Source organism: Coptis chinensis, chromosome 7 (assembly GCF_015680905.1).
Source record: "Coptis chinensis isolate HL-2020 chromosome 7, ASM1568090v1, whole genome shotgun sequence".
Lineage (NCBI taxonomy): Eukaryota > Viridiplantae > Streptophyta > Magnoliopsida > Ranunculales > Ranunculaceae > Coptis > Coptis chinensis.
In genome coordinates, this window is record NC_141462.1 from 20,557,710 (window position 1) to 20,629,798 (window position 72,089).

At 36.3% G+C, this 72,089-nt stretch overlaps 2 protein-coding genes and 1 pseudogene across 2 annotated transcripts; 1 reads left to right on the plus strand and 2 right to left on the minus strand.

The window, feature by feature from the left end:
• The first annotated feature begins 23,211 nt into the window (after positions 1–23,211).
• Positions 23,212–24,222, plus strand: LOC147486540 (cyclin-dependent kinase F-4 pseudogene; annotated as a pseudogene).
• A 2,242-nt stretch (positions 24,223–26,464) lies between these two features.
• Positions 26,465–31,545, minus strand: LOC147486541 (subtilisin-like protease SBT4.3). Its single transcript, XM_086571260.1, has 10 exons — positions 31,376–31,545; positions 31,135–31,226; positions 30,908–30,999; positions 30,537–30,783; positions 28,662–29,166; positions 28,302–28,396; positions 27,991–28,206; positions 27,671–27,782; positions 27,369–27,582; positions 26,465–27,141 (listed from the first exon to the last, which is right to left on the minus strand). Exons 1-10 carry the CDS (start codon positions 31,463–31,465, stop codon positions 26,606–26,608), a joined length of 2,199 nt encoding a protein of 732 aa, XP_086427386.1. The 5' UTR covers positions 31,466–31,545; the 3' UTR covers positions 26,465–26,605.
• Positions 31,546–36,140: 4,595 nt separating this feature from the next.
• On the minus strand, positions 36,141–37,264 carry LOC147486542 (uncharacterized). The gene is made up of 4 exons (XM_086573259.1): positions 37,061–37,264; positions 36,881–36,973; positions 36,679–36,783; positions 36,141–36,598 (listed from the first exon to the last, which is right to left on the minus strand). The coding sequence occupies exons 1-4, from the start codon at positions 37,256–37,258 to the stop codon at positions 36,251–36,253; spliced, it is 744 nt and encodes a 247-aa protein (XP_086429385.1). The 5' UTR covers positions 37,259–37,264; the 3' UTR covers positions 36,141–36,250.
• Positions 37,265–72,089: the final 34,825 nt, after the last annotated feature.

A 72,089-nucleotide genomic window follows, 5' to 3' on the forward strand; every position in this document is an offset into this window, starting at 1 on the left:
TCCAATATATATATTAAAAGATACAACTGTTTTAGCACAGCTATGTTAACTAGGATTTTCCAGCTCATGTTCTATGTTTAGTCAGCTTCCTTAAAATATTTATGTGGAATTTGCTTGATTGGTCTGAACAGAATCTGTAGACTTTCGAGTGCAGTTTTATATCCATTTTGGTTTGTTCCATTCTAAGTTATATAGTGATAGTTATGACTGTTTTACTTCAGAGTGATGAATTAGTTCTTGTGCTGCTGACAGTTCAGCAAGTTCTGTCAACGTCTGTGATTTTCTGAATAAAATTTAGCTTTCAAGGTCTGAAGGTAAGTTGTAGTTCTGTGAGTCTAGTTTCAAACCCAATTGGATTTGTCTCTTTCCAAGCTATATTGAGAAATATACGTCTGTTTTCGTTCAGGGTGGTTGATGAGAAATTTTCTGATTATGTAGCATGTTTAATTGTGTTGTGGATTTTTAGGTATTAGTTTGTAAAGTTATTATTTATGTGAACATATTTATTAGTTTCTTATGTGTCGAAACTAATTGGCCTCTTTGACGAGGGAACTATAAGATGGTTGAGTTTGAGTTTTCATTACTATTGGGCGGGGGATCATCTCACGAGTCATGTCTTTGTTGGTTGTGCTTTAAAGCATGCAACATCAAATTAAATTGACCTGATTTTGACCAAAACAACCGACAAAGACTATGTAGAATTATAGAACAAAAAGCAAAGAAGAAACCACCTTGAAAATTCAGATCCTCCAGTTACCACCACAACAATTCACGCTTCAAAAATTCTCGATGGCTTTTGAAGAGCATCTTTGTTGGTTTTGTCAAGGTGGCTTTCTATTGTTTTAGAATTTTTTTGAATCTTTTTTGGTGTTTGATGTTAAAATTGTAACTCTACTTGTGATTTTATAGATGGACCGGGATGGTATATTTTTAATATCGAGCTTTGGAAGGATTGGGTGGTGGATTTTTTTGTTTGGTGTTAGGAACTCGTGTTGTTGTGTGCAAAAGAATGAACATGTATTGCAGTTTGACGATTTCTTTGTAATTGCTTATAAAATCTGTTCTTTTGTGTATTCTATATTATGCAATGGGTGGTGTTTGTTTATTTTCGGGTTATGGGTGGATTTGGTTGTAGAATTTCCGATTCCTTTTATTTTCAGCTAGGTAAGCGGGAGATTTGTATTAAAAATAAATGAAGGTAGAGTTTACATAGTTTGTTACCAAAAGGTAGGATAGTGTATCCTCCTCATGGCTTTTGCCAAACCTAAGTACTATAGGGGCCTCCCATTTATTTATCCATGGGTATGGCCCGCTGCCGTAACCTCCGCCTTGACCTCCACGATTTGGGTTGTACCCTCCACCAGGATTCCCCCCCTGTGGGTATCTACTTGGCCTCCGGATGGTCGAGGCTTTCCGTAGTGGTGGCTAGGTCCCGCAACCACCGGAGGCTGTGAGTGCATTGGCTGGTTAGGTCCAGGTCGGAGCTATCGTCGCTTTGTCCAAACCTGTTGAATGGGAGGCCACGATGTTGCTTGTGGATGCCGTAGCTTCAATAAACTTTGCAGCTTCTTCATGTTGACTGCTGTTGGCTTCTTCTTTGTCCGGAACTTCGTGGAGACGATTCATACTTTGGTAAACTCTTAGGGTCGCAAAGGCAAAAGGTCATCCGAAATACTCGCGTGAAGTGCATCCTTAGCGTGATATCCTCCGCGATGGATCAAGAGTCAACATTCTCTCCAAGAACTCCAAGGCATGGCGGTCAAAATGTTTGTAGGTTTCACGACACGCCTCTTCATTGGTCTCGATGGCTTGAAATTGTTGTACCAAGGAATCTTTGAAACCCCCGTTTAACCTCATCCGGGCGCCACAAACTCAAAAATCTTGTTTAATTGCTCGCTCATTTTTCCCGAGGCGGGATTGGCTTTCCATGAAGAAGCTCCGCGAAATATACAACCGATGACCACATGTCAACTTTCTTGGGACCATACTTTGTGGTTCCCAAAGAACAGCTCGGAGGCCTCGTACCCACGGGGTAATAACACGATTTGTTAGATTGCCATTGTGATCGTTGGAGAATGACCTAGCAAGGCCAAAATCAGCAAGTTTCAGGTTGCCCTCGTGTGTCTTTGGTAACACTACTTCTTTCTTCGCCTGCCGGTGTCTTTCTTTGCCATGGACTTCTCTCACTCATGGTGCCTTTAAAACTGATGGCGTGTCGCTTTGCCATGGACTGGCGGGTGCTTTCGCCAAGCACGGTGGTAGTGTATTTCGGTTGGTGATTCACCACGAAAGAACAAAAAAATGTGCAAAGGTGATGAAGATAGGAATTTCAAATTGTTTTTTCATTATGTTTTTATTCTTCTTTGTATACTTTGAAAGCCTAGTTGTTGGCAATCATAAGCTTGAAGATATTGTAAATTGGAAATTATCAATGTATATATCAATTTTTGAAATGTGTTGTTTTAATATGTTGTTTTACTAATTGATTTTATCATCTGAGAAACCTTAAATCAGGGGGGGGAAAAATAGATTCTACAAAAAAATATATATATATTAAAAAAATTACCTTAAACTTGTACGACGGAAATGCATGTCCTAAACTAAGGACCCAAATTTACGACGGTTAGTAGAGTTCCAGTTTTGAAAACATGTAGTTGCATTGGAAAACAAATATACGACGGTTTTGAGAGTCCTATATTTAACGACGGCATAAACTGTCTCAAGTCCGTCGCAGTTCTAATTCAACTTACTACACTCATTTCCGTCGTTAATATTAACGATAGGGCTATTCGCGACGGAGTCTGGGACACTATTTTCCGTCGTAAATCTCGATTTAGGACGGATTTAACCGTCGTTTTTGGCCATTTCTGGTGTAGTGATAAGATTAACATCCCAAAGATCATCAGGTTCAGGAGGTTGTTGACTCACATTAAACACATTAAGTTCTGTAGTCATATTACCAAAAGAAAGCTTCAACACTCCATTACGACAGTTAATGATAACATTGGATGTGGCCAAAATGGACGACCTAAGATGATAATATGGTGTTTAAGATCTTGAACAGGTTGTATTTCTAGAACAATAAAATCAACTGGGAAATAAAATTTATCAACTTGAATCAAAACATCTTCAACAATACCACGTGGAACCCTGACAGACCTATTCGCCAGTTGAAGTGTAATCAGCAGAGGTTTCAATTTACCAAGACCAAGTAAAATAAACTGAATAAGGTAACAAATTAACACTAGCCCCCAAATCAAGTAATGCCTTCTCAATCATATGATCACCTATAACACAGGATATAGTAGGGCATCCTGGATCTCTAAACTTAGGTGGAGTGCGGTTTTGAATAATCGAACTCACTTGCTCAGTAAGGAAAGCTTTCTTATGCACGTTTAACTTACGTTTTTGCTTACACATATCCTTAAGAAACTTGGCATAAGAAGGAACTTGTTTTATAACATCAAGTAACGAAATATTAATATGAACTTGCTTAAACATCTCCATTATCTCATTAAAAGTATTTCCTTTCTTAGCTTGAACTAACCTCTCAGGAAAAGGGGCTTTTGGTATATAAGATGGTACATGACTAGACTCCAAAGACGTAGGGGGCTCTAAGCACTTCTTAGAAGCATCACGACTATTCGAACCACTTACATCACTCTTCTCGCCCTCACACTCTATAGGATCAGATCTGACCTCAACATCCCTAGGCATCTCAACCCTATTATCAATATGTTTACCAATTCTAAGAATGGTAATAGACTTAGCTTGCTCCTGGTGGTGCTCTTGGCTCAAGTTAGAGCCTATTTTGTACTGTCCCTTTGGATTAGCACTGGTTGACTAGGAAACCTACCCTTGTCCCTTTCATTCAAAGTATTAGCAATTTGACCTATGGTGACTTCAATCTTCCTAATGGCTTGAGCATTATCTTGAGTAGCGGTTTGAACCGCATAAACCTGTTGGGTTGTTTCCTGGAATTTCACGGTGTTTTGTGATAATTGAGCAATGGCTTCTTCTATAGGTGAAAGTTTAGGTGGTTGAGGTGCATACTATAGTATTGGGTTTGAGTTACCCACGGGGCTTCCCTGATGTATACCCTTAGACCAAGACAAATTGGGGTGGTTACGCCACCCTGGATTATACGTGTTAGAAAAAGGATTATTGCCTGGTTTTTGGTATGAATTAAAAGCATTGACTTGTACAGTAATGCCAGGGCAATTATCTATAACGTGATCAAGACTATCACACAAAACACAACCAGGGGCCTCGATATTGTTAACCGAAGCTGGAGACTTTGTCTCTTTTTCTAGCTCGAGGACTTCAACTCTTCTAATTAAAGCGGCCATCCTAGCGTTCGTGTCAAATTCCTTGTCAATGTGGAACAAACCATTCTGTGTAGTGTTACTAGCCACCTTCTTAGGCTCACGGCTAGTTTCCCATTGCTGAACCTTTTCAGAGACTTCTTCTAAAAAGGTCCATGCTTCATCTACAGTCTTATCACAGAAATCTTCAGTACTCATGGTCTCAATCATAGCCTTAGAATTAAAATCAAGACTCTCATAGAGAATCTGGACTATCCTACCTTTCTCTAGGCCATGGTTAGGACACTGCAAGAGCATGTCCTTAAATCTCTCCATACACTTCCATAATGACTCTCCATCATTTTGGCAAAACGATGATAGACTTTTTCTAAAAGCAGTCGCCTTATGATTAGGGAAAAAGTTTTTTTAAAAACACAATGCACAATTTTTCCCAACCCGTTATGGAATTCGATGGAAGAGTGTGAAACCAACTCTTCGCTTTCTCCTTAAGAGAAAATGGGAATAGTTTCAACTTTATAGCCTCATCGCTAAACTGTTGAAGTTTAACAGTCTCACAAATATCTTCAAATTCCCTTACATGAAGATATGGATCTTCCTCATCAGTCCCCCTAAACTTAGGAAGTAGCCCAAGTAGATTGGGTTTTAACTTAAAGTGATTAGCATTGGTCGGCGGGGGAACGATGCAAGATGGTCGAGTAATCCTAGTAGGATATATGAATTCCTTAATGGACCTAGGTACTTGGGCAACAACGTCATTATTATTGTCAGCCATGTCAGCAAAAATTGGTGTATTGCCGACAAAGGTTATGGGTATCTCTAACTCGGCGAGATTTCTAATCTTCCTATAGAGTGTCTGTTCAATTTCTGAATCAAATGGTGCTAACTCTAGATTATCGGATCGAGTCTCAATCATAAACCACTTCTAAAACCTAAGACTCTAATAAATGATGCAAACGATGCTCACACAAACAATACCAAACAAATATTTCAACCCAGATTGAATTTTAAATATTGTTTAATATATTTGCTCCTAAACCCAAATAACACGATTCCCAGTTCTTGTGCAAAAGCACCGTCACTCGATCCAAGTGTAAAAAGGGCTTTCCAAGTAAGCGGGCTAAAACCTGTCCTAATGCAAGATGTCTAAGGCTGGTCAATGTGATTTAACCTTCCTAAATGCAAGAAACAATAAAACAAACAAAACACACGAAACAAACAAAATTCAACCCCACAAAGGAAAGAGACGTACTTCCGGCGTGAGCCTTCGAGGGCTACTTGCGACGCCGAGTCACGACAAGCAAGCAACTTCACGAAGTTCACAACAAAATCACGACTATCAACCTTGTAAGAAGAAATCTTTGCTTACTGCCTGCGAAAATCAAAATTAGACACAAAAACTAAGAAATAATAAAACTACGACTAAATTTAAACTACGAATCACAATAAATAAAACTTTAAAACTCAATTGTACCACTGCAATCCCCGGCAGCGGCGCCAAAAACTTGATAGGAATTTAACCGGCCTTAATAAATAGACTAATAAAACCCTACTTTAATCATAATAAAACTCGCAAGCGTACAAGGTCTATTGTAATAAGGGCGTAAGAACAAGGTCTATCCCACAGGGATTGCTGTTTAGGGACAATTGAATACTAAAATATTACCTAACCTAATTCGAACAATATTTGTTGATTTGAATTGATTACTACTAAAACTATTTTACTTAACTACGGTCTAAAACGGAGATATACTAAATAATTGGGTTTCTGTTACGTGGTGAGAATACTAGGACTATGACTCCATCTTAAACCATTGTTTGTATTTGTATGATTGGATTCTCTATTTCAGTTTTTATCACGGCGGCATTGGCAATGAGTATTGATTTGCCGTCTCGATGATATGAACGTGGTAACTCTTAATCGATAAGTGTCTCCTAACAGTTCAACACTAAGGTCAAGGTCACATAAATATTCGCCTTCTTACAAAGGCCGCGAATAGTACACAATCTGGACTTAAACAAGTAAAACGTGTTTAACTAATAACAAAAAAGTGACCAAACAATATCGCATGCATCACATACCATATGAAAGACTAAACCTTTTGCTAATTAATCATGAACAGTGAAGAGTTTATATAAAAATGAAGTATACTGAAAATCAGAGAACCAATAATCCCAAACACAAACAACCAGTTCCAGACTTCGTCTGTCCTAGTCTAGAGTTAGCTACGCATGGTATTTCGAACAACCAGAATAGAAGAAAATAAAGTCATCAGTAAAACCGATATCTTGATGTGTTCGTCTGGTTTCGTCCTCGTCTGTTCTCGATCTCGATCTTAGAAGCGACTCGATTTTCGGTGTTCTTCTTCTCGAGCTCCCACTCCCTTTTCCTCGGTATTTATCCCTTTTGCAATCATTAGAATAGAATTAGGAGTTTCCCTTTCGGTCTCGAGATTTTCGGGATTCACCAAATTGGAAAGAGACGTGCTGGGGGTTTGTTTTGGTTTTGATTTATTAACGGAAATACTGGAATTGGAAATGCTTATATGATCTGGTGGTTTAGTCTGTATGGAAGGAATGATTGATGGGTTATGATGGTGTGGGGTTTGATTGGTTTGGTTGATTGGTTCGATTTGGTCGCGGGAATATGAGAGAAACTTTGCTCCTATTCATGAGAAAGAAAGGGTGGATACTAATAAGGTGCTTTAAGATGGACGGTGAATGGTATGGCCATTAGTTAGTTGTGTGGGCTTTGCTATTAGTTGGGCTTTGGTGTTTGGCCTTTGGTCACTTGGGTGCACTAAGCTCATGGGTCATTTACCTTTTATTCCTTTGTTGCTTAGTTGGGCCCAAGATAACAAGGTTCAAACCAATAACCCAAACCATAGCCGATCCATATCAAACAAAGACAATGTATTCGCCAATACTTGCACCTGTTGAACTGAAGAATCTAAGGCAACCAAATCCTGAACTCCCGTACTGACCATTCCGATTCCTGCCAATATCGACACTATTAATCAAGTCCGCTTCAATTCCTACAAAATCACCGAAAACACACTAATTAAGTCAACGAATAAATTAAACAGACTAACTGATATAAAATTGGGTGTAAATAATGTAACATTTACGTGCTTATCATTTAAGAAGGAAGGAAATAGATATTCAAAAAGAACAAGTCTGAGATAATAGGGTCTTCATATTACGTAACTAGAGAAACCCTTGTTCTTTTGCTTCTACACTTTGTTTTCATCCTTAGCCTTTTTATTTTGGTTTTTTGACTCCTTTTATTCTATATTTGGAGTTTTTATTTTGTTTTTATTTTTAATTTTCTTTTCTTTTCTTTGGATGGAAACTTATTTTCTTTTTCTTTTCTGAAGCAACTAACTAATTTTTGTTTACACATGTTTTCCCTTTCTCTTTTCTTCACTCATCCTATTCTCAAACTTATTCTATAATGGGTAGGTTGATTTTTTATTTTGTTTTGTTTTGTAACAGGGTAAAAAATTTGCGGTTTATGAAAGGCTAAAGAAAGGCTCAAAGAGGCGACTAGCGGAAAATAATTCATAGGTTTGAATTTCTGGCTATATCGATCCAAAGAGGGCCTAAATTCTCGCTTAGGATATAGTATAGTGATCAAGTAAGTGGACGTGTGATTTCTCTATTTGGATTTTACTTCTCCCTTGTGTCATTCTCAAATGTTTCACTCATAGAAGACTTTAAGCTATATTTTCACAGGATTTGTAGAATAAGTACTCTAGCCTAGATTTCAGAAACTTACTGCTAAACAATCATAGATACTCATGTAATATAGTTATAGATAGATGCAGAGATTATTACCTACATATTAACCTAAGTTTCTAAAAAGTATTCTCATGTAAAAGCTACGTGAGACTTCTAGATTATTGAGAGCATAGAGAAAGAAAACAATACAAATATTCCTAGGTGTATAACATAAACTTTTTATTTATATTTTTTTAAATTTTTTGAATTTTTTATTAGAAAATAAATGCATATTGTACATATCTATATCCTAACAGATGCCTTAATTACACGTGTTTCTATTGCCCCCCCCAAACAAGAAACATGCTTTGTCCTCAAAGTATTGAAATAAAAAAGGTAGAAAAATATCATGGAAACGCGTGAAATTTTGGAACATCTGTAAAACAAGATTAAAACATACTAATATAGAAAAAAAGAAAAACAGACGCAACTCTATAGGAGTTCCACCCGTTATGGGGTTAACAAGATTAAACTTGCTTGGGACATAAGCAGACACTAATTGAAACTAAAAACTTACCTTATCTCCCGCGTTTAAGTGTCATCCTCATCATCTTCTATAAAGAAATGAGGTTCCTTCGCATCCTGCCACGCCATGGTAACTTGTCAAGCTTCACGCCATTTATCATCTACAATCGCTAACCTGTTTAGTGCCACTTGGTCGGATGGGGTGTATGGGGCAACCCAATGAGGTTGCACCTGCCATCCCGGCCAAGTCATAGCACGGAAAGATCGAATAATACAATTGGTGGGTCTCACAATGTCGACCCCAACCCAATCCGTGAAACGGGCACAAAAAACAGAGAAGAAACATAGCATAATATGGCAAACTAAAACAGGCATAATATGGTACTTATGCCTCATACTCTGGGCTCGTGCTAAACTGGACATTAATGTCTTGGGAAGGTCATATAGCAGGCATCCCTCAGCTAGAGCAAGGAAAACGTCGCAAGTGGCGTCATTCGCAGAAGAAAAACCTCACTCCCCTAATATGTTTAGCATGATAAAAAACATGACTGTACCCACGTTAAGGGACAAGCTACCAAGGGCTACGTTATATGTCCCTTGGTCCTCTATACGAAAAATGTCGGCCCTATAATTCTCATGCAAAAGTGCATAGTTGTAGGCAGAGAAATTATCAACTATGTAGCCCCATGGGTCTTGAATCTCAGCAGGCATAGGAAGCTCAACAACAAAAGCCAACAAGAACTTGGTTATTTCCATTGTTTCGTCATCAATGTTGATGGAGAACACGTGTTCTCCATCCATCCAATAAAAAAATTTACAATGGTCATAAAAATATGAGGTAAGTGCAGGAGAGTAAAGTTCATCAAAACTTACCATTAAAAATTGTCATCCTGCTTGTATGATTACTTTGCGAAACCACGCACCATAGGTGTCACTTTGGAACAAGTCTTCAAAAGATTGTTCCGGTATGATACGAGGGGATGTCATCACCAGACTACTCTCTAGAACAGCTGCAACCGATCTTGGAACAATCCACAAAAATCAGAATTTTTTTTCGTGCCTACGGATGTCAGAGCGTGGGTGGCACTCCAATTTAGCCTGAGTAGGGCGCAGGTGCGCTTCGGTTATGTTCGAGTTCCAGGCACTTAGGCGCAGGGCGCGCTTACTTTTTGCCTAGGATAGGCGCAGGGTGCGCTCTGGTTATGTTTGAGTTCCAGGCACTTAAGAGCGGGTCGCGCTCAAATTTGGTCTTGTGAGGGAGCGGGGTGCGCTCAGGTCTAAATTGAGGAATAGGCGGTTCAAGCACAGGGTGCGCTCACTAAGGCGCAGGGCGTGCTCCGTATAGTTGTAGTGCTGAAGTGAAGAATAAAAGAGGAAAAATTGGGAGTGAAAGGTGAGAGATAAAAGTGAGATGTAGTGTGGGTTGTGAGTGTAGAATGAAAGAAGTTTATATAGGGTTTTAGTTTCTAAAACAAATCGACAAGTTGCCAAAAAGGTTTAAGGCAGTTGCCGGAAACAAAATATTTCCAAAACTTAAAACGGAAACAACCCATATTCATTATTCTAAAACAACCTTAATATCTTTAAGATTGACTTTAGAATAGTAACTTCCTAACTCTTTGAAATTTCATCCTATCACAAAATCTAATCATAGGCATGCCAATATCGGTAGCATTCTCAACAATCATCGTAAAACTACTTCTAAAAATTTGTGGATCATATAAAAATCATGCTAGAAGAAATAATACCACCCCCAAACAATTCGGGAAGGTGGGATTAACACAAAAATCAATCCATTATTTGAAAAGAACCACATTAAATTCAAATTCAAATTCAAATTAAGATTAGCTACCAAATTCAAATTTAGCTACTGAATTCAACCACTTAACATCCCAACTAATAAAAACAATAAAACAACTAAATAACATTGAAACAACAAATTTTTCTAAACAACTAGCCACGTGATGAAGATGGACCCTGAGATGGAGATTGGGCCTGGGATGAAGATGGGGCCTGAGATGAAGAAGGGCCCGAGCCATCCGTTCTTTTGCGATGATGCTCATGCCTCTCAAACTTATCTGAAACAGAACCACCCAGGGGTGGCATGCGTCGTAGAGTCTCTACTCGGAACAGGCGTTATGCATCTATTTCTGCCTTCATCTCTGTATGATGCACATTTTGACGCTGAACGAGAGTCTCCATGTTACACAAGAGATCCTCCTGACCCCTGTCGAGCATTTCAAAACTCGTCTGAAGGTTCTTTTGTTTATTTCGAATTATAATCTGCCTATCCCGTACATCTTCACAAATACCATAAAACCTAACGCAAGCCAAGATTATCTTGACGACATGCGTTAGAAATCAGAAGTACACCTCTCCAAGGAATTTTCATCCAAACATGTCATATCCTCCATTTTCTCATCCGAATCAACCACCCTATCCTCCGGCAACTTCCAAGTCTTTTGGATACACTCCGTATAAATAATTGTATTTGAATGCAATTTTAGCATAATACGAACAAATTTTGTATTAGTTCTAAAAGACAGCATGATCTTAGTGATCAATACCGGAAAGGGCACGACACTCTTTCCAACGCCTCTAATCATAGTTAAAATAAACTCGAGGATGCAGAAATTATACCTCTTCTCCTGCAATATCCAAAGAATGTGAAGACAGTTCAGACGGATGTCACTGACCTTCTCTTTTCCCATGACATTCCTACCAATCCACTGAGCTACAACCAGTTGGTTGGTTCGCAGAGATGACTGTCGAACATAATGAGAATTCGAATTATACTGACCCTCCATGATAGTGTCTTTCATCAATGCAGGAACTCCCATATACTGGGATACCTGCAACGTGGCATTCAGGCGTAATACCTAAAATCTCAGCCAACAACTCTCTCGATACTTCTCTCCTCGTCACAGCCACCTTTACAAAAATTCTCTGACCATTCAACTCTCTTTTCTTATAGAATTGTTCGACCAAATCGGCGTGGTAGAAATCATCTGTCAAATACCACAACCTATTACAATCCCTCCTAATAATCTCGTCACGAAAAAATGGCGTAAAGCGGGCGGCAGTAAAAGCTTGTTCCGCCCATTGAAGTTTTGAAACGATTTGTGGGTTTGAATAAGGTGGAGGAGATGAGTTTGAGCAAACTCACTAAATATATGGGAGGAGGCGCGGTGGTGGTTCCATTATTTTTATAGTTTGGTGATTTTTTGTTTATTTTCGGTGGTTCAAAAGGTTGGGAATGGTGGTGGAGATATTTTGGAGAAATTTTTGTAGTGGGTGAAACTAGTTTGACGTGGTGTTGTTTAGGTTTTCTATTTTTTTTTTATTCTATTTAGTGTTTAAAATTTGGTAATGGCGGAATTGGAAAGATGAAGAAGAAGAACGCGATGCGGTCTTGGGTTGTACTGTTGACTTGGGCCCAAGCCCAATTCGAATTCAAAAAATTTCGGTTTTTTTCGCTCAACTTCAAACTAAAATTGCCGATTCATTATCGGTCCGATTTTTACGAATGAGATATGAAAATGATCAGGAGAGAATTTCCAATCCAATGATCCATAAAACACTCTAGTCTAACCGTGGGTGACATATAAGAAGATGGAAAATGCCTCAAAGTGCGTGCGTGACGTAAGTTATGCAAACAAATAAAATCTAAATTCATAGATAATGTCAACCAGAATCAAAATACGATTAAACGGCCTAAGTAACAAAAATGGAAAGTTTAGCAAACAAGGACGGAAAACCAACACCCCACCCACCCCCAAACAAATTTTTGGCAACAAAGATTAGGAAATTTGTTTTAAACGTGGGTCTTTTAAAGTCAGATTCCCGAGACTTCCTAGATTACTATTTTTATGGATTTGATATTTTTACTTTTTATGAATAAGATTTAATATAAGAAAAACAATAAAGCAATAAATGCATAATTCACACCATAGAAAAACATGACTCAAAAATCAAGAAAACATGCAAGAGTGGAAAACGTGAATTATGTTAACCGTAGACTTAGGATCCGGTACTTACAGCTACACACTCCATACAAAGGGCCCGGTTACCTGAATGGTGCACTTTTCAATATATGGAAGTAAAAGGAAGTACACCAAACACAAAATGAGTCTTTTATAGTCAGATACTCAAGACTTTAACAAATAACTGGATATATATAATACCCTATAGTTTGCCATATATCAACAACCTAAAGAGTTGTGGGTCTTTCCATAAATAAATAACATGGAATACACCTCCAAAAAGAATCAAGCACCAAGATTTTCTACGACGTAGTTTAGTGAAATGAAAGCGAAGTTTGATAGATCTAGAACGTAACCGAGCATCCACCTTCTTCTTCATCTTTGAACGAGAGGGTGTCCAAATGAATGATCGTGAGAAAATGGATGTTTGTGGAAGATATGTTGGGTATGGATAAGTTTTAGAAGTAAGGAATGGAAGAAATGAGATTATGGGTTTATCACAAAACTCATTCATGGTGTAGGTAGGAACTGTCTCAATTCTGAAAATGAAGGTGTCAAGTACTTTTCACTTGGGAGTTATTTCCGTATTAGGAGGATTTAGAAAATCATTAAACACAGAAGAAACACGAGGGTCAAGCGCAAACTCAAGGTTCCTTTGAAAAGGTAGAGGGCGGAGAACATTGATGGAAGGTGAATGAGTGACTGGATGATATGAAGTAGGTAAATGGCGCTCACCTAATGCTCTCAGTTCTAGATCATCAGAATCTTTAAGATATGCAAGACATTCCTCAATAGGTAGGCTAGAAGAATCACTGGGATAGAGGGTGAAAAATTCTTCTTCTGTCATGGCGTCGAGGGGTGAATGGATATTGATAAGTGGCGACTCGTGAGGTGGCACAGAAGAGTTGCAAAAGAGTTGAAGGAAATCTTCCTCAATTTCATCTACGTCCAGGGAGTCCTTGTCGAAATTAGAACTTCCGAAGGAAATGAATTGGTGTATATGATTATGAGGAAACGTGTTGTTAAAATACTCTTGAGCTAAGCTCTCTATCATGCTAACTTCTCCATCGATATTCGTATCAGAAAACTATTTCATCGTTTTAAAAACATTGACCTCAACAGAAAGATGGCCAAAGGACAAGGACATCGAATAAGCGCGTTGGCAGTTACCAAGAAAGGGCGCCCTAAAATAATCAAAACATAGTCATTAGCGACTTCTGTATCGAGGATAACAAAATCCACAGGATAGTAGAAATCCTAAACCTTAACAAGCATGTTTTCCACTACACCCTTAGGATACTTGATAGACCTATCAGCTAATTGTAACGTCATTTTTGTAGGTTGCATCTCCTGTAGACCTATTTGTTTATATACATAATAAGGGAGTAAGTTAACACTCGCCTCCATGTCTAATAAAAGCGTTGTTCGTCCCCAAAGTATCTCCTAAAGTGCATTGTGCACATGGGGCGACTACTAGGGTCCTTGTACTTAACGATTCCATTGTGTTCGGTTAAAGTTGAAAACTGTTCAGTTAAAAAGGCGTCTTTAGGAATATTTGTCTTACGCCTAGTAGTGTACAACTCTTTGAGAAACTTAGCATGGTGAGGTAACTTTTTAAGTGCTTCAAGAAAAGGTAAGTTCATCGTTAGATTTTTAAAAACTTCCCTAATCTCGTCAAAATTTGTATCCTTGTTTAACATAGCTAATCTATGAGGAAACGGTGGTTTCTCTATATTTAGCATATGGATCAACATGATGTTTAACCTTGGCTTTCTGTTTCTTAGGATGTGGTTTAACTGGTACCTCTACATGGGTTGGATCTTCAGTTTCTATGTCGGTATCTAGTACAATATCTGGTGTAGGGACCACTCTACCAGAACGGAGAGTGGTGATGGAATTTAGCTCACCTACGTTTGCATTTTCTGTACTAGTATTGCCATTTACTTCAAAGGCTGTGTTTGTTATTTTAGGGTTATGTATCGCTTGACCTGAAAATACACCTTTGGGTTGTACTTTCTCTTGGGCTAACTGCTGTAAGGAAAGTTGAATAGCTTGTAAAATCTGTTGTTGAGTTTGCATAAAAGCATCGAAACGATCTGGTTGTGGACGAGTGTTAGCTATAGGTTGTGTGACAGGAACTATGCCACGTTGATTATTCATGGGTGGATTTTGATAGTTATTATTTACCGGAACGATACCTCTATTAGCATTATAATTATTATTGTTATAATTATTATAATTCCTTTGGCCTTGTCCTTGCCTAGGTGGAGCTTGGCTGTAATTGTTTGTTGGCCTAATATTTTGGTTATTAAACCTTGGAAGTTGTTGATTATTTCGCCAACCGAAGTTGGGGTTTTGTTGCCAAGGTGCGTTAGGTTCGTTATTAATAGAACAAACATTATCTTGTTGTGATTGTTGTTGTTCATAGGCGAGAGGACAATAGGAGTCGGGATGCTCTGGACTCAAACATAAATTACATGGATTGGAGTTGACATTCATGACGGGGATAGGCTTTTGTTGAACAGAAATAGCATCTACCTTTTTAGTGAGAGATTCAATTAAATTTTTAAGCTCAGGATCGAGTTTCATCTCAAACATACCGGTGGCCTTAACTGTTGTAGAAGAACTAGCGGAGCGGGAGATATCGTCACTACCCCCCCAGTTATTATTACGCTTTGTTTGATCTTCTAAAAATTTATAAGCCTCTGAGGCTCCTTTACTGAGGAAACTACCCTCATTCATTATGTCAAGGACTTCTTTATGGTGGTGTAACAGTCCCTTGAAAAAGGCATGAACTAACGTGTCTTTCGTGAGGTTATGGTGTGGACACTCTATAAGAAGATCGATGAAACGATTCCAAGCCTCTGAAAATGATTCATGAGGATTCTGTCGAAAGAAATGAATCTTGGAAAACATTTCATCTGTCTTCAGTGGTGGGTAAAAATATTCCATAAATAGTTGAACAAGTTTGGCCTATGAGTCTACAGAATTAGACGCTTGGGCAGTCAACCAAGATGCCGCCTTATCGGCTAAGGTGAAAGGAAACACTCTAAGTTTAATTTGTTCGGCACCAACCGTAGGATGGTGGAATGTAGTAAGGACTTGGTCAATCCAATGCATGTGCTGATAAGGTTTTTCATGGTCTAACCCATGAAAAACGGGTAACAAATTAAATATATTTGGGGGGATTCGGAAATCCCCCATTGGGTCTGATAGAACGATGCAAGATTTTGGGCTATCGTTCAAGGCTTTGTAAAAGTCAGAGAGAGGAGTCTCTCTTTCTTCAGCCATTATTTTAGGTGTGGTGTGTGGTATACTAGATAGGTGTGTGTGTTGACGTTCACGATAGATTACGTTAGTCATTTTTTCTCTACCTGACCTTAATCTCATCCAAGGCTAAGTCCAATATTGAAGAAACACGACAACAATCAAAATAACCCTGATATGCTAGTATAAGAACTCCTCTGACAGAAGATTCGAGGAGTGGAAGAAAGAAGTACATGAATGCCTCCTTGCTTCGCGTATGAATATCGTCTTGTTTACGCTAGCTCAGTGTATTTACAAGTTAGAAACACTGAATAACTTGAAGAAATGGTAGTTTGAAACTAACCTGTGGTAATCGGGCGGTTCATAATAGGGCGCGGGGTACGCTCTGTTTAAACCTTGGGAAGGCGCGGGTCGCACTCAGGTGAAACTCAAGTTCCAGGCGCTTCAGCGTGGGGGGCGCTCGAACTTTACCTTGGTAGGGTGCAGGTCGCGCTCAGGTAAAACTCAAGTTCCAGTCGCTTCAGTGCGGGGAGTAAGGGTGGAATTTGAGCCTAGTGGTCGGAGCTCGGCTTGGGCTTGGCTCGTTTAAGCTCGTCTCGAGCTCAAATAAAAGCTCGTATAACAAATGAGCTTGATGAAGCTCGGCTCGTTTAGTTCAAATAGCATATTTATAGTGTAAAATAACCGAGGGCTCGGAGCTCGGCTTGGGCTTGGCTCGTTTAAGCTCGGCTCAAGCTCGCTCGTTTACTATATGAGCTGAGCTCGAGCTCAATTTAAAGCTCGTGTAATTAGTGAGCCGAGCTTGAGCATGGTAAGGCTCAGCTTGTTTAGCTCGAATTCCACCCTTAGCGGGGAGCACTCCAAATTTGCCTACCAAGGGCACAGGTCGCGCTTCGTGTATTCCTGCGAGGAAAATTCAGTTCTGAAACAAACAACCACAGTTAGAATCAAACAAGGGTGGGTGAGTTTAATAGGACTTTGAAAATACTAACAATACTAACAAAAACAATACTAAAGGGAACTAAGATGGCAGCGACGCCATTTGATAAATGTAAAATGATAGTTTTACCTACGAATAAGTAACGAGACTCAACCGCAAGTAAAACTAAAACTATTTACGATGCTAATTATCAAAGTTTTCTACTCCCTTATCAATGCAATACGTTTAGAGTAGAAAGTTCGTTCCATTCTTAGTTCTTTAGTATTCAATGTTTTCTAAGGTTATCAGTCTATCCAAAGTCAATGAGAGTATGATGGAATTTATACTACGATGCAAATTATGCTAACAAGATACGATAATTCAACTATGAAATGCTAAATTGACACTATGATAAGAAATTAGGGGGGATTGATTCCACCTTAACTCGACTTAATTAACTAGCGAAGATTCGTCGTAATCCGAATTGCAATGCTTTCGCATATCAATTGGGTGTTCCTAATCCCTAATTGTTCATGGTAAGCTCTATCAACTAACAACTAGCATGTGAAGCAATCAAACCCATTCTCATGGTGAACTAATTACTTTCTAGATTGGAATGGAAAATTACGACTATTCTACGCTAACAACAATCAAGCTTTCATCAAGGCTTCCTCAAACTCCTCTAATGGAGGTTTAGCCTAGAGTCATTAAACTATCATTTCCAATTGAATTTAAACAAGACATGATATAAATATTCTAAATTTGCTTATTTGAATTCAAATGGAAATCTAATCATGCAAGAATTAATTGAAACTAGTAATGACAAATAACTAAATTTGTGAATTGAAACTAAATAATTAATGGAAAATGAAACTAGATTATGAAGAACTAACTAACTTTATTGATCTAATGAAGAAATAACAATTGATTCAATAACTAAATTAAAACAAGATAGTAAAAACTAATTAATTAATGAAGTTTAAATCTAGATCTAAAACTATATGCTAATGGCTACCTACAAACTAGAATGCTTAAGAGTTAAGTCTTGTGTGTTGAAATGGAGGAGACCAAATCCACATTTTTGTGCATGGGCTGAGGAGCCATGATTTGGGCTGGACAATCGAGCCTAAAATCCAATTTCTTCAGTCCACAAAAGCCTTTTCAGCTAGATTTGACTTCAACAGACATTTCGTCCACTTTTGCTCCTCTGATTGGGTCAAGGTTTGGACCATTGGATAGCTCTTTCCGAACCGGTCGTTTTGACATAAGGTAGGCCCAATTATGAGGTCTGAGTCCAAAGATACGGTCTTCGAAAGTTCTGCTGACTTTTATGAGCTGTTTCTGCCCACGTTGACTTTGACTTTTCAACTTTGACCGGGGTTTTTAAATGCTTTTTCTACTTGAATCTTGGCCTTTAATCATAGAACTCCTTAGCAACCAACCCTTGCTCTTTTATCTCGCAAAAGTGACACATTTCTGCACATAATCGACTCCAATGCTTGAAATACATAAAAACATGTAATCAGCATTAACTCTTATTTATTACTCACATAATTGGTCTTAAAGTATTATTGTTAAGGGGTGAAAACTACAGTTTTGGGCTCTTATCAGTCTACTAGCAATGGTGGATACTGGTTCAACTCGTACATTAATCTCTGAGTATATATCCGAGGTTATTGGATTGAAACTCACAGAATGTAAAGGCTCTATGAGAGGCTTGAACCAAGAAGCCGAACCGGTGAAAGGACTCACTTTGGAAGTTGACATTAAGATGAACAACTGGCGAGAAAAGGTGGACCTAATAATAGCTCACTTAGACTATTTTCAAGTCATTCTTGGAATGGACTACTTGAAAGCAAACAAGGTGGTGGTAATGCCACACTTGTGGGGGGATTATGATTCAAGATTCCAAGAATCCTTGTTTCATTCCAGATGTTAGGAATGGCGGGTGTTAAAAGGGTTCTAAAATTATTTTATCATTTGTAAGATGTATGTGTTTTACTATTGCGCCAAATAGTGCCAATAAAGAAGATTGCTTAAGATATTGTTTTGTAAGCATACTTCTAATCAAAATTGAGGTCTTAGAAGTGTTTTCGACACTATATGAATGATATGTGACATTTTTTAACAAGACGCCTCACTTGAAAAACATATATCTAAATGGTTTTCCAATTTATTGACTTTGTCATGAGAAATTGGGAAATGTGGGGGATTATGTATTGAATTAATCAATTCAAAATTAGAAATTTGTTGAAGCATTACTCAAAAGACATCAAATGCGGTGTTTTGCTTTAGGAGAGATGCATAAATAATTTCAAGGAAATCCTCATAGCAAACGTGCATAGCAAGGTTCACTATGGAATTATAATTCATATAGCGTTGGACAAGGCTGGAGAAGAAGCATATTGGCTTCGAAATTTCTTAGAGGATATTCCAAACTGGGCTAAACCTATGCCGCCAAGTGTATACACTTGTGTGCGTAATCTGTCTGCTATTGGTAGAGCCGCAGTAGCATGTATAACGAGAAGTCTCGACACATATGTTGTAGACATAACACCGTTAGACAGTTGCTCTCAAATGGAGTTATCTCAATCGACTATGTAAGGTCAAAAGATAACATTGTGGATTCGCTTACAAAAGGTTTAACAAGAGAGCAAGTGGAAAGATTATCAAGGGGAATGGGCTTAAAGCCTTTGAGATAATCAACCAAGAGTCCTCATAATAGAAAAACTAACCTAGTTGACTGGAGATCCCAAGATCTAGGTTCAATGGGCCAACTAAATTACGTTTGTGACTCAGTTAGCACTGAAGAGTAATAATATACTCTAACTCATTCCTATATAAGACAGTGCATATTTGCTGCGAAAACCAGGATAAGTCAAGCTTTTAATAATTTACTATATCTTGAAAAGTTATGTTATCCAAGTGGAGTATTGCAAGATACTCTTTATAGAAATCACCTATGTTAGTGCGAAGTGGGGCCGCTTCTATGAGAATTTTAAAGGCAAATGTCTTAAAAGCACTATCTAAAACCAAGAAGTGTTCAAGGCCAAAATGAACACAAACGTGAGAACCAACCGTATTCGAGAAGGTACTGTGTGAAGATGATTGTCTAGGTTTATATAAACGGCTGACAGTTCAAGGACATTAATTGAAGTCTACTAATCATCCAATTAAATCTGATCGTCTTTCACTAAGGTAAGTTCAAGGCCTCACATGCTACTTGACCTGATGCGGTATCTTTTCATTTGTAAAAGAACAGAAATCTGATGTTTATGATAGAAGAAGCCAAATTTTCATTCATATGGGGGATTGTTAGAAAAATGGATTTGCACAAATCCATTGAGATATGAATGAGTAATTTGTCTCCCAAGTTATCCCACATTGAGATGAAATGGGTTTCTCTTGAAACAGTACGTAAAGTGAGAAAAACTTTTTCGAAAGGGTGCACTGGTTCGAAACAGTGCATTATGCCGAAAAGGTGCGACCTTTCGAAATGTGCACTGGTTCGAAACAGTGCATCATGTCGAAAAGGTGTGACCTTTTGAAATAGGCACTGGTTCGAAATAGTGCTTTATGTCAAAATAGTGTGTCCTTTCAAAATATGTGACTTTTCTAAGAGTTACTTACTTTTTTCCAAGAGTCACTGTGTTGTTTCGAAGAGGCACCACTCACCTATAAATAGTGGATGAATTTGGAGAGAAACACACCAGATTACACAGAGTTCTGATCTTTCTCTTCTTCCTCTATTATTAGTCAAATACTATGTTGTGTTCGCTGATTCTATAGAATTGAAGTGCTAGCTTTCTATAGAAGGAAATCCGTTCTATATTGAGAGACAATTTTCCATCAACCTTCAAGCACCCGTGAGGGGGAAAAATATGTCTTAAGGACATAGTGAATCTTCACTAGGCTCGGGTTTAATCATTGGTAAATTAAGTTCATTTGTTGAACTAAAATGTTTGTTTGTTTGTTGAAATTAAAGGTTTGTTCATGATATATTTGTTATATGAATTTGATTTCTTGTTTACTTAACAATAAATATATTTTTGGAATAAGTTTCCTACAGTGTGTTCTTGCAGGTAGCTACAATGGTGTTCTACTAGCATACACACATGACATTTAGTTTCCTGTGTCTAAACTAGTGGTGTTAATGGTCTGGTTTTGGTCCAGTTTTTAGTGTTGTAAGAACAAATAACCATTTAATTTTGCAGTTCCAGTTCTTCGCGGTTCTTAAAATTGTAGAACATTACCCATAACCACAGTTCAGTTCTACAATTAGAACATTACGGTTCCAGTTTTTAATGTTTTTTTAAGAACATTAGTGAATTTTTTTGGTTCTGGCTCTTCATTTCAGTTCTTAAAAAATTCACTATTTACACACATTTTTTATTGGTCTTATTAAAAAATGTGTACCAAAAACGCAAAAATACCGCACGAACGAGTCGGTTTTTAAATATTGATGTAAGTAATTATATAATTCAATAATAAAGTCAAGTAAAACCATATATTTAAGGCTGTAAACTATATTCTTATATTATTTATAACATTAAATACCATTAAAACTACATATCACACTAATAAATATAATTTAGTAATATATAAATGAACGTTTTGAGTTTTTATATATTTTATTTAGATATTTTTTATGTTAAAAGTACGATAACATTCAGTTTTGGTTATGGTATGATTATTTTGTTTAAAAAACCATTATAGTCCGGTTCTATATGGTCTAGTTTTTTTAGTACCCATTTTTAAACGATTCTTAACATTAGGAACCGTAACCATGATTTTTTCTCCGGTTTCGGTGATACCCATTGACACCCTTAGTCTAAAGCTAATGCTGCTTGACGAGTTAATGCCATCACCGAGTCACAATGCAATTGAACTAATGAAATCAGCTTGCAGACTGGTTCCATATTTTAGCTTCAGGATCACTTGTTGGTAGTCTTTGTATATCATGGCAGTTATATCGTGCAGTGTAAGAACTAGCTATCCACATATCGTGCAGTTACCGAACTATCCACATATCTAGTCAAATCCAAAAATGAAAATAATCCTCAATAATGAGTGTTAACAATAGGTAAAAGCAATAACTATCTTTATCAAAAAAAAAAAAAAAAAAAAAAAATAGGTAAACGCATCGAATGCATGCATTGGATGCTCCCATGTAATCAAATGCAGGGTAGTACAGACCATAGTACAAAATATCCCGATATATCGCGATATTTGGGGATATCTATCCATATTTTAGAAAAAGATATTTAAATATCACGATATGTTTAGAGATATATACGACTGCAAATATCAGTTATATTTCAATAATATTTGCGATATTTATGATATTTAGGGATATTTTGTGATATTTTGCGATATTTTGTATATATAACAATTTTATTTAATATTTACCATTATATTTCAAATAAATATAAATAATGTATCATGATATATCAAGAAATATCCACAATATCTACGATATTTGTTGATATTTTGGATATATCATCGATATTTGCATGTGGAACAATGTCAAATATCCCCAAAGAAGGGGATATATCCACGATACATATCCAGAAATTGAATATCGATAAATACCCATATCCTGATATTTTGTACTATGGTACAGACATTAGACGACATAATTTCCCCAGAGGGCAGAATTAGTGTGCGGAAGTCTTGAATTACAAAAGCTTTAAAACATTTTGTGCCGAATAGGCTTTAAAAGTTTCTGTGGCCCAATTGGTTTGGAACTTTTGTTGGCCCAATAGGCTTAAGAGCATTTGCAATGCAGGTGATAGAGGGGGGGAAGTGATAACTATCACCTATTTCCCTAAAAGTCTTTGTGCAATCTTTGGGTGATAAACTTAGTGATAGTTTTCCGGAAGTCCTTCCAATCGAATTTATCAAAAAAAACTTTGGACGGGATGTTGGATTCGTCTCGTGGTTTTTTAAAAAATGGGTTTTTTCGTGGGATGTTAGATTCCGAATGATTTTTCGGTTTTTTTTTTTTTTAAATTTCAGGCGGGATGTTTTTCATTCCGTCCGAGTGTTTTTTCAATTTTTTATGTCCGTGGCGGAATCCAACATCCCGGTATTTTTTATCACCTTTGCATTGCAACTTTTGTTTATCACCGGTTGGTGATAGAGGGGGTGAAAAGTGAGGAGGTGGCGGTGATAGAGGGGGTGAAAACTATCACCTGCATTGCAAATGCTCTAACAAGTTTTTTGGGGCTGAAAGTCTTGAAAATTGTTGTTGCGGAATACCGGAATACCATACGCTTAGAATTGACACCCAAGTCATAACAAATTCGAGACCAAGCAGGACTAGAACTGAGTACGTCTCTAGTTCCGAATCATATAGGATTTCAAACTCTCAAGCAAACTTACCGCCAAGAAACTTACATATATAAAAAATTTGTTCTTCATCCTCTCTTTGTTTATCATCCTTTGAGTTAGGTACAGGAGATTATCAAGCAAGATGAGTGGTTACAATGAAGGTCTGTCCAAGTACACAATCATCAGAAAAATTGGGGAAGGGAACTTTGGGATTGTTGCTCAAGCTAACGATAAGCATAACGGCGAAACTGTTGCAATCAAGTTCTTGAAGGATCGTTGTCGTTTGTCGGAAGATTGTATAGAGATGAGGGAACTGAAGGCACTCGTTGCATTGGATCATCCGAACATCATCAAACTCAAAGAAATTATCCAAGAAGGTGAGTTCTTGCGCTTGGTATTTGAATACATGGATATGAGTCTGTGCCAACGTATTAGGGAGAGAACAAGGTTTTTCTCTGAAGAAAAAATTAGAGGTTACTGCTTCCAGATACTTAATGGAGTCGACTACATGCATAGCCGTGGGTACTTCCACCGCGATCTTAAGCCAGCTAATATACTAGTTTCTGGAAAATTAGTCAAGATTGCGGATTTGGGTTCGTCCAGAGTGTGCTTGGAGGTGGAAGACGATTTGGATTGCACGCGAGAGTGCTTGTCTGATCAACCATCATACACGAGTAATATTACAACCCTCTGGTATCGAGCACCCGAGGTTCTAGTCAAGTCTTCGAAGTACGGTTCTGCTATTGATATGTGGGCAATGGGAGCTATCATGGCTGAATTCTTTCTTCTGGAGCCTCTGTTTTGTGGTACGGATGATGTCAACCAACTTCACAAGATATGCAGCATAATAGGTAGTCCGTTTTCCTGGTATAAGGGTCTTCAAGAAGCAGAAGCACACAACATCCAGCTTCCTGTGTGTTTAAGAACGCCCCTTCAGGTGTTAATACCATCAGCAAGTCGCGATGCAATTGAGCTAATGGAGTCACTCCTTTCCTGGGATCCCAACGACAGGCCTACTGCTGCAGAGGCTCTACGACATCCTTTCTTCAAACCATGCTTTGAAGCTCAACATCCGCTTGATTTGGAACTCAGGCTCACTACTGCAATGACGTTTCCGTCTACGAATGGTGAAGTAAATAGGGTTCTGATCTAGGGTTCTGCAGAAAGGATGAATCGATTAACTTGAGTTGTATATATTAACTATATGTCTTCTACCTACATATGTATCAAGAACTACGTTTATGCTTGATCTGTAAGTGGGGTAAGGCTTTCTATATATGTCCCCTCCATGTACGTAGGCAGCCCAGAAATGACTTGGGTGCAGCACCCTAAAAAAAGAAAAAAAGAACTGAAATCTTTGTTTGTAAGAATCTATATCGGACGCCAATTTTAATAGTTCCGATCCCAAATCATTGAATCCTTTTGTCTTTAAACAAACAATGAATCTATTTGTTTTATTTTTATTTTTAATGGGTCTTGAAATATCTGCAATTTGCAACTGAACTCAATATCTTGGATCAGGATGAATGAAAATTACTCGATCTCATTGAATATATATCTGTCATGCTTATGTCGGCCGATAGCAAACAATTACTACTCTAGCATATGGAATTGAAAATACGGTAAACAGCTGAATATATAACGGGCAGGCTACGTCGACATATAGAATTGACATATGTATTTTAAAAGCGGACTTGCATATTGAACTAAGGGCTGATTTTTGGTAGAAATGACTTAACTACCATGGATAGTATCTCCACAAAAAATCAGTTCAATTGGATGTCTCTAGTATTGTCAAAAAGGTGTTTAAATTCTAGATCGTAAAACAAATTTCTAACTTGAACTCAACTCTTGGTAGGGTTAGATATGTTCAAAGGAGTTGATTTTTTTGTGGAGATGATCTCTATTGGAGATCTCATCTCCAGAAAAATCAGCTTTTAGTTCATTGTGTAGATAGGTAAAATTAGTGCTGTTAATGGATCGGTTTGGATTGGGTTTTGGAAAATCTGAATCCGAACTGATAAGAAAATTGGAAACCCAAAACCGAACCGAACCGATAATATTACGTTTAATCCAAAACCGAACCGAACCGATAAGATATATTGCAAATCAAACCCGAACCGATTCGAACCGAAAACAATAAAATCAATTAAATTTTAAATTAAATTAATTAATTTTAACCACACAATTGATAAACCTATACAAAATTAATTATAAATATTACTAAAATGCTATCTTATCGGTTTGGGTTCATATCGGTTCGGAGGAGGGCAAACCCAAAACCAAACCAATATCTTAACAGTTTGGTTCGATTTCGGATCGGTAGAGGGCAAACTAAATTATCAAAACCCAAACCGTTTTTTATCGGTTTGGTTCAGATCAATTATCGGGTTATCGAAACCCATTGACAGCCCTAAGTAGAATTGTGTATGTCATTTCTGTGTGTATATATATGTTGACGTAGCCAGCAGATTTTCTATTTATATGTGGTGTTGTATCTATTTTCTTTCTAATCAAGGTTTGTATGCCCTTACTTCGTTTGAAAACTATGGGTAAAAGTACAACTTTGCAGGCATAATTAAATATAGCAACACTTTGGTGCATTTTGACTATACAGTAATAAGCAAGAATTGATAGAGACCATATATCACAGTAATGCAGGTCATATCTAGATAGACTTCTCTGTCAATGACACTTCCTCAATGGTCTCAGAAACGTTCTTAGAACTGGGCACAACAGCAGCTGGAACGACTTTGTATTGAAATATAATTTCTGCAACAAGAACAAACATTGAATATAAGAAGGCTGAAGCACCTTTTTAAGGTTGTTTCACGTTTGTTCTTCTCTATGCAGACAAACCACGTCAACCTCCAGGATACAACAACAAGTTATTACTCTTCTCTGTTTACTGCACACAAACCAAAGAAGAAAAGGACGAACAACGAGACTGATTGACTACCCAAAAACGTAGTTTAGAATATAAAATAAATTTTTTCCAGATACTATAGGCTGCTGGAAGAAGTGTTTATATAGAGACAAGAAACATGGAGAACTAGTCGATCTGCTTTTGTAGAGAACTGCTTCAGTTTCCCGATGGAGTCCACTAATCCACAACTTTTCTTTTCCCAATCCATATCCAATTATGTTTCCAAACCTATTAGGAAATAGTTAAGGAAAAATGTTTACCAAAAAGAAGCTAAGGGATCAAAGAGCCCAAGCCTCAAGCCAGGATCCACTTGTTTTATTCAAAATAACACAACACTGGTGTTGTTAGTACAAGAGGATCTTCCTGAAGGAATAGTTCTAAAGCTCTCTATTCCTAGTCAATTAAACTCATTTTACGAGTCAACATACCGGCCAGCAGCTCTCTTGGATGATTCATGATTCTACAAAAAGGCCAAGAAAGCAGTTATGTGTATATGGTCGTACATCACTAAGCCCGTAAGTTATACTTCATAAATCAGCAGAAAATGAGAATAGTACATTCATACAATTCGAACTTCTCAATGCAGTCAAGCAAGAGATGACCTAAGATATCACTGTTGTGACACTGTTGCATTGCTTTCTAGGTAAAGAACTATTGGACTGTGTACAGTGTGAACACCATCAGACCATACCACTGATGCAGAGACTATAGAGTTTTCTTTGGGAGCCGTTGTTGACACCATTACAAGGAAAGACTGCTTCTCGTTTAAGGATTTGAAGGAGAGAACTTTTGGTTCAACACTTATTTTCAAGTTTGAAGGAGATTTGATGGTTGCTCTGTAAGTAGAGTTTGCCACACCAACATTGGTAACTTTCCTGGTAAAATTAGCTTTTGGGACATCAGATAACATGGTAGGGTAGTTGAGATCCCTCGGAGATCCTCTGGAATGCTTCGAACAACTGCTGTTACGACCTGATAGGAGTTTAATTTGGTCTTTGGTATATCCTATGTTGCATAACAGTTCTATGTAATCTTCTTCAAGAGCATCATACACTAAGCCAGGATTTACTGCCTTCACAGGATCAATGTGGCCAGCACCATATGCAAACTCAGCATCCGGGTTGGTTGTAGAATTCATGGGAAAAGCTATGAACAGAAGGAAAAGTATTTAGATACTTCAAATATTAGACTCAATAATAAATCAGGGAATATAGCGGAAATGCGTAGAGGAGATGTGACGTGAATGCGACTAGGTCTACTCATTCATTCATCCACAATTATTCGTTAATTACCTTGTTCCAATTTAACTTTAATTCACGAGTGCACTGGCTAAAAGCACATAATTAATCAAGACACATTGTGAATCAGTTTACCTGTAGTCATAAGAGCAGACTTGATTGCAGAAGGTGACCAATCAGGGTGAAATGACTTTACATAAGCAGCTGCACCAGTTGCATGGGGACATGCCATAGATGTCCCAGAGAGAAAATTATATTTCAGAAACCTCTTATCTCCAAAGATGCCTGTAGCTGAAAGTGCTTGTGGCCATGCTGCTAGGATTTCTACTCCAGGGGCACTTATGTCAGGCTGCAACACATAATTTCGAAACACAAATATAATAAACGGAGAGAAGATATTATAAGTTAAGGATTTGAGATCAAAAGTAACAACTTGCCTTGAGAATTGCTCTTGTAATGGGATTAGGTCCACGGGAGGAAAATGAAACAACCACAGGAGCATTTGCATTTTTCAGTTCCTCCGCCTTTAAAATGGTTGCTACAGGGTTTCTGTTTATGAAACCAACTTGAAGCTTAATGATTTTTTCAGAGCACAAATGTTAAGATTGAATGATGTGTTTCATGCGCTAACAAATCAATCATCTAGTGGAATTGTTTCTACATTTAACCTGAAACTGTTAAGTAGATATATATAACACGGAGTGAGCACGCTTCAGGAGTTGTGCAGCATAAAAGATTGGGCTTGTAGAATACTTACTTTGTATTGTGTATGTAGGATCTAATTCTTTGCCCATCTTTAATATTCAGAAGAGAAGCAGGCAATGGGTATAACTGGGAGAAGTCATTTAACTGCTCAGATTCCACAATCATGCCAGCAGCTTTGTTCTGCAAGTCTTGTCCACCCTGGGTGTAATAGTCGTAGAATACAATTTTTCCTATTGGACTATTATCCGAAAGATGTTCAGCACACAACCTATCAGCATTTTCAAGAATATTGGCGAATTAATAACCTGTTCCTAACAGTCAGTTCAAGGCAAATTAGAAAACTGTCAGAAGAAGAGCCAATACCTGGCAGTGCGGTTATCACATGAACTAAGAGGATAAACTGGCTTTGTCAGAGGATGCTTCTTCCCCTTCATATCAAAGGAATTTATAGCTCTACCCTGAAAACCGATAGCTCACTTATATGTTTTGGCATGACATAGGGGTTTGAAAGATTAAAAAAAAAAACAAAAGGGTTAACACATGAATATATTAAGATATGCGGACATGTAGCTACTACATTTCCTGACGAAAGGATCCGAGGATAGCTTATATTCAGAGTTCAGAGACAGTACGGAAGTTAATAATTAATAGAGAGCTAAAGAGAGATACATTGCTTAAGAAGCAGTTAAAAAATAATAACAAATTTGTTAGGCTCATGCTCACCACAAGTGTTGTGCCATCCCCTAAGATAACCTTGTCTATGATTTGCCTATCAGTGCTGCTAGCTGCGACAGATAGCTTCCATGGAGCAACACTTGTGACTGTTGATCTACCAGGGCCGTTATTTCCACCAGATTGAGAGGTGAGGATACCTTTCTGCATAGCATGGAAGGCACCAATGGCAATGGAATCAAAATGATACTGAACAGCATCATCATTACCTAAAGAAACAGATAAGATGTCGACACCATCACTAATGGCATCATCGAAAGCAGCCAATATATCAGAATCTCCACATTGGTCATTCCAACAAACTTTATACACAGCAATCCTTGCCGAGGGAACTGCTCCTCTTGCATTGCCTTGTGCCAAACTCTCAAAGCTCACACTGTTGACCTGGTTACCAGCTGCTGTTGATGCAGTATGTGTGCCATGTCCATTTGTGTCTCTCGCAGAATTGTGGGCTTTGAGTTTGTAGGAATCATAGAATCGAGCACCAATGAGCTTGCTGTAAAAGTTTAACTTACATGAAAACTGTACCAAGGAAGAAAACATAAATCGATTTTGGATGGAAAGACTGGTATATACTAGGCCGCTGAAGGCATCGAGCTAGCCCTATTGGCCAGATACAGAGAGCAAACATATGACTAGGTGCAATTTCTTGATCGAATTAGGACTAGTTCTTTCTAAATTTCTATTGTGTCCACCTACTTTTGGATGTGAGATTTTCCAATCTTTGACATGTTGGCTACACAATGAGCTCATGTACAAAGAAACTTGTATATGATTGTTTATTTTCGCGTAAAACGTATTCCACAATCCCAATATCAGGGGACGAGTCAAAACAATTTGAAAAAGCTAATGGTTTGGACTTTGGAAGTGCAGCCAACATATAACTACATGAAATAAGACCGACATATTGAAAATTTGTATGCTCATTGCCTCATTCACAGATGAGGAGGAAACATACCGTTGGGTTATAATACATCTAAATTTTGGCTGAGATGCCAAAGAAAAGTCTGAATATGATTTTGTTTATAATCCAATGGATATCATTGCTGAATGCTGAACCATATGTGGTCTTTTTCAAGTGGACTTTAACACTTTCTTTAGATAAACCACACCAAGATCACTAGTATTTTTAGAGAAGCCAACTATACAGCAGATGTCTGTAGATCGATCTTGTATGTTTGTAGATCTTAGAGAAGCCAACACTTTCTCATGTATGTCAGGCTTGATGTCTGTAGATCGATCTTGTAAGTCTTTGTGTACCTCCTTTTAATGATCTAACTCTTAGGGAGGCTTGTAAGGTTCAACTATTAATAAAACAGGTTGTGCCTTAACCCCATAACCATTTCAAAAAACAAAAAAACTATACAGCAGATAGGTTGGCCAAGACTGGCGCATCACTTGCTGTCAATGAACGAATAGTTCGGGAAGGAAAACCTGATTGGCTTCATAAATGGGAAGGTCCATTCCAGACTTTCTACAGATTTCAATGTATGTAAGCTATTACCATTCTTATAAATGGAAATAGTAGTCTGCAGTTTGCTTGAATTGGCATGAACTTAGAGAATGCAGCATGTTGCATCATCTCTACACACCTTTTGTATATTTTTTTTCTTTTTCATTTAATACAATTAATCTTGCCCAACGAAAAAAAAAAACAAAAAACAATGAGGATAAAATCACTAAGCAAGTTGAATAGTTTTTGTATGTTCAGTTAGCTAACTCAATAAATAAATTATGTTCTTAGCATAACAGCGAAATAAGCCAAAGTTTGTTGGGAAACTTCTGACTATAGGTATTAGCATAGCAGAAAACATAAAATACTGGTGCAATTAACCAAAAATGACATAATTCAGGGATAAGAGTTACTTGTTGCATTTAAAATTGTTTCCTCCATTGCAAGTGCCTTTCCATTTCTTAGGGGAAGGACCGAAGCCTTCATCGCTGAAGCTCTCTGCTTCTGGACAAATCCCAGTGTCTAGCATGCCCACTATGACATCGCTCTCGACCATAGGAACTCTCTTCACATTCTCCTTGAATCCAATGAAATCCCAAGATCTTGTTGTCTGAAGTTTAATTGTTCTACTTGGAAATACTGATAATATGCCTTCCATGTCTGCATATAAGTAATTAATACAGATCACATATTATTGACATAGTAATATATATTAGGACTTCCAGATTTTCTGAGAAATATAATCTAAATCCATTAAAACCAAATATATAAATGTACTACGAACTGGAAATTTTTTGTCTCTCATTATCAGTAAGATTGGCTGCAAATCCATTAAAACTCCTTTTGTAGCTATGAATCAGGGCATCTGATGGAAGACTGAAACAAGGCAAGTTTGGAAAACAGTCAAGCAATATGATTTTCTAACAGTAACTAAAATATTTAATTTGAACGAAATACCAATCTCATAAACTTTATCTACTCGATCTGGAAGGCTAATGTAGTAGATACTACCTGTTTTCAAGGACTTCTTGTAGAATGCTCTCATGATGCACTAATGGCGAATAGTCACCACTAGGAAGTGCTCCCATGTAGACTATATAAACCTGTATAGTCATTATTAATGTCACACAAAAATGTTACATGTAACTACGATATAATGTCATGAGTATATGTACTGAATCTATATTTTTTGATTTAGCAAAAAAAAAAAAAAAAGTGGAGTTGCACATTAAAGAGGCTAGAAGTAACTCACTTTTTTATCATCCGCAAAAACACAAGAAAATATGATTCCTATGGTGTATATAACAACTGAAAAGACAATAAGACTGTTAAGTGTAGCCATTGTTTGATACTTAAAAATGTGAGAGTTGAAACCTCAATTTATAGCAAATACTAGGAACAGAAAGATTTTGAATATCTTCATCATGAAATTTCCATATATAGAGAACCATTTAGACATTTTTCTGGTAAGTGTGTTGTATATACAAAGAAACTAAGAAAGTAACAAGTTTACACATTAAATTTAAGATAATGTGCTGTTTATAAGCCTAAGAAAATATTTCATGTATCCTTTATTACCTGCTTAGTCGTTGTAATTTCCAATGTTTGCCACGTGTCTCAAACTATTCACACTGTGTATAAAATGTAAGTACCATAGACTATATCACTGTAAGTACAAATTTCAACTTTGAAATTTACTACAGAAATAAAATGTTTTGCGATTTTGTTAGAGACGATTTCATAACTTTCATTGTAATTAAAGTCACTTTTATATTCAAAACAAGTTCATTACTTTCTTAATAAATCATGAGCACTGCACAACATGCTGGAGATTACCATCTCAAACTTGGCAACTTGAATAGAGTCACTTGTGATGCCAAGCCTCATTGGACACTGGAGTCTTCTCTGCACGGCTGTAACTTGTACACTATAAACAGGGCGACTATATTTCCGATTTTTTCATCATGAAGCCAAAGAACAATATTATCAATTTATCAGCTTAGAACAGGATGAATTAATCTTCAACTCTCAGTGCATGAGATGATTGTTTGCAATTAAAAGACTGAAAAACCATAAAACAAAAATAATGGGGATTTTTATTCTTGACTAGTGGTTCTCCATTTTCGAGAATGCGTTTGCTCTGCTCGACAAGTAATATTTGGCTGTCAAGACATTCTGGGAGTGAAGCAAAACAGAGATAATGTCAATGCTCAGTTAATAAATTGTGACATACATGAAATTAATAGTTATTTAAACTATCAATATAGAAAATTATTTTAAACCAAAAGTAAAAAAAAAAAGTACTTGTTGGCAATTTATCAAAAACTTTACCTGTTTTATGTGATTGGATTGGATTCCTTAAGAGCAAGTCTAATGGGGAGCTGCTAAATAGAGCTGATAAAAGGTGTCACCTAAGTTTTTTTTGGCAGTTTTAGCCAGCCAAGTCAAATTTGTATGTGAAAACTAAAAACCATTCCAATTGAGGTTTTAAAGTTGAAGTGTCAAATTGATACCGAAAGCAGAAAGTGTGTCGTCCATCCAATATTTTATGAATTTAAGTTGAAAGTTAAAGCACAGACGGCAAAAAATGTATCGTTTGTCGAAATTTAACATAATTTAACATATAAACGGCAGAAATTCTGCCTTCCGTCTCCTATAACATAATTATGGCAACTGCTAGATAATGCTATAAATTTGACTAAATTTATCATACCAACCAAATTTAAAACTCTTCTAGCAGTTCTATTGGAGTGACATTTTGGTAGTTGGGGTGCTATATGGGGCTGTTAAAAGCTATATAACACCCCATTAGACTTGCTCTAAGAGTGAAAATGTGAATGCCTATAGTTTCCCAAATGCTTCCACCTATTTTCCTTGGATTTTTTTTTTTTTTACTTCTTTTTGATAATTTTTTTTTAATCAATTGAAAATTTTATTATTTTTTTTGATATTCAATGAAAATGGAGGCATCAGATTTTATCACTCTTTAGTCTTTCCCGCCTAAAACATTCCATTTCAAATAGGCCACGTGCCAAGTGCCAACAATGACAATACATACTGGGCTTTTTATAGGTTGCTGGATCCCAGGCCCTAACCCAAATTTTAACAGGCTGAATATGGGCTAAACGTTTGGGTCGGTCTTGGGTTATCCCGCCCAAGTTGCAGCCCTAAGTACAGAAAGTCTGGAAAAATGAGCTTGCTGAATTTAATCCACTTTACCGCGTCTTCTTAGTTGATGATTTGGTTCAGTTCATGACTCGATCATGAGTAGACGTGCAGAGAATTGCTTTATTGGCTTAGTTGCATGTTCAATTATACGCGCATTCAATCTAATATGTGTGGATGTATAACATTATGATTGAAGCAACAAAAAATGATTATTCCTAACAATTTGGTAAAACATTTTGGTTAGGAATACCACCTATTTTCAAGTTCGATGGAGAGGAGATGGTTACTGTGTAATTAGAATTGGAATTGCTATATATAGACCCCATATATCTCAAGGCAGACCCCATTTTAAAAAAAAAAATAATACTGGATATGTCCCCAAATAATCTCTTAGGGCATACTCCACTTAAAAAGTGAAAACACATAAATTTCAACTTTTGTCTTTTTACTCTCTTTTAAGAAACCTTCCTTAAACCCACACTTTTTTTTTCCACTCCTCTCATTTTCCAATTCAAATAAACTTAACTCACACATCTCTTCTTTCTCTACACATATTCATCTTCTTTTTCAAATTCTTTTATTCTATTTCTATTTACAACCCATCTTTTTATTTTTCATTTTTTTTTTGATGATATTGAGTGAAATGGAATGGGCATATGATGTTTTTAATGTGGAAAATGAACTATTTAATGAAGAGAAATTTCAATCAAATGACCAAGATGGCGACCAAGACGAGGTAACTCCATACACAACTATTGTTCATAATGATTCCAATATCAATTTATTATGAAATCATTATGACACTACAACAGATAAGATTTTTAGTGGCGAAAAAAACTGTTGCAAAAACATAATAAAACGTCGCTAATAGTCAGTTGCGACGATTTATTGACCGTCACGCAAACGTGGCAAATGATATAGTCGCAAATGATCTATACCGACGATATATATGATTGTGTCTCTACAGCCCACCTTTTTAGGCACGCGTTATAAAGTGTCGCTAGAACGAAACATATCGTCGCAAACACTAGTTCCCGTTTGCATTTAGAAACGTGGCAAAAAGTTATTCTGTGGTGACATTATGTGAAACGTTGCTTTACTTATAGCAATAGCGACGATTTTAATTGTCACATAAAGTCTTCAACTTCGTCTCTTGTTTGTTTTATGACATTTGTAATCGTCGCTGGTGGTTGACTTTAAGCCACGTTTTTGTGTATGTAGCCAAAGATGATATACCAACAACATTGGTAATCGTAGTAAATGGTATGATATTTTTAAATTAAATCTAGTTTTGGCTACGTTTTTTAACATCGCTATACGTTATTATTTCCTACGTTTTTTGTCGTCGATAAGAGCTGGTTTTCTGTGACAGTCTAGAATGCTGCCAAAAGTTTTTACAATTTTTATGGATCTTTCCGAATTTGATATTTTTTTTTCCTGCTTTTGCTCAATCATATAGGTTTCATGTACCTGCATTTTTACTACACTTTTAACCAAAAAGAAAAATACAAAGAAGCATAAACTTTAACCAACAATATCCAAATGTCATGTATTGAGATCATCTCTTCTACAAAACAAAATAAGAGTGATATAATCCATTCTTAAACCAATAAGCATGAAAAGGAAATATCCTACATCCTACATTTATGCTTCTACCCCAAAGTCGACAAAATCTATTTGTCCAATTCACCAACAAAAGAAAGACTAAGTTTCTACCACATATACAGACCCACCAATAGCTCTTTCCATTCCTAAACTCAGTCTTGAACCTGAAAAAAGAAAAAGAAATAGTACCCCATTAACAAGTTATTCGGACATATACCAACAAATATATGGCTACATTTACTTCACATGCAATGAAATGGTAACTCAAACTCAAAACTCCGTATAATAAATATCAATATTCAAGGCGACAAAATCCAATATAAATATTATGAAGAGTACACTATAATTGGTGTTCCAATCCTTTAAAGAAACTGGGTATGCATGATATTCTATAGTACTGTATTAACTCTCCGCACACCTCCAGTGCACTCAATCACCTTCCCCCTTGCTGAAACAGCACCTCCCCTTAGCTGCACCACACTCCCACACACATACCCATGGATTAAGAGCAAATAGTCACACACACACACACACACACACACACACACGCTGCGAGTGCTCACTCTTTATACGTAAATAAACCTCTTTCTCCTTTGCTTCCTAAAACACTGTAAATAAAGATGTTTCCAAACCAGCGTACCACCATACCCATATACTTGATGCAATGAATCAGTTCCATACTTGAAATAAGAACAGTTCCCAGAACACAGTATAATTACGACATATAAAACCCACAGCAGGTTAAGTAGCTCATGTCCCACTATCCATAACCCCACAATGCACATACAGAACACACACCCACCTACCCCCTACCACCCCCTACCATACAATTCAACTTGTTCCCACAACTCACAGTTATGGGCACAAGCAGACCCAAATAGAGCAATACTCCAATATACACTAAAAGTGAACTGCAGTCCACATATATACTACACAAAAGCTTGACTGCGATCATATAAACAGTAACCTCTTGAATTCTAACAGTTCTCACCACCTAGTTCATCTATAGAAAGTTAATGCCTGCTCCCAAATCCAACAACATAAACAGTAAGTAGATAGCTCTTAAAACCAAGTTTTTAGAGTCCCCCCCACCCGCCTCCTAGCCTCTGAAAAAGGCATGGTTCAATGAGTTCTTGTTGGACACCAGCAACGTTATATGGTTAGGTGCAACCAACTCTACAACCAATTGTCCAGCATAGACGACAACTTTAGTCGCTTCAACTCAATGATTTCAATACTAGCTACGCAAATGAGGTAGAAATGGATAGTATAAGAACTATTTCTACTAATGAATAATGCAAACATAACTAACCAAAAATTATAAAAAGAGCAAAGTTGGGAGTTCGTACCACAATCAAGGACCACCCTGGAACTTCGACATAAGAAAGTTTAATGCACATTGTTGCTCATCGATTCTAGCTTGTTGGGCGTTCATTGTCTGTTGTTGGGTATCCATTCTCTCTTGGGTCGCATTACGCAACTCCTCTAGCTGGTTCTCTGCATCTGCTGCCCTCCTCCTCAGCTGATCCACCTCTACATTCACGAATCCGCCTCCAACTCTACTTGATGTAACAGCTTGTCCATGACCAAGACCTCTATTATATCCACGTCTTACACCCAATACTTTGTCAAATATATCTTGATCTGTCAATGGATTGGAGCCTTCTTCAAGAGGCTGAGATCTGAGTTCACGCATTTTCTCCTGTAGAATTAGTTAGATCAGAAATTAATATTAAATAAATACCAAAACTTAACATACAAATAGATAAGACATTTAATTACATAGTTCTCTTCAGCTTGGCGAGAAATCCAGCCTTTCTTCTCACTATAATGGGTATTTTTGTACAATTCAATCTTACTAGGCTCTTGTTGGCTCTCGGGATCAGCCTGTACCATTTCCAAAGAGACATATTAGAATGATAGTACGGAAATAGCCACAGACAAAAAAGTGTCCATCATTTAAGTAATGAGCAGTTGGTTATACCATGTCAGCTAGTCTCCGCATAAAAGACTTTGAACCACCACGGTGGCCAGTTGTTAAACACGAGCGACTATACTTGTTTTTGGTACTAACATTCTGTATATAGACAAATACATTTTGTATTGATTATAACACATCAATTATCAAAACAAAACAACAATAGATGATTCAATTCTCAGTTACCATGAACTTTTCAGTCTCCCAAAAATCACACCAACTCTCCCAAGCCTCTTGTGAAACACCGTTGAATGGGCGTTCACGTTTGTTTATATTGTTTGGAAGCTTCTCATAGTGTGTGTGAAGCTTACACCTGAAATCTTTAAAGCGGTCCCTTAAATATCCATTCACAGCTGACACCACATATGGTTGACTCATATCCATTCCAAACTTCTCCTACAAAAACAAATGTGAAAAGAAATAACCCACCAAAAGAATTTTTTGCAATAAACTTAAAAAACTAAGCTAGAAATATTGAGTCACCATTATGTATGAGTCAATTACCAAAACTTTGTCATGTAAAAGCGTTCTTGCGTCGCCATCCACATCTTTCCATTTATGGGCAAACTGCGGCATGAAATACTTTGCAATGATGCCAAGCTCATTGATCCATTCTTGGCTCCAATCGCCTATAGGCCTCGTTGTCCCAAAAGGAATCTCTATTATTGGTTTCCCACCCCCTCGCTTGATGTGTTTTGTGAGAAATTTATTTTTCGCCTTCCCTCTAACTTTTTTTTTTTTTTTCAAGAAGCTATTTAAAATGCATAAAAATAGTTAGTTAGGAATCTAAAATAATATATGTAAGGAAAAAAAAAGACATAAGAATGAATGAGTTTATCGCCATTACAAGAACCATCCTGAGTGGATTGAGCCTGAACACTAGCATATGCACGTCGACGACCAGGTCCAGATACCATAACTATATAAGAAACATGAGGTGTTAATACTTCTAAACAACAAAAGTATACCATTTGTACAAATGAAATCATCAAAATATTTTAATTAGGTGTCCAACCACAAAGAATATCTAGAGAAGAAGGAATTGTGTTACCTGTAAGGGATGATGAACACCATTAAAGGAATTCCCTAGTTAAACTTGGGTTTCAAAGGGAGACATTTAAGGGATAAAGACTGAATTCACTATTTATAAACAATGTATTACATAATTATTCCTAATTTTTAGTTATGTAAAACCACATTTACACAAAAAGTGAAATTAAAAGAACTCCTACTTGTCCATTGTAAACATATTCCAAGGCAATAACAACTAGTTGTCAAGAATAAAATTTTTACATGAACTCTTAATCAATGTCTGTATCATTATCACTAGAAACAATCTCTTCTTCAGTATAATAGTCTAGTAATGTATCATCTTCTTCATCCTCATCATCGTCATTAATGGGGACGTCGTCCACAACCATGACATCTTGATTTACCATATTCGCATCAACTTCATTAGGGTCCACATTCTCCCTATTCAGTTGTACAAGTGCGACATCTTCATTTCGGATTTCATCCACTCCAAGTTGCTCCTCTTGTTGATATGCCTCATCATCATGCTCTACATCATTCACTTCATCTTTCTCTAAAACATCATACACGTTCCAATGAGTTACCTTCTGGACAACTTGCCAAGTACCACGCAATTTGGTATCTTCCAGATAGAAAACCTGACTTGCTTGGGTCGCCAACACAAAAGGGTCCTCCCTATACCACTTCTTTGAGACATTAACACTAGTGAAATTTCCATCTGTATGTATACCTATCTTTTTGTTTCCAACATCCCACCAGTCACACTTGAAAAGAAACACTCGTTTTCCAAATAGATATTCTAACTCTAGAACATCTGTTAATACACCATAAAAGTCCATTTCTTTTGACAAGTGCTCTCCGTTTACAACCACACCACTATTTTGAGTTCGTAAAATTGCCTCACGGTCCTTAGTATGAAACCTAATGTCGTTAACAATGCAACCACTATACCGAGTCACGCGAGGATCAGGCCCGCATGCTAACGAATCTGATTCATCGGTTGCATCGAGAGATTTAGTTCTCACGCAATAATACTTGCATCTAATCAATAAAAAAAAAATGTAAATAGAAAATTATCAAAATCAAGTAAAGAACTACTTGAATAATTAACCCATCGCTTACGCGCTTTTTAAACCACTCTGTGAAGTGTTGCTCTTGCCTTTCTTCTAAATCGTGCGGGCTTTCTCTTTTAAGCTCAATCATGTGCTGACTACGTATTTAACACATATAGTTCCATAAATGTATGTAAATAATAAATATGATGAGATACTAAGTTGCGCACTTACTCAAAATGTGAAGATATTTCTCCTGAATTATTCAACACATAGTATCGAGCCTTATTGAACTCTTGTGAACTGAGTTCAATAATCTTAGGAGCTCCTAATGGTCGAACATTTTGTGTGAAAACTTGCAACCCGTTGCGTTGTTTCGCACGATCACCATCATAATTCCGTTCTTCACGATTAAAACGTGTTTCTATATCTTGAAGATACATGGAACAGAACGTTAGACATTCAGAGTCAATATAGGCTTCAGCAATTGAACCTTCCGGGTGTGCTCTATTACGAACATACTGCTTAAGCGTTTTCAAAAACCTGTTTTAAGATTGTAGGATTAGTGAATTCCAAGTAATTAACAAAAATATTTAAAAAATTAAGTTGTAGCAAACAAACATCACCTTTCAATTGGATACATCCAACGATAGTGCACAGGTCCGCCAAGTATCGCTTCATAAGGCAAGTGGATTGCTAGGTGGACCATGACATCAAAGAATGCTGGTGGAAATATTAACTCAAGCTTACAAAGTATCACAGCAATGTCTTTTTCTAATTTCTCCACTATTTCCAATTTTAATGTCTTGCAACATAACTCTCGGAAAAACAAACCCAACTCGATTAATGCAATCGATACATCACTAGCCAAGAAACCACGTGAGTAACCGGGAGAATTATTTGTAAAAAAGCATGGGCAATCATGACTCTTCATTCCATATACTTTGCTGTCTTTGACATTAACACATCGAGAGATATTTGATGCATAGCCATCAGGAAACTTTACTGTTTTCAACCATTCACAGAAACTCTTTCTCTCAGCAAGCGACATCGTATAACAAGCAGGGGGCATAACAAACTTATTACCTCTTGGAATCAAATGTAACTCTGGCCTAATACCCAATAGTGCCAAATCCATTCGAGCTTTTGCCGTATCCTTTGTTTTCTCTAGATGTAATAAAGTTGCCAAAACACTCTCACAAATGTTCTTTTCAATGTGCATGACATCAAGGTTGTGACGCAGCTCAATGGTTCTCCAATACGGTAAAAGAAAAAATATACTCTTCTTTGTCCAATTATATTCAATCTAATTCTGCTTTCTCTTTTTGTTATTTGGATTTTTTCCAAATATTGGTTCTTCAACATGCTCATGTTGTACACATACATCTTCCCCAGTTAACTTCTTGGGTTCAGACTTGCTCCCACTAATTCCACCAGGTAATTGCTTAAGACGTTTTCTTAAAGGATGCCTTGGCTGCAAAAATCGACTATGGTGCATGTAACATTGCTTCTGTCCGTTCTTCAAATACAAGGAAAATGTATCCTTGTTACAATTCGGACAAGCCATTTTACCTTTGTAGACCAACCGCACAAGTTCCCGTGATTTGGAAAGTCATTTATAGTCCATAACACTCTTTGCCGCGATACAAACATCCGCTTCGTCCACGGCATCATATGTCTCCACCCCATTTTCCCACAAATCAATTAGTTCTTCTATTAACGGCTGTAAATAGACATCAATTTCATTTCAGTGCTTTATGCGTCCGTGTATAAGAAGAGACATGAAAATGAATGACTCTTTCATACATTTCCAAGGTGGCATATTATGCGGTATAAGCATTCGGGCCACATCTTGTAGGCATTGCTCATGTCTCCAAAAGGGTTAAACCCATCACTTGCAAGGCCAAGTCGAACATTCGCGAGGATCACTAGCAAACGCGAGGATGCTCCTTATCAAAATCTTCCCGGACTTTTTGAATCTGGGCAGGATGCCTTAGTACATTGTCCTCCGAACTTCGTTTTCTTTTATGCCATCTCATGTCTTCAGCAGTCATTCTCGACATAAACAACCTCTGCAGCCTAGGCTTAAGTGGAAAGTGTCTCAAGACTTTTTGTGGTACTTTTTTTACCCTTCCCTTGATTAATTTTGTACCTCGGTTCACCACAAACCCGACAACTTTCAAGATCTTTGTCTTCCTTCCAAAAGAGCATACAATGATACATGCATGCATGTATGGATACATAACCAAGTCCCAAGTCCCGCAATAATGCCTTGGCCTCATAATGGGACTTCGGGAGTGTTTCACCAGCTGGTAATGCAGCCTTAATCAACTTTAGAACCATCTCAAATGATTTATTGCTCCAGCGAATTAATTATCTTTAGATGAAACAACTTCACGAAAAATCCAACGTTTCAAAGTTTTCACAACCCGGATACAGAGGCTGACGGGCTTCAAACAAGAGTTTATCAAATGATTTTGGATTGATATCTCTTGTATTAGGATCAATAAATGGTTCTGAATGCTGCACTTCCGGCCGTGAAATACCCAAATGACTTGGTTCTAAATCTGCGAGCATCTCCTCTACCCCACGATAGAGTCCACCTTCACCACCCAAACCATCATCATCGTCGGCATCATCATCATCATCATCACTCATTACTTCAAAAGGTTCACCATGATGAACCCATTGAGTATAATCTTTGTCAATACCTGAAGTAAATAAATGATCATTTACTTCATCGATGTGCAAGTAGTATCTATTATTGCACTTCTTGCACGGACATCGACATCGACTTTTCTTGTCTAAATGATTTTTGGCAAGCGCAATAAAATCTCTAAGACCTTGTACATATTCAGGCCTATGCGGCATACTCATCCAATTTTTATCCATATTTGTGCCTATTAACAAAAGGTAATCAAAAAGAATTAACAAAGCTTTGCTTCTATTAAAAGCAGTAACAAGACAGATTTCAAGTCCAAAACTATCCAATAGTGGAAAATCAATATCACTACTAAAATAAAGGCTTTTTATATCGGTTCCAAAATTGCTTTATATCGGTTATTAATATAACCGTTATTTTATCCTCGGCCAAAATTTCTTGTATCACTTTAAGTTTTCTATATTGGTTGCTAAATTCTTATATTGGTTTTATTGTAACCGATATATAAATTTCAATATTTCATATCACAAAGTTCCCAGCGATCTAACTAATTCATTTTATATATATCGGTTCTGCTTTTCATATTGCCATTTAATTTACTATACTTATTTTTTTAGGTTTCTCTACGACCGATTTGAAAGTTCTCGAGCAAAATATGGATTCTTCCATCCTTCACATTTCAATGATTTTGGAGATAGAGAAGAGATGAAACGCAACCTGATAAAGAGAATGAAAGTTGTGAAAAAGGATCAATTGATTTTTGTGCCATACTCTACCATGTAAGTGTGTACGTACTGCATATTCATGTGTGTTCAATATATCTTACTAGTTATTTAATTTTAACCACTTGTATGTAATTAAATCTTACTTGTCATTTAATCTGTCCACTTTTGTGACTTTAGGAGTCATTGGCTTTTGTTAGTCATTGATATGACATCAATGGAAGTGTTTTGGTTGGACTCCATGGTACGAAAGGTTATTGATTTGGACATAAAGTTCATAGTGAATGAGTGAGTAGTTCATTCTTCTTGTTTTTTTTTTCACGGCTTCATTTTTAGAATACTAAGTCGTAATGGATACCGTTGTGTGAAGTGTAATGAAAGTGGCAGCTATGGAAATGGGAAAAAGAACTAAAGGAAATCCGACTTGGGAATTGGTGAAGGTGAGGAATGAATAGTTGTGCTGATGATATACCACATAGTTTAATCCTCTGTGTGTGACTTTTTTCGTCTCTATGTAGTTCCCTAAACAAACGGGGAATAAGGAATGCGGTGTTTATAGAATGAAATTTATGAAGCACCTTATGGAAGATCCTCTCATGTCGACAAAATATAAGTTGAAAGAACTTGGGGAAGCAGGGACATACGAAGACGAGGAGCTTAATGATATTTGTTTGGAGTTAGTTGAATACATTTTGGATTTTATAAACCAAGGAGAATAGGTATTTCCTATGCTTTATTTCTCTGATTAAAACATCAGTCTGAACTATTTATTACAAAAGATGAGTATATGGAGATGGGTGTTGACTCTCTTTTCTGCTCCCTCAAACACGGGAGACATCCATATTTTGTTAGGCATGTCCCTTTATGACCTTAAACAAGTTCGACATCCATCTTTTGTTAGATATCAATTCCTTGTCTTCAAGTTCGATTGAAACCTATTCCCTTTATGACCTAAAACAAGCAGACCTCCGCATTTAGTTGCATTGTATGTTAGTTGCATTGTATAAGTCGTGTATTAGGGTTTCTGGGATGTTTGCATATTTATAGTTTTTTTTTATTCGAGGATTGGTTACTTAACTTAACTGTCATTGGTCGAGATGGTTAAGTAGCTGGTTCTATGAATCAATATATCTTCTAGTAGTTGAATTTACGACTGAGGTATGAGATTTTATATTTGGTTTGGATGTATTTTTATTGAATTTTCAAGTTATGACAGGTTTATATTTAGGAAATATAAAAATACAGAGGATACTTTGCCTAATTTTTTTTCCAAAAAGTCACGTATCATAGGTATATAATTGTTTGAGATTTGGGGCGTTACAAGTACAGAAGCCAGGAAGGCACTCATAGGTGAGCTTGAGTGAGTGCCTGGTAGGAACAATCAGTCTGTCCCTTACCTTCCCATTCAAGCCTTTCAATACCTCATTTGGTTAAGCAATTGATAGGAAGTTTAAGTAAACACTTACACTTACTCTACTACACTTATTTGCCATGTGTGAAATAGTGTAAAATAATATTCAATGTTAGGTTGGCGACTTCTCTTGGAGTTGAGTAGTTACATGTTTAATTTGCTTGGTGTACGTGTATGATATTATTTTGTCAGGCTTCTCTTGCAAAATATTGATGAAGTGCTCGATTTATGTTGTGTATAGGTCAAGTTTTCATTGGAGAGGAAGCTTTATACATGGAGGCATCCTGTGTTACTTTGGATTTTTGTTTAGTTTTAATTTTTTTTGTACATGCATGGAATGGAAGTTAGAGAACTAATCGAGGAAGCTTTACATGGAGGCATCCTGTGTTACTTTGGATTTTTTGTTTAGTTTTAACTTTTTGTACATGAAAGTGTAACACATACTTTTTCAGTAGAAAATTGTCTATAGCAAGCTTTCTTATGCAAGTCTTCTTTTGTTACTGCAAGGATGTTGTTGGTATATTGTGAGATTGCAGGTAATTTTGTGGTGCTGCCATTGGTTTTAATATTAAAAAAATAATAATAATGTTATTATTTCGGTTACAGATCGACAACCGATATTAAACAATTTTACAAAAACCGATATAACAGACAATATCAAAACCGATATAATAGACCATATCAAAATTGATATAACAACTCTTTTTTATATCGGTTTCTCTGTTAGTTATATCAATTTTTAATGAATTTATGTTATAAATGCATAAGATTATTACATCAGTTCATGTTTAACCGATCTAGAAAGGTTCACTTATTATATCGGTTACAGTTATCTTTTATATCGGGGGGTACTTATATCGGTTTGAAATTTATTGAAAAACCGATATAATAAGTCTTTTATATCACTTTTTAGCCGATATAAAACCACTTTTTTTTAGTAGTGAATAGGTACAATTTCATTACCTAAACAGTCTAAGAACATAATTATAAGAGTATTGATGATGTTGCAAATAATGAGATTAGTTTGGTTAAAGTGCACATTAATGCTTCCTCCTAACCCAAATTTTCTCTATCAATTAAAAAGCAACAAAAATATATATATATATATATATATATATATATATATATATATATATATATATATATATATATATATATATATATATAAAGATTGACTTTACCTAAAGCATGAGAGCTTGATCTTCAGCAAAAGAGCACTTGGACGGTCTTTGACAAACGTTGTTCAACCTGAAAATAAAATAAAATTCGAATCTATTAAAAGAATTTGGAAACTTGACCTTGCTACCAACTGGCAGATGTTCATTTGCTTGCATCCTACTGCATCAACTACGGACACTCAAGAATAAAGTAAAGTTTGGAGCAAGAAAGTCCAACAAGGAAAGACTGCTAAGACAGACTACAAGCCTATGGGTGAAATGTTTGGGGGCATATATACAATGAACAATATAGCTTGATAGAACAAGGAGTGAACAATCAAAAGCCTATGGATGAATTTCTGCACTAGGAGAACAACAAGATAGAGGAATTGAGGTGTATCCCTCGCTATGCATGCATGCTTGTACATCAAGCACTAGGTGAACTACCTTTGAATGATAACCTATTTTTAATTGGCTCCCTAATTCGATAAGGGAGTAAGCCTTAAATAAGGAAGTAAGCCAAAAATAACACATAAAAATTCAATCATGAAAAAAACAATTTGTCAATAATAATAAGATGAAAGACATGAAACCTATAAAACAAATAAAAACTTCAAACATGCATGTTGGATAATTATAAGAGTATTAATTAATGGTGTTGCAAATAATTAATGATAGAGCTTTCTCCCTGGTGGCTCCTCTGTTGTTACAAAGACAAAACAATATTCAAAGTAAGTAGAAATCACTAATCCCATCAATCAGTAGGTGATGTCAAGTAACTTTGAGCCGTGAATCCATTATATGAAAGTCTTCCCTGTTAAATAAAGTTTTCTCAATTCTCATTGAGGCGTATATCAATACTTTTCAAAATGGTCATTGCTGGAAAGGCAAAGACTATGACTTTATTATGAGTACAAAATCAATAAAAAAAACCTGATTCGATCTTGGTCTATGAGAATAATGCAAGAAGGTGATCATCATAGAGGTAAATAGATAATATTTCAGTTTCAAAAACTTAAATCGGGCGTTACCCATTCTGTTGAATACAATTGCACAAGAGAGATTACCCTAAACCCGAATACTTAATAGTTAACATATACCAGTTGACTTATATTTCACTATAAAAAAACATAATTGGTATCCAAAAACTTGGAATAATTAACCAGTTCGCGTTCTAACACCCCAATTGCACGTGTCTCAGTCCCTAAGTAATCCAAAATTGGTAGAAAAAATAACTGAACTGAACAACAAGTAAAACTAATTGAACAACGAAAAAATAAAACTTTGGATTAGTTTGGCTGAAGTGTTCTCCCACTATTTGATGAACTTGCATTAGCTAGACTACTATACCCACCAAATTATTTATGGTTTCATCTTCCTTCAATCCTTTAGATGAATAGTAGGCACTATCTATATGCTAAGGTCTCCGAACTTGACTCACTAAAACACTCAAATCTAGTAATAACTTTGTTATTCTCTCAATATAATAGGGTACCCATCCTCAAGACACGCATGGCTAAAAAGCCTATCCCATTCCACCAAAACAAACTTTCCAAGACCAATAGCAACCTCTCCAGCATTACAATCGACCCCATTCGCAATCCCAATTCAAATACTCCTCATCCATTATCTCCTCTTGTCCAAAATCTCAAATCCCCTAAAAAATCTAACACCCCAACCACCAATAACAACAATCTCCCAAAACCATCTCCTTCTCCTCCAAGAGTCGGCAAATACAATGACCCCAAATTAATAAAGAACAAAAAAGAAAAATAAATCATGTTCTCTACAACTCCAAAATCATAGAAAAGAAAAAAAAAACCGATTCTATTACCTTTTCCAGATGGATCGCTTCCAGTTTAACAACTTTTCTCTCCGAACAGACGGCGCGCGGCAAAGTTCCACTTTCCCTGACAAACTTAACAAAACAAAATCAAAGAGATGTCATATGGTTAGCTACTACCAACCAATGTTTAAATTGGTTACAGCTTGGAGAAAATTGGCAGCAAAAAAATTAATAGAAATAATTGATTAATTGAGAAACTGAAAATTAAAGGCCTAAACTTAGACTTGTTCTTACCTGTGTGTGTGAGAGGGAGAGTGAGGTGAGGGAGGAAGAGAAAGAGAGAGGGGGCGGTTAAATTTCAGAGTGTAATAGTAGAGAGAGCGAGCGAAAGTGGGAGCTATGGAGGTAGTAGAGAGACGTGATTTTGTGTTTTTATTTTTATATGCTTTCTTTTTTCGGTTTTTTACGAACTGTTTTTTGGCAATAGGGTTTATTCCCTCTCCTTTTTTTTCTGGAAACTCAAATTAAGCGCCAATGAAAAAGGTAAATTGGTGCGGGTCTTAACAAATTCACGCTGAAAACAACTGACCCACATAATTGACAAAAAAACGCTGCAATTACATACCTTGTCTCGACGAAACTGTATTGTCAAAAAAGCTGTGGAAAGCAAAAGAATTGGCTACGTTAATAAACGTTGTAAATTATGAACAATTAGCTACGGTTTCTAAAAGCGTTGCCACTTATCCACCACCAGCGACGTACAAAAGTGTCCATAAATATTAAATAGTATTTCCCACGCTCAAGACGTCGCCCAGGACATGTTTATGTCTTGAAAAGTAAATATTTGATTTTTATAAGTAATTTAATATTATTAGTGACCAAATAAACGTAGCAAAAAGGGATGCTTTTATATGGCGACAATAAACAATTCGAGACGTACAAAAGCGTCGGTAAAGGTGTGTTTCACCTACGATTCTAAAACGTTGCAAAAAATATCGTCGCTAAAAAACCTGTTTGTTGTAGTGTGAGGACGACTTGTACAAAATGCGATTACAAAGTATTTATGCAAACTCAATCTATGAGGATGATCTCTTCCGTTTAATGGTTGATTTTAATAGTGAGTGTTGGGAAATGGGAATAATCTTACGTTTGAGACGTCCCAGGCTGACTAACTTTCTAAGACTCTGGCGCCCCAACTGGAGCGACTTATGAAGCATTAGACAGTCTAATTTGACCGTCTCTTAGTTATTTTGATAGATATTTTTCTTGTGACAAATTTTTAGCTAATATTATAATTCACTGTAAATGTTATAGGATCCTCTATACAGTCACAATGAGGTACCAATTGATGCACTTCGGACTTCACAAAATTCAAATGCATCTTCGGAGGAGCACTACATAGATCAAACCGAACATTTTAACACCAACATGGTATGCATGGATGAATATACGTTTTGAAACTTACTTCTTTGATTTAATACCTTCTTACCCATGGATTAATGAATACTTAAATTGATTTATAGGTATTTGATAGTTGTCAAGATTTGACTGATTGGACACAACATAAAGGAAGTGAAGTGGGAGCTATTATCGTCACTGGGAAATCTTAAAATGCAATTGGTGGGAAGGCTCCTAGACTTATTTTGATATGTGAGCGTGGTGGTAAATTTCGATCTCATAAAAAGGTAGAAAAAACGAGAAGGCAAAGAGAAAGACCGAAGAAGAAAAAAAAGATGAATTGTCCTTTTAAATTAAAAGCGTGTTTTGAACGTGGTAGTTTAGATAGATGGACACTAAGAGTTGATTGTGGTCGTTATAATCATGGGATGGCAAAAACTATGGAAGGTCACTCTTATATGGGAAGGTTTAATAAGATGGAAATGATTCTTGTATCTGAGATGAGTAGAGTTGGAGTCAAACCAAAAGAGGTCATGAATGTTGTCAAAGCAAGAACTATATTAAACTCGTCCTCCATGAGACAAATGTATAACGCAAGACATAGAATTAGACTTGATAAAATGGAAAATAGAACATAGTTGCAAGAGTTGGGTAGATTGTTAAGGGAAAATGGATATGTAGAGTACAGTAAACGTCGAGAAGGTAGCAATGAGGTTTGTGAATTATTTTGGGCCCATTCGGGTTAGATCCAAATGGCTAAGACTTTTAACCAAAATTTTCTCATGGATTGTACGTATAGGACAAACAAGTATCATTTCAAGTTGTTAGAGATTGCAGGAGTGACATTGACCAATATGACTTTCACTGCATGTCATGTGTTGATGGAAAAGGAAAAAGAGTATGACTACACTTGGGCATTGGAAAGGTTTCGAGAGATACTCATGCCTGAAGTTCCAGTGTTGATTGTGACTGATAGGGAGCTAGCTTTGAAGAATGCGGCCGTTGTAGTCTTTCCAAATGTAAAGAAGCACTTGTGTCGATGGCACATTTCCTAATGTGTCTTGAAAATGGGAAAAAATATTCTCAGTGACGAGCAAAACATAAATAAATTTTGTGCCATGTAGACTAATGTGGTAAAGTCAAAGACACAGGAGGGTTTTTTGAGAAAGTTTTCTTCTATAGAATTAGCTTTTAAAGATTATCCTGGGCTCATCCAATATTTGCATAGAACATGGTTGCCTTACAAAGAAGTATTTGTTGCTTACTGGATAGACCAACAAAAGAACTATGGAAACACTACGACAAATAGGGTGGAAGGATTGCATGCTCGACTGAAGTCGAGCTTGAAGGGAACATGCAAACATGATTTTCTTGGAATGTAGAAATTGATCCATCCAGTTATCAATATTGAGATTAGCGAAATTAGAGCCTCTTTTGAGAGGAGTTTAACTAGATTTTAGCACAAGCACAATGACGAGCTTTTTAGTGAGCTTAGAGGATTTATTTCAAAGAGAGCTTTAGATTTGATTTTGGAAGAGATGAGACGTATAGATGTCATTGGGGTAGATGATAGTGTTTGCGACCACACTTTGCGTACTTCACACGGTTTGCCGTGTGCGCATGAGCTAGTGATACTCAAACAAAAAGGGTGCAGAATACCTCTTTATGAAATTGATGAATTTTGGAAAAAGTTGTCTATTGAACTGAGAGCCAGTGATCCCATTGGTGTTGATTACAAACCAGCTATTGATTTATTTATTCAACGACTAGGATCAACTTCTGAAGACCAACAGAGATCTATGATAAAGATGCTCATGGAACTTGCAACGCCTGAAAGTTCATCATTGGAGCCACCAAAGGAGGATGCTACACCAAAAGGCCGTCCTAAGGGCAGTACTAAGAAGAGGCTAGCAAAAGAAGAGTGGTCAACTACCCGAGATCCGTCATAGTTTGAGTACCCTCCAGATGCTCCACCCGTGACTCCACAATCCATAACGAAGCCCAAGGCCAAACCATTTGTTCCAAAGAGGAAGAAACCAAATTTTAATGTTGGTTGCTCCATTAATGAAATTGAACATCCTCCAGATGCTCCACCCATGACTCCACAATCTATAACGAAGCCCAAGGCTAAACCATATGTTTCAAAGAGGAAGAAACAAAATGTTGATGTTGGTTGCTCCATTAATGAAATTGAGCATCCTCCAGATGCTCCACCTGTGACTCCACAATCTATAACGAAGCCCAAGGCCAAACCATATGTTTCAAAGGGGAAGAAGAAACTGAGTTTTGATGTCAGTTGCTCCATTGCTCAATCTGGATATAAAATGTGTTTTCCGCGTGAATTGCTACAATTTATTGTTGGTTTTGAAAACCTGTCAGTGATGGAAATTGTGGTTTCAGGGCTCTCTGCTTGGCTTTGGGAAGAAAAGAAACCGACTGGTTTTGGATGAGACAAGAGTTATTAAGTGAGTTAATGTCAAATGAGGAATATTATGTGAGGATATTTTCCTAGGAAGCTGTTGATGGATTAAATAAAAGGATAAGGAAAAAGAAGAGAACTCGTGCCAAGAGGAACAAATGGATGGATATGCCTATTATTGGGTATTTGTTTGCATCGAGATTTGACGTTGTGCTTGTACAGTTCTCTACATCATATTGTTATACCTTTCTCCCTATGAGATCTCTAGTGGATCTAAACAATGTTAATGTGCTTGGGATCGGTTATGTTAATAGTAATCATTACATTAAACTTGATTTGGAAGATGGTTGCCCAATTCCAAAAATAGTGTTGTTTTGGAGCAGGAATAGTCTAGAAATAGCAAAAGGCTGGGAAATTCTAGTGAAAACATGTGTGGTGGCATTCCAAGGGTTGAATGTTCAAGGGATTGCTCAAGTGGAGGCTTTCGAAGGAGATCCAATTTTTGTCGATTAGTGTAGTTGGGCAAATAGATGTTTGAAATATTTTATACTTTTATAGAGGATACATGAAGAAACATTTTTTGCGATGAAAAGTTTTTGTAAAGACATTGATAGAATGGAATTGAGTTTCTTATATATTTTGGAACCAAACATTTTATATATTTTAATTTTGATGTTTCGACTTTCATTGTTTACATGTATTGGTCTGAAACATTTTGCCAAAATTTCAAATTAGTTAGAGTTTTAATTTTGATCAAAACTAACCTAAAAATAAAAGATGTTCAAATTAGGCTAACTCTGTGTGCATTGGATGGTTGGACTGGACTGTTTTATAAAGATAGGAGATTGTGTTGGACCTGTCTTAAGAACGGTTCATTGGAACCAACTTTAAAATAAAAGACGTTCAGATTAGGCTAACTCCGTTTGCATTGGATGGTTAGATTGGACCATCTTAGAAAGATAGGAGATTGTGTTGGACCTGTCTTAAGAACGGTTCATTGGAACCAACTTTAAAATAAAAGACGTTCATATTAGGCTAACTCCGTTTGCATTGGATGGTTGGACTGGACCGTCTTAGAAAGATAGGAGATTGTGTTGGACATGTCTTAAGAACGGTTCATTGGAACCAACTTTAAAATAAAAGACGTTCATATTAGGCTAACTCCGTTTACATTGGATGGTTGGACTGGACCGTCTTAGAAAGATAGGAGATTGTGTTGGACCTATCTTAAGAACGGTTCATTGGAACCAACTTTAAAATAAAAGACGTTTAGATTAGGCTTACTCCATCTTCATTGGATGGTTGGACTGGACCGTCTTAGAAAGATAGGAGATTGTGTTGGACTTGTCTTAAGAACGGTTCATTGGAACCAACTTTAAAATAAAAGACGTTCATATTAGGCTAACTCCGTTTGCATTGGATGGTTGGATTGGACCGTTTTAGAAAGATAGGAGATTGTGTTGGACCTGTCTTAAGAACGGTTCATTGGAACCAACTTTAAAATAAAAGACGTTCAGATTAGGCTAACTCCGTCTGCATTGGATGGTTGGACTGGACTATCCCATCTCGTTTTGGATAGTTGATCTAAACTATTTAATTGGTCAATTTTTAGTAATTCACTCAAATTTGGTTCACAGTGGCTGACAAAATCTTTATTTTAAGACAATAATTAAAAAAACATTACTAACCATTGTTTATACACCTAAATGTTACATATTCATTTTATGGTCTTCCCCACTACACTATATGAGTTCAGGGTTTAAGGTTTATGGGTAAGGTTTTGTACTTTACAGAGATGTGAATGAAATTAAATTTGAACAATATTTTTTTTTCTTGAATTCAAAGTTTATTATTGAATTTTGGCTCACAAAATTATTTTTGGAATTTAAATACACGCCTCAGTTTAGGGTTTTGGGTTTATAAACCGTTTAGTTTGTCAAAATTGGTCAATTTTTAGTAATTCACTTAAATTTGGTTCACAGTGGCTGACAAAATCTTTATTTTAAGACAATAATTAAAAAAACATTACTAACCATTGTTTATACACCTAAATGTTACATATTCATTTTATGGTCTTCCTAACTAAACTATAGCCTATAGATGTACATATGGGTTAAGCGTTTAAGGTTTATGAATAAGGTTTTGCACTTTACAGAAATGTGAATGAAATTGAATTTGAACAACATTTTTTTTTCTTTAATTCAAAATTTATTATTGAATTTTGGCTCACAAAATTATTTTTGGAATTTAAATACACGACTCAATTTAGGATTTAGGGTTTTGGGTTCAGAGCATATATATAGTGAAGGAAAACTTTGATTCAAAATTTTTGGTCAATTTATTTTTTTTTTTTTTTTTTTTTTTTTTTTTTTTTCATATGAAGTCTTGAAGTCTTGAATATAAAATTTAAATTGAAATTTCCCGCCCAAATTTTAAAATTTGAATTTGAATTTGAATTTTAAATTTTAGTAAAATTTCGAACACAATATTTTGGTAATTTGGTTTGTATTCTTCATTTCATGTTCAATACAATATGAAAACATGAATTGAATTGAAATTGGAGTTAGTGATAACACAAAACCAACTTGAAATTCAAAACACAAAATTTAAATTGAAAGTTTTTACCCAAAATTTCAAATTTCAAATTGGATTTTAAATTTCAGTGAAATCTCGATTCCCGCCCAAAATTTGAATTTGAATTTTGAAATCCAACCTTCAGTAAGTTGTACCGAAATATTTTATCAAAATTTCAAATTTCAAATGAAGAGAGATGTGTTGGTTAGAATAGTTTAATTTAACTAACTTAAAAAGAGTAGATGTTCACATTGGGCTACTCTATGCCTGCTTTTGTTAGTTGGAATGGACCGTCTTATACATAGACGAAATGTGTAGGTCTTGCATTAGGAATGGTTTAATTGAACTAACTTATATAAACAAAGATGTTCCAGTTAGACTATTTCTTTATGCCTCTGTTGGTTGGCCTGGACTGTCTTACACTTAGATTAGATTTTGCTGGCTAGCTTTGTTTGATTTAGTTGGTTGGACTGGACTATCTTATACTTAGATTAGATTTTGCAAGTCTTACATTAAGATCGGTTTAAATAAACTAACTTAAAGCGAAAAGACGTTCGCACCATGCTAGCTTTTCTGCTTTAGTTGGTTGAATTGGACTGTTTTATACTTAGATTAGATTTTGCTAGTCCTGTATTAAGATCGGTTTAACTGAACTAACTTAAAGAGAAAAGACGTTCTAACCAGGCTAGCCTTTTCTGTTTTAGTTGGTTGAACTGGACTGTCAAAAATCCTTATCTTTTCAGTTTATCAGGCAACCTCAGAGGCTGAGTGGCAATTTACTTACCAAAATTGCTTGGACTTCATTTTCAAACTATATTCTGAATGAATTTGAGAAGTGGTCTACTATCACCTTGTAGCTGGGTGATACATTTTTCAGCTTCAACTTGTGTGGATAAATATATTGTGTTTGCCAAATCTTTCCAAGATGTTATCACTGATTTTTCTCTTTATCTTCCTTGTGTCATACTGATAAATTCAGTAGAACTCAAGTGCAAGAAATTAAATAGTATGAACAGAAAGCTGAAGCTAACAAACGCCACTGACACATAACCAAAGTACTAAACTGTTTTAACATCTTCGACATTGCCATGCAATGTTGCAATGTTGCTGATTAGAATAGGTTCTCTGCTTAGATCTCTAGTTTCACATTGGAACAGTGGCACTTATACATGCTACAAAAGATCTGTTTTTAACTAATATTTGAGTCTTACATCCTTGCACAACCCCATAATAATATGTTATTACAGGGCAGAAACACCAAAAACTATGCTTTATCCAATCATAGAAACTACATGAGTGTATAAACGGCAAGCCCACTTCTGCAGAGTAGATTCCCATAATGCCTCCTAATCCAGAATGACTGGTTTCTACAACATTCAATTCCTCTATCACTGTCCGGTTTGGGATGTTCAGCTGGCCATATATTGAAAACTTTGTATCATCAGAAACACCGAAAGGGATGACTTAAAACTGATACTCTTGAATTTTGTAGCTACAGACGGTTAACCTTAAATTCATATGCCAGACATATCTCAATCAATAATAAGAAAATGAAAACATCAGAAGCATCACAAAAGAGTCCTCCCTGGAAGTAATGAAGAAATCAGTAAACAAGGCATACAACAGATACCACATCAAAAGAAAGAAAGAAAATCACTAAACAAGACTCGCAGCAGAGACCACATCAAAATTGTTTAGCAATGAAGGCCACCAGATCCTTACTAAAAGTAATATGGTTTAACAAGAAAAACATAACATAGGTGAAAGTCATAACTAAAAATAACTGAACAAGATTATAGCATATGCCACACTAACAAAATAGATAGGCCACCATAAGAATTTTCATTAAAAAGTGAAGTATACAACAAAATTTAAAAGATGTAACAGATGAAAAAGAACCCCCATAGAAGTGATCACTCATTCGTCCACACCAGCCGGACCAACAAGAGCCCCCCTGAGCAGATTAACACCATCACTTCTTTCTCTTCTGCCTCATTGCAAGTTGTCGTTTTGTCAACTTTGTTGTGTTAATGTCCATCTTATCTCCACTATTTTCACCACCATCTCCACCATTATCTTGACCACCCCCACTATTTTCACCAACATCTCCACTATTTTCACCCCCACCTCCACTTTGTGAACTTTCTTGAATAATTTGTTTGAATTGGAGAATGTTGTATATCATCTTCTCACGTGCTAACATCCCATGAACATCTTGGGTTCCTCCTATGTCCAACGATTCTTTAAGCAACCTTGTCGCTCCTGCTACAATAAGTTCCTATATATAAAGTAATTTGACAGTTAAATACATATCACAAATATGACTAACATTAGATATATTATATTTTTTGAACATAATGAAATCGAATACGAGTAGGAATAAAAAATATATATACATCTTACCCAATTTACAGGTGGAAGTCTATGAACTTGTGAAAAGTGCTTCGGATTCCGCATACGAGGATGGCTAATATTGTTGAACCAATCTATGTAGCTATTAACGCAATCCGAAGAAGCCACAACACATTCACCACGTTCAAACTTAGACAAAACATGATTATCCCCGACGTCCACAATTGGGAAAAAGTTTAATGATTCACATTGTATCGCATATTTGTTTTTTTAATACCATATTTAGGTTGAATCGGCCTACCAGGAATCTTTTGAACATATCCAACCTGACGTAGAACTCGGTTAATATTGTAGCCTTCAGCTATATCAAGCACACACAATACGCCATTAAAAAAAGTAATGTCGTCTAATGGTCGGATGTCACGAACATCTTTGTAAGGGTCCCAATAAACCTAACACACAAAAATAAATTCATAATTGTTATTCTCTTCCATCATTTTACAAACTAACAAATTATAATAAGAAAGTATTAAACTTATATCCTTACTTCTCTAGCTGATAATAAGTCTATCTCCTCCCGAAGGTAGATCAAAGAAGACATTGTGGCCATTGAAAGTGAGGGATATACCATCCACTGTCTCATACGAGGCATATCCCTTTTAAAGTCCATATTGATCATGGGAGAATTCTGAAGATGAAAGTATTCATACACCCAAGCCTACAAAAGTATTTTGTGAACAAATCAAATTTTAAAAATGAGATAACACCCTACAATAATAAAATACTACTTACTTCCAACAATGTCATACACTCGACAACTTGTCTCCCATTTCGTTGAGATGCCTTTGCCAACTCCCTATATAAATAACCCAACGCAACAACACCCCAAGCATACTTTGAAACATTGTCAACCTCCAGCAACACCTGCAAGTAGGCAACGTGTACACCAACTCCTGACTTGTCATTGAAGATTGTACACCCCAAAAGAAACAACATATAAGCTCAAACATGATAGTCAATAATTTCAGCCGTAGCATCTTCAGGCATGTTAGAGAATGTCTTCCTTAACCACTCTAGAGTCACATGCCCCTTTTTCACTTTGGGTACATTTTTGGCCGTCAAACCAAGCCCTTGTATAAGAAATTCTTCTGCTTTTCCTTTATCTAACAAATAGATTCCCTCCACTAGAAGACCTTTGATTGGAATCCCCAAAATTTGGCTGACATCATCGAGAGTAATGGTCATCTCGCCAAATGGGAGATGGAAAGTAGTTGTTTCTTGATGCCATCTCTCACAAAATGCTGAAATCACTACTGCATTGAAGTTCTTCCACGAATACAAGGCTACGTTTAATAACCCAGTAGCTTCTAGCTTCTTTTGGAAAAGAGGTGGTTCTTTACTTATGTCCCATTGCTCTAGTTTGACGGTATGGTGGTGCAGTTTTAGAATACCTCTTTCCTACAAAATTAAACAAGATTTTAATTTAATAAATAAATAAATAAAAAGCACGACTATAAAATGAATTAAGCATAGATGTAAAAAAAAAAAAAACCTTTCCAGCCCAAATCTTGCGAGCAATATGGTCCTCATAATCGACCAAAACTTGGTTATCTATAGGACCTCCGGAATATATTCCCAATTTAGACTCTCCATCGCTCTCATTCTCATCAACTTGCTGCAAATTTTCTTCTTGCCCATTAGAAACCACTATCGCCTCATCATGTTCTTCTTCCAACTCAACATTATCTACTTGCTGCAAATTTTCTTCTTGCCCATTAGAAACCTCTATCTCCTCATCATGTTCTTCTTCCAACTCAACATTCTCGTCTTCTTCAATATGGTCTTCTACAACTATTGTTTTTAGTTTTTCGTATTCGATGAGATGCCGTTTGGGGCACCCTAACTGAAGGCTGGCGACTAGAGATAACTTTCCCTTCTTTTTTCGGGGCGATATGACTATCCCTGTAATACGTCAATAGCTAACAATAGTCAAATTTCAATTACAACCCAAACTTTATGATGCAAGACAGAAAATGCAAGCTTTTGAAGTGAAGGAATTTAGTAAGTGAAACCCCAAGCACAACATGCAAGGAAATGAGATAAAAGTCATAAAACTAGATAGACACATTCTGCATAAAACTGAATCATGAAAAAACTATAGGTTGGGCAATTCATGCTGCCAAATAGAGAAATTGGGTAACATACAATTTTATTTTGGACTTTTTTGTGTATGCGACTATGTACTACTTGGTAGGGTTGTGATAGAGCTTATCATTAGCTTAATTACTTGTGAAAGAAAAATAGTGTAAAACAGAGAAGGCTGGGGGTTTGATGACTACAGGTGATCATATGTTCCTTATGGTCGGTTCCAAAGATGTAATTCTTACATAGTTCCATTAGGGGTTGTATTTTATGTACAGGTAGTCCTTGAATGATGCCCTACTGTCTAATGTAGTGTCCTGAGCCGGTAATGATTGTTTTGGTCTTCTGGATCCTTGACTGACGTCCCTACCCTTTTTCTGCTTACCATTGTGTTTATACTTGGTGCGTCAAAGCCTAAAATCCTAAAATACATGCTAATAAACCTTAAAACCCTAAAATGCATGCTTACCATTTTTTTTATACCAGTTGGCTCACTCATAAATCCCACTTGTTAATCATACCAACGGTGACAAAAATGGCTAGATGAGTTATCACCTCATCTGTTTTCTTCCTCCAAGTTATTGTAAGCTTGCGAACTCCACTAGTCAAAAAAACATGCAGGATGCAAATCTCTATGAGAGCTTTGCTTGACAATATTTATATAGAGATTTTAATGTTTAGTCCCCCCCTCTCTTCACCACCAACCTTCTCACACAAGATGCAGGCAGAACTTTTCCTGCAAATTTTTGTGAACCAGTGCAACTCCTTACATAGTCCCAGATAGATACATGCTCTAAACTGGCACAAATGGTGTGTCTGAAGCCAATCACTTGAATGGTTGTAGTGAATAGCTAAATGTAAGGTAACTTCAGGATGGACAGTAACACTTCACCACAACATATGACTTGGAAATGGAAGAAAGGGAAGTAACAGTCAGATTATTCTTTATGTGATGCTTAGCTTTAAAGAATACCAGCAAACTCCTGAAACATTCCTGATGACCTTCAAGAAAAGTTGGTAAATTGTGATATCAGCTGGTTGTGATATATACTAGTTCATCTCCTTAGACGAATTGAAGCTCAAGTCAATTCCCACCAAGACAACATTATATAGGCATTGGCTGATCACCGTGTCCATCTTCACAAATTCTTTCAGCAATGCATCTCTTACCTCTCATTCATTCACCAAACAGGTCAAACCAACGAAGCCTTTCTTGTTGCTTCACTCAAACTTCTTCGAGCCACCTTCGAACATGTGAGTTCAGCTCTCTAGTCGGTCAAGGATTTTTATTATCATTTACCAATAATTAAAATATTAAAATGGATTTAGCCATTATTTTTTTTAGAGAAAATCACTACTAATAATGTAATTGTTATAAGAATGAGCAGTATACTTGAAACAAAGTCGACTTATATAGACCAAATCTACATTTATAGTTCTAAAATGCTTGCATTATTCTTGTCCTACTTGGAAAACTAAAACATTTTCTTCACAAATTCATAAACACAAACAAGAACTCGAGTACAAAACTAACTACATAACTATGAATCAAGTATGAAGATTATACCCATTACCCAAATCTTAAAAACAAAGAATCAAACCATAAGACAACACAGTTAAACAAAAGTTAAGTTAAAATGGGTAGTAAAAAAGTTCTTATTACCTTAAACACTTGGTTTCCTCAAATTATCAAGAGTCTCCTGGTGGTAATGGTCATTAAATGGAGAAAAATCAAATCTTGCAACTGCCAATAAAACATCACCACATATCAGCTAAACACATTAAAAACTTATACATTATAACATTGAAATAAACATAACATTGTTAGAGAACCCAAAGCTTAACACGTTTTAAAACTCATTTTTCATTATAACGTCTTAAAAATAGGAAGAAGAATTTAAAAAAAAAGGTGGCTCACAATGTTGTATTTTAGAGGAGGAAGAAAGAGAACAGCCGAAGGAAGAAAGTGAAAAGTGAAAAGAGAAAACAAAGTTTTTAGTTTTTGAGGCCCAGGGGGGTGTGCCAAACGATAATTTTAAATTTGGGGTCTGCTTTGAGAAAAAAATGGGGTCTGCCTTGAGATGGAGTCTGCCTTGAGAGATATGGGGTCTGTATATAGTCCTTCCCTTAGAATTCGCTACACAAGGACATTTGTAACTGTTCTTGTAAACTTTGCTTTTGCAGCGTCAGATACCATGGAAGGGTAGTTGAGATCTTTTGGTGCTCCATTGTAATTATCTGGACAACTACTATTATTATCACCTGAAATAAGTTTTATTTTCTTCGTTGTAAAGCCAATGCTGCATAACATCTTTACGAAGCAAGAAATGAGGCTCAGCCCTTTGGTTATAACTCGGTTGAGTATAAACTCCCTCCCATTGACCCATATCACATAACCTCCCTATTATTTAGGTCTTGTTAAATAATCTTCCTGTTTTCCAAAAAAGAGATAAAATCTGGTATGTTTTTATTTCCCATTTTATCTTATTTCTTTTTTTACCCTTTTGGGATTGAAAATTTCTCAACTATATGTAAATGTATTTTTACATAGTCATATATATATGTAAAACTATATTTGCATAGTCATTGGAGCTATAAAAACTTAAATTTACATAGTAATTTTTTGGATTGAAAATTTTCCGACACATGACAGAATATATGTAAATTATTTTTACATAATCATATATATGTAAAACTATATTTATATAGTCATTGGAGCTATGAAAACTTAAATTTACATAGTAACTTTTGGGATTGAAAATTTTCCGACGACACCAGACAGAATATAAATTTAAATTTTTCTATAAAAAAAAATTTCATATGAAAATTTAAATTTAAATAGGTTAAGAAGACTATGTAATTTTATATTGTCATATGTAAATAAAAATTTACATAGGATGACGTCAGCCCGGTTTGTCCTTAAGCCGAAATTATAAGTAAAGATTGATGACATCAGCCCGGTTTTCATAGGGGTATTTTGGTCTGTTTTGGCTTTGATGTTATGTTTTAAATAATAGGGAGGTTTTATGCATTTGTTCGCTTACAGGGGGTTTTTGTGCAACCATTTAAGTACCAGGGAGATTAAACCCATTGTCTGCTTTACGAAGTCACCTTCAACAACGTCATATACTAGGCCAGGATTTGTAGCTCTCATAGGATCAATTTAACCAGCTCCATAAGTGAATTCAGCATCCACGTTTCATGTAGCATTCAGAGGGAGAGCTGTGAACAGAAGAAAATACTTTAGGGTCTATAAGTGCAAAGTTCTATTGAAATGCAATATGAAACTGACTAAGATACAATCTTAATTAAAATATTAGTGTTCGGTCGTGCCATTTTTCTCTGTCACTGCTATGTATTGGTTGGCATATACTATTCACCAACCTAGTTAGGGAGGTTACTTTCAGTTATCGCTCTAGTGTATTAGTAGTTTAGTACAAAGAAGTTTGTGAACGAAGGAAAAAACAAATCACCAGGTAGTCATAAGAGCAGATTTGATTGCTGCAGGTGACCAATCAGGGTGGAAACTCTTCACATAAGTTGTTGCACTAGTTACATAGGGACATGACAGGGATGTCCCAGCAGCTATGTTAAATTTTGAAAACCTGGGATCTGACGTGTATTCTGTTATCGGAAGTTCAGGTAACCATGTAGCTAAGATATCTATTCCCGGTGCAGTTATATCTGGCTGCAACACATATTTCAAGTGAAACACATATAAAGTGAAATGGATAGCGAAATTCACAAGGAAAATTGTTGCGCCTTATCGTGGAAACGTGCAACAACAACTAGATCAACCACCAAAGGAGTGATTTTTCACACAACACAAAAGGTTCTAACAAATAACTCAAGTAATAAACCCAATCAACAATATCAACAAACAAGCATAAACTAGTGTAGAGACTATGTAAATAACACACTCACACAAGAAGAGGATTTATCGTGGTTCGGCAATATGCCTACATCCACACGGCGAGATAAATGATTTACTAGATGAACAAGATAGAGGATTACAGAGAGGAGCTTTCACTTCACTCACGAAGAATGATCTCTCTCACTCATGTAGAATGCTCTCACAAATCTCTCTTTAGTTCTCTCAAGGAAAACCTAGAAAAGTTTTCTCTAACTTTCTCACAAAGAAAAAGTTATGTTTTCTCTCTCTATAATCCCTTATATAGTGAGTACAGAAAAAGGAGAAAATAAAAGAAGTTGGTTATGCTGAGCCGTCTACACTTCTGAAAGTTGGTCATACCAGACCATCTTCGAAACAGGATCGAAACAGTTAACTTAAGTGAGACGGTTTTGACGGCCGTCCAATAGTGGGAAAGTTGGCATGACCAAACCAACCATCTATTTCCCATTTTTCAACATTCTCCACCTCGGTGAGGTTTTAACACATAAAACTGAGCCGAACACAATCATACTATCCACAAAAAATAACTAATATTTAAAACCACATCTCAAACTTGCCGTTAATCACCTCGAAGGGCCATGCCCACAAATGGCTATCATCAAACATGTAGGATTTTGAGTAAGTCCAAACAATGTTGGAACTTAGCTCCGGTGACAACCTTAGTCAACATATTAGCAGGGTTGTCTTTGGTGCCCACTTTCTCAAGTGCTACATCACCATCCTCAGCCACATCTCGTACAAAGTCCGAGCACGATGGACCTGATTCTTTGCCAAATGAATAGCACTCTGACTATATATCTAACAAAACAGAATGATGTGGGGCCCGAATGCCCCATTCGACGGCTACAAATCTTCCTCACAAAATATGACATGACGAATCCAAATGATTTAGGGGTTTGTACAATTTTGTTAAACCAAATCAGTATCCATGTGATCTATCTAAAAATCACTCAAAAGTCAACAATTGCGGCTGGGCTTATAAACACTGGGCTAGCGGCTAGCCTATAAACTGTTAGGCCTCCAAATTTAGCATGGTACTGCATATAGGGCTGGCCCAATTGATGCTATTGGGCTTATAGATAATGACCAATTGGGTTGGTACAAGAGATAGCACCGAAGGCACGTCGAGTTCATCAGTGTCGTACGACACGGGCATACCCTAGTCACAATACAAAGCAACACTGTCTTGCTCAATACCCATATCATCTAGAAGACCTCGAAGCCATAAGGCCTCCTTCACTATTTCTGCCACTGCCATATACTTTGCCTCAGTAGTAGATAGAGTCACTGTAGCTTGCAACATAGACCTCCAACTAATTGGTGCACCATGTATTATAAACACATATATAACCAGTAGTAGATCTTCGTTTGCCTAGATTACTTGCATAGTTTGAGTCCACATAACCACTGACATAACAAGTATCTCCACCATAAACTAATCCCACATTCAAGGTATCATTCAAGTACCTTAAAATCCATTTCACTGTCTCCTAATGCTGTTTCTCAGGATTTGCCATATACCTACTTACAACACTGATTGCTTGTGAAATGTCTGGGCATGTGCACACCTTAACATACATCAAATTGCTCACTGCACTAACATAAGGAACTCGAGTCATATGCTCTTGCTCCTCCACTGAGCTAGGAGAGAACCTAGCTGAAAGCCTAAAATGCCCAGCTAAAGGAGTAGAAACCGACTTCACATTTTCCATACCAAATCAAGAAATCACTTTCTGAAGGTATTTCTTCTGAGATACAACTAGCCTTCGCTTCTTCCTATCTTTTTCAATCTCCATGCCTAATATCTTCTTGGCTCCACCCAAATCTTTTATCTCAAATCAGAGCTAAGTTAAAATTTCAACTTTTTTATCTCTACTATGCTTTTGGAAACAATAAGCATATCATCCACATAAAGCAAGAGATAAATAAAGTTATCACCACAAAGTTTATGAAAGTAAACGCAACAATCATACTTACTTTAGGTATACTCATGCTTTATCATGAAAGTGTCAAAGCCCTTGTTCCATTGTCGTGGCGATTGCTTTAAACCATACAATGGCCTATTTAGCTTACACACATGATTTTCTTTTTTAGTAACAACAAAACTTTCTAATTGTCTCATATAGATCCCTTCCTCCAAGTCCCCATGCAAGAAAGCGGTTTTCACATCAAGTTGCTCTAACTCCAAGTCGAAGTGAGCTACCAAACTCAATAACACATGAATATAAGTATGCTTGACCACCGGTGTCACACCCCATATTTTCAGAAAATTTAAAATAGGGAATTATTCAAGATATATACATACATATCCCAATCGTCACCCTATTCAATCATCTGAAAACCTAGGATGAAACGAAACCCTAATAACCCATTACCAAACACGATAAAAAAAATGAGATTAAATTTAAAACCAAAAAGAAACAATCCTTCAATCATGAATTCAAGAATTACTAACCAACTCTATTACATCTGTCTCAAAACAAAACTGTCCACTCCAGAAAACTTAAACCAGAAAGACTCCAAAAGTGAATCCATATCAAGTGTCGTCATCCACTGCATTCTACTATCTATGTTTCCAAGAACACACCCACATTGCAAAAAAAAAAAAATATGGGTCAGCAAATTGAATTTGCTGGTATGAGTAAGACGAAAATAAAATATACAGTACTACATTTAATCTTTCACATAAATAAATATAATATCACCAACAATTTCAACTTGGAAGACAAGATAGTTCCGTTTTCGAAAACGGCGTGTAGTTTCTTCCAAACAATCTTACTATACATAATTTCAAACTAGTAAACAAACAAATTATATTTTACATTTAATCTATCACATCATGTCAGGGTAGGACAACGTCTTTGCATAAAAAGTTAATAAGTCCTACTCTCCTACAAAACAAAGTTAGATTTCTCAAACGTAATACCTTTACAGTATACATCTATTTCACTCTCACTGCAACTACCATGGGTATACATAATCTGGCATAATATACCATAAATATTAATATTCATGTCACACTACCATATCCATCATATCACGCTAACCACATTCACATTCTTTCGTAAGAAATCATATGCATCATATCATAATACACAACCAATCATATCCAATAACTCGCTCATATATAAAGCCAATATTTTACTTAAAAACCACTCGTCTATTTACAAGAACGAGAAAATATCACAACTAGGGAGTACATTCATCCCTTGTGAGTATTAACTCACACAAACCACATAAACATTTCTTCATAAGAAATCATGTACTTCATAATACATAAATATTTATATGCAATAACTCCATCATACGTAAAATCAATATTTTACTATTCTTATTAATTATTTTTTTTGCAGGCAAAATGTGAATATATTAATATAAATATAAGGTTATATGAGGAGACAAAGTCTTCAAGTTACGGGATAGGTTCCCACCATAAAGCAAAAGAAGTGAGCATACTCTAGAGAAATCTAAAGTACAACTGATCTGGACTCTCAATTTTGGATACAAAATATGGTCTTGAGGTATTCCATTATGATACAAAAAGATTGTTGTATCATATCCCTTGTTAATCATCCATAGAGGAGTATCAGTGGGAGGTATAAGAGGTTTCGCCAAACCAATCATGTCTGGCTTGTACTTATGTATGATTTCTTTTAAGTATAAATGAGGAGATGTTCTTCTCATTCTTCAAACGTTCTAGAATAGGACATTCGTCATTGATTATGCTGAGTTGTTTTCCTTGCCCTTGTAGATGGAGGAGAATGCTCCTACAACATCCATTCCGGCTTATACTTTTTCTTTGCTATAGTCTGCCATGGTTCTTCACCGGCCTCAGCATTATCATCATCATCCACGAAATCAGCCTAGTTGACCGATCTTAGTAGAGAACTAGTCTCGTTTAATAATTTGAACCTGTTTCCGTCTCCAGAGGAAGGGATGGGTGGTTTAATATGTCCTATCGATATAGATGAATAGGAGTCTAAGACTCGACTATTCGAGCCCTCAACTGCCATGCCCTTATCAGGAGGAGATGTTAAGTTAGTAGCTCTTTGGTCCAACTCATCTCCCCATTTTTTGACAACATCTGTTGTAAAAGGATCCTTACTAAGAATATTGTCAGGAATTTGGACTTCCCTAGCTGTAGCTATCGCCTCAACAGTTGCTTGTAATCCAATTACATTAACCGTTGTAAATTTTACGGTAACTACTGCTACTTGTTCCATTGCTTCATCTGGTATATTGGCTTGTTCATTTAGTCTTGCTTCAACTAAGACGGTGGGAGCAATAGGATCCTTCTGTACAGAAATGGACAAAAATTCTAATGGGCCTTCAACCACATCATTTTCAGGGTGGGCTACAAAATCCTCCTGAACAGGAGTGGGCAAAGCTTCTGTTGAGCCTTTAGCCACAACATTTGTAGGGTCCCCCAAAACCTCTGGAATAGGCAAACCTTGTGTATCCTTGGTTCCACTAGTTTCTGCATCCTTGTTTCTCTGCTTGTTTCTTCCTCTGTTCTGTCTTTTCCTTCGAGTTGGTGCTTTTGTGTTGGCCTGAGCCACATTTCTCTGGTCCTTATTTGGCCTCGTTTCCTTCTCAGTTCTCATTTCCTTTTGTAAAGCTTTGCACTCACTCATCAAGTGACCAATGGATTTGTAGTTCCCACAAAACTTTGGAAGTCTTGATAGTTTAACCTCCTACATAAAATCTACTCCATTAGGAACTTCCACAAGAACTTGGTTCGGAATGTGCTTAGACAAGTCCAAATCCACTAAAACACTAGCATAGAACCCGAACTCCCTTTCAGCAGTTGGTTTGTCTATGCCTATAGGGTATCCCATGCATCTACCCACAGACATAAGAATTTCATCGTCCCAGTATTGTTGCTTGAGCTTTGGAAATTTAACCCAAACCATAGCATGTGTAATGCGCTGAACGTTAGGATCAAAGTCTGGTTCCCATTTTGATAACCTTAGGATTTGGTTTTCAAATTTCCATGGTCCTCCACTCCAAATTTTAACCAGATCATCTTCACAAGTGAGCCTAATCATGAAATAGCCTTTTCCAAGCAGAACAATTTTCCAGTTCCCTTTTGGACTCCATTTTTTAGCTGCTATCGCGCGTGCGAACCGCATAAAGCTTGATCTTTTGGAAGTCTAACTGGCCCGCTAAGCTGAACTTACAGAAACTGATGCCTTTTTCTAGCGCTTTTTGTGGGATTAGAATGGAAGGTATGTTTCCTTTCAAATCAGGAACCGACAATTCAGCGGCATCAATCTCCATGGAAGCGTTAGCTTTAACCTTTTTAGCAAAAGAAAGCCTTCTAGTTCTAGCATCCGTCTCGTTTTCAGGCTTGTGCCAAGCCGCAGCTGCTTCCACTTGAGGAGTGAGTGTACCCGCACGACTGGGGTTTTCCAAAGCATAAATATCCATACTTCCTTGTTTCTACAAATGGACTCGCATTGTAGTCAATGGAGGATTTTATCAATAGTGGAAAGAAAAAGTGAATGAAAGAGATAAGAAATTTCAACGAAATGTTTTTTTTACTATACTTGGTAAGAAAATAGGGCACTGGATCATAAAACAACTTAAGTTATCTCGCTACCAGTCTCCCCTAAAAACGTCCTCATTGTTAAAAACTTTACTAACTCGCCCTCACCTACGTCATTCTTATTAATTATCTCGTTGACTCATTTATTACTAGACACAGCCCAACCCTTAGTTCCTACTCCATGATTTCACTTCACACATTTGCCAAATCACACATACCTGTGTACCTTACTCACACCGAGTACCACTACAAAACATATGTCCCAAGTAGGGATATCGCCTCCAGGAACATATTTCCATCTTGTAAACTCGTAATTTGTGAGTCACAACTATCTCTGGGCTTTCAATGCGCATAAACAAAGCCTCTTTTGGGCATAAAAATAACATGTTATTCCGATCCCGCACATTCAAGGAATCCAGACCTACATTCCTGTACACTCAAGGAATATAACCAACCCGCAAGGCGAATGCCTTAGTTCCTCTCTAAGGCAGCTTTTCACATGACATCATTAGTCATAAACATTTCATTTCATTTTTTTCCATCAAAGAGGCATGGAGAGATTTAAAGATGTGGGCGACACATTAAATTTTTACAAGACTTTTTACAACACTTTTTAACATCCAAGAGTTATAATTTATTATAATATTTTCATCATAAAATAAACATCTTTTTACACAGTAGAATCATTAATAAAGATCAACACAATAGTCGTCATTCAACTCGCCACAATATATCAAATATATAAACCATATATATCAAAATTCTCAATTATGAGTAACGCATTAACTAAATGCCTCATGAATTAAAATACACTCCCCATCGAGGAGCAACACTCTAAAAGAGCACAATCAAGTTCCACATACCGTTTATCACAAATACTTTAAATCACCGAGATACAACAATAAAGTCCAATAACTAGCCATAACCAATTCTATATACATTTGAACATTTACGAAAATAAAAAAAACAATTACATCCTTTCATTCAATTTCAATCTTTCCATAATAATAAGAATATACTAAAACTATAAACACGACATAACATACACCGCCATCATGCCAATAATAACCAATTTAAACACCTAACCATTTCCATTCACGACTTAACCAATATTAATAGGCCCGTTTTCTATACTGCCTCGATAGATAACCCACCGTTGGACGTCTCTGAAATTTTAAAGTGTAAAACTACTGTGTGTGATAAATATACATATCTAATTTGACATCTATCCGACAACGGATCGATCTCCATCGAATCAAATGAAAAACAATTGCGCACTTCAATTTTTCTGATGTAGAAAAACTATGACCAGTCACGCTTATGCGTTCCTCGATAGATATCTAACCGTTGGAGCTGTCTATAATTTTAATATGCCATACTGCCATATGTTATACAACTATAGATTAAATTTAAACTCCATCCAGTATTAATTCAATCTCTATCTAAGCAAAACTTACAACTGCGCACTGTAGTTTTCTACAGAGAGTTAAACTAAAAACCAGTCTTGCTAATAGAAACCTCGATAGATATCCAGCTGTTGGATCTGTCCGAAAATTAAATATATTATACTTCAATGTATCAGGACACTATGGTTTAAATTTGACAACCATCCGTTTAAGGGAATGTCTCCATCTAGTCAGAAACAAAATAATGTGTTAGAGAAGTTTTGTGGAGTTCAGTACTCTATTCATCTTCTTCAAATACCACTCTATAGTTTATTAATAGCTTATACTACCAATCAAGATTCATATGAACAATACAAATAGTAAGAACATATCATGTTACTACATAAATCATAAAATCTAACTCACAAATTTAAGTGACCAAGTTTCGACCGCTATAACGTAACAGTGAAATCTTGCAAGTATATTACTACACAGATCATGTATAGAGCACCAATGAAAGCATGTAAATAAGCGAATTAGTACCATTCTAATCTTGCGTATAAAAATATTTCTTAGCATGCATAACCGACATAGCTTATGTCGATGACCTTCTGATCAAAAGTAAACATAAGTCTAATCATCTCGCACACCTTCGTGCATCTTTCCAGATCCTAAAAAAGTATCGAATGAAACTTAACCCGACTAAATGTACATTTGGTGTTACCTCTGGGAAATTCTGAGGACATCTGGTTACTAAACGTGGGATTGCTGCCAACCCGGATCAGATTAAGGCTATTCTGGATATACCTTCTCCAAGGCCTCCTAAGGAGGTACAACGGTTGGCAGGGTGATAATACAAAAATAACACATTTCTATCCTAACAAATAGTGATTTTATTAGGAATAAGAAAACTAAATTATTCTAGGTTTATTTAGATCAAATTTCTACTCTCAATTATCATATAATAAACTGGAGTCAGAATTCATTCTACTCTTAATTGCTTAGAACATAAGTAATTCTACTAGTGATTAACAATTCCATAAACATGATGAGAGTAATAATTCTAATATAACAAATATGGCAAAAACTATAATTTAATATATTGTAATTTTAAACTATGACAATTTAATAATAATAAGATTGAATATGAGAAAGAATTAAGGAGATTTGATATCCACCTTGATTAATCTCTAACATGCTAGTATAGATTTTTATCGCAACCCTAATCTTTATGTTTTCACACAAGGTTCAACATAAAGGTTAGGTCTTTTTATCCCTAATTATCCATGGCATCTCTAACCAACTAATAATTAGCATGAAAGAAAGTTTAAACCCATTCTCATGGTGAATGAACTACCATCTAGATTGAAACTCTTAAAAATAATTATTCTACACTAACACATCAAATCTTCAATCAAACCCCTCTAATGGAAGTTTAGCTATGAATCATGAGACTATCATGGAATAAATAATAGAAAGAATAAGACATAATGAAAAACTACTTTATTAAAGATAACTTGAATTGAATTAATGGTGGCTAGGCTAAATAAACATACACTAGGTTTACTAAAAAGAAAAACTAAGAGACAAGAGACTAATTAACTAATGGGTGAGAGAGTTAGAGTTTTGCCTTAGTCCTCTTTATATAGGAGAGGGCTAGGTTTATAATTTCGTGCATGGGCTTTGGAGCCATGTTTTAGGCTACTAAATCAAGCCCAAAACCTAATTACTTAAGTCCAAAAAAGGTTAATATATTAGAAATTATGGTTAGTTAGACTTAACTTTTTTCAAAATATTAGTGATAACCCCCCATTTGAGTGATCCAACGGTCAGATTTCTTCATCGGAAGAAAAAAAATTCATCTCTTAACCGTTGGATCTTGCAATTGGGGGGGTATCACTAATATTTTTGAAAATGAAGGGGGGTAATACTAATGAACTAGTAATGGGGGTAAGTCTAACTATCCCTAGAAATGATTGTAATAGTCTTTTTGTCCACTTTTACTCCTCTGATTGGATAAAGGCCTAGACCATTATAAATATCTTTACGAGTTGGTCGTTTTGATATATAATAGGCCCAATTCTGAGGTCCGAGTCGAAAGATACGGCCTGTGGAAGTTCTGTTGACTTTTATGCTCTATTTCTGCCCACGTTGACTTTGACTTTTCAGTTTTGATTGGGCTTTAAAAAGACTTTTTCTCCTTGAAACTTGGGCTTTAACCATAAAACTTCTTAGCAACCAACCTTTGCTCATTTCTCTTGCAAAAGTGACATATTTCTTCACATAATTGATTCCAAAACCTGAAATATACAAAAGTACGTAAACAGTACTAACTTTTATTTATTATAAACGTAATTGGTTTATATATAATGTTATTAAGGAGTTAAAACTACAGTTTTGTGCTCTTATCAAACTACCCCCAAATAGCATTTTGCTTGTCCTCAAACAAATATGAGAAATTAAAATAAGTGACAAAAAATAGAGTTCTAACTAATCTCGTTTCGCCGAGTGCGATTGCATTGACCATATGCAATAAGGCCTTAAACTACTAGGAATTCCCTAGTGGACAAGTTGTAGCCTCGTGAGAGTTTTACAGAGAAGATAGTCACAAACTTCATTTATACTACAACGACTAAGAAATAAAATTATTGTTTCCTTATTTATTCTCAGATATCTATACATCTCACTAGCAATGAATAAAGAATATATATATATATATATATATATATATATATATATATATATATAATGAACTATGCTATGAAATGCAATAACATGTCTGTTTATGAAACTTTGGATTAAGTAGGTCCTCACAAATATGTCAAGACAAAAACACTCTGATTTTTCCATTCAAGTTTCGCTCACTCCAGTGCGCAGTGGGCACACTTTTCCTCACAAGCTCAATGACGTACAAGGAAGTCGAAGTCGATCAAACACATCTGCCACTTACTATCACACTAACATATTCGTAATTGAGCTAGAAATCTTTATTAGGTGTTGCGGGGATTAGGTGATGCTTTTAAGAAGGAAGGAAATGAATATTCAAAATGACAAGTCTGAGACAATAGGATCTTCAAAATATGTAACTAGAGAAAACCTTATTCTTACTTTGCTTCTACACTTTGTTTCCATCCTTAGCCATTTTTTTTCTTTGGCTTTTGACTCATTTGATTCTATTTTTGGAGTTCTAATTTTTTATTTTATTTATTTATTTTCTTATTTGAAGCAACTAACAAATTCTTGGTTTTCCACAGGTCTTTCTCTTTTCTTTTCTTTATTTCATCTCTATTCTCAGACTCATTCAAGAATGGGTAGCTGATTTTATTTTTATTTTGTTTTTGTAAAAGGGTAAGATTTTGTGGTTTATGAAAATGCTAAAGAAAGGCTCAGAGGGGCGACAAGTGGAAAATAATTTCATATATGTTTGAATTTCTGGCTATATCGATCCAAAAAAGGCTTAAATTCTCGCTTAGGATATGGTATATTGATCAAGCAAGTGGACATGTGATTTCTCTTTTCGGAATTTACTTCTCTCTTGTGTCATTACTCAGATATTTCACTCATATGAGGCTTTTAGGCTATATTTTCACAGGATTTGTAGAATAAGTCCTCTAGCCTAGATTTCAGAAACTTACTGTCAATACAAACATAGATGCTCAATA

Excerpts from the sequence above, each read along its gene's own strand:
- LOC147486541 (XM_086571260.1), bottom strand. The coding sequence starts at position 31,465 with ATGGCTACACTTAACAGTCTTATTGTCTTTTCAGTTGTTATATACACC. Across the intron at positions 29,167-30,536 it reads AACAATTTTAAATGCAACAA|CAAGCTCATTGGTGCTCGAT; the intron begins GTAACTCTTATC and ends AAACTTTTACAG. Across the intron at positions 28,397-28,661 it reads GGGATGGCACAACACTTGTG|GGTAGAGCTATAAATTCCTT; the intron begins GTGAGCATGAGC and ends ATCGGTTTTCAG.
- LOC147486542 (XM_086573259.1), bottom strand. The coding sequence starts at position 37,258 with ATGGATATGAGTCAACCATATGTGGTGTCAGCTGTGAATGGATATTTA. Across the intron at positions 36,974-37,060 it reads GGGAGACTGAAAAGTTCATG|AATGTTAGTACCAAAAACAA; the intron begins GTAACTGAGAAT and ends GTCTATATACAG. Across the intron at positions 36,599-36,678 it reads GCCAAGCTGAAGAGAACTAT|GAGAAAATGCGTGAACTCAG; the intron begins GTAATTAAATGT and ends CTAATTCTACAG.